Here is a 63,206-nt window from a genome sequence, read left to right as displayed (position 1 = left end):
TGGCAGAAAGAAAACTGGATTAGTGAACCTCCAGGCTCCAGAAAGAATATAACTGACCCTATCCAAAAATTGGCAGTTTTTGATGCTACCCGCCAGTGCTGGAGAACTTTGAACAGGATTCACAATTTATCTGCCAAGACTCTCTCTTTAACTGGGGCAGAGTATCTTCCCCTCAATGTGAATGAATGAAGTGCTCCCTGGCAGATACTGATCATATTCTACCTAGCTGCCATCTGAGAGCTTATATAATAATAATAATAATAATAATAATAATAATAATAATAATAATAATAATAATAATAATAATAATAATTTTATTTCTATACCGCCCTTCTCCCGACAATAGGACAATAGGACAATGACAAGTAGACTTCCTCCAATTACTGTAACAAATATTGTGCTTAATTGGATAAATGTTCTAGATATTAACAGAATACTTATTTTCTCTTTATGAACCAACACATTTTAAAATGCTCTTAATTTTAATTTTCTAATAACTGAGTTACAGCTCATTTCTTTGCAACGCCATGCAAGGACCATCAGTGCTTTTTAAAGACTGTTTGGCATTCTTTAAAGTGTAGCATCATTTGCATAGGTAGAATAGACATCTGTCTTTCAAGCAAGTTTGGAGGAGTGAAAGATCATGTTAGAAAAAAAGAATGGAAAGCGTTAGTTGAAAATTGTTGAAAATTGGACATTAGATAGGAGTGCCTGAATGGTGACACCATCCTGTTACCTAATTATTAGCCTCTGATATACAATCACAAGGCCAATTGAAGCCAATTATAGCTGGACTTAGGTATCAACTTGTATAACTTAACAAATATATCAGGAAATGAAATTTAAACACACACATACCAATTTAAGGAATAATACATTTTATGTTATCTTCCAAGGGACTCTTAAAGATATCAAATAATTTATTGTTATTAATTCTGTACACACACACACACCCCTATTCATATGGAGATTTAAAGAAATTAATATTTTTCTCTTCGACCATATGCTAGTTTTCTACATTTCCAAACATCTGAAATAAAGTTTGGGATGTCCGTTTCGCAGTTGCAGTTTTCTCTTATGTACATAGAAAAGTGTGATTTTTATTACTGAGATTTCGGGCACAAGCAGTAATTTTATTTAGTTTTACCGTTGAAAGTTAAAAGAATAGAAAAGCCACCCTGAAGCAGTTCCTGTAATTTTTTCAGCCGGCTCCCTTTAGGGATCTTCCCATTAAAATGGGGAAGAAAGAAAAAACATTCTCTCAAGTACCAGGCTCAGGTACTCGACTCATTGAGCATTTAGTCTCGGTTGCCAGCAACGGGAAATGTTCACTTCAGAACCAGAGGTGTCGCTATAGCGCCCGAGCAGTGATTCTTTGACTACGTCAGGTCTTCTCCGCTTTCGGAGCCGCGTGTGATGTCATGCAACCTCTCCACCAATAGCAAGCATCGCGGCGCATTCGAAAAAGAGAGTCGGAGGTGCAGCTGAAATGATAGTCTGTTGGTTTAATGTCGAAGGGCAGGTAAGCAGTAACGCGCGAAAAAAATCACTTCTGGACGTGCCTTCCCCTTCTTTACTCGAGGGATTGTTTATTGACTTGCTAGATTTCTATAGCCCGCCGCTTCTTTAATTGGGTCTGTTTTGAAGCACGTTTTTTTTTTTTTTTGGCATGCGAAAAATACTGTAAAGAGAAAACGAAGCCCCGTTATTGTTTCTTCTAATGTCGGGTTTAGGAACTGGAGAGTTCCCAAATATCTCAATGCAATTTTAATCCAAATGCCATCGTCCGTACTCCCTACAGATGGTGGGAGTTGTAGGCTAACAACATCCCGAGATTCAGAAGTGCCTATCCTTGTTCCAGTTCAGTGTTTTTCAAACTTGGCAACTAAGATGTGTGGACTTCAACTCCCAGAATTCCCCAGTCCACATGCTAGCTAGGGAATTCTGGGAATTGAAGTTCACCCATCTTAAAATTGCTAAGTTTGAAAAACATTTTTTTTAGTCCCTTCGGGAAGGATTTCTTTAATTTGAAAACTCTTGTCAGGTGTTTTTTTTTTCTTAGTGAATTCTAAGGAATTATAATTTGATACCGACTTTATGATCGTGGATCAAGCATTCAGGCCTTTTCAAAAACAATATCAATAACAGATTGATTGAGATCAAAAGATGGGGTTTGTACAACTTTCATAATTGTACAGAAGTTTTATAAGTCTGATTTGCAGAAACTCCCCTTTCCATGCAATCATCAATGTATCATTTGCTGCTATATTGTAATGAATTCACTATTCTGAAGTACTGTGTTTTAAGAGGTAAAAATGATTTTCACGTTTCTTCATTTTTAAAGAAAAGCAGATTGAAAGTTTGATTTTTATATTCCATTTACATCTCAGTCTGCTGTATACTTTTTCAGTAGAAACTCTCATTTTGTGGAGTATCCTTTCTCTGGAAGAAGAGAGATTCCTGTTTTTGATACATTTTGTAAGTGGGTTCCAAACAATCTTACTCCACTGTGAATTTGGACATTAGCTTAAAGTAGTTTAGTTTTATCCTTGACTTTTGAAAAAAAGATATTATAGGTAGTCCTTCACTTATACCGCCATTCATTTAGTAATTGAAGTTATAGCAATAATGAAAAAAGTGACTTTTAACCATAGCAATTTTCCCATGGCCATGTGATCAAAATTTGAGTGCTTGGGTAACTGGTGTCCTGGGGTCATGTGATTACCATTTGCAACTGTCCCAGCCATCTTCAGACAAGCAAAGTCAATGTGGGAAGTTGGATTGCTTAATGATCACATGATTCAATTAACAACCATAGCAAAGAAAAAAAGGTTGTAAAATTGAGTGTAACTCAGTTAACCACTTAACACCTGCTTTGCTTAGTAACAGAAATTCTGGGTTCAGTTATGTTCATAAATTGCAATATGTTAATTGCATATGCTTTATAATTTTCTTTGCTTTAGCTTTGTTGTACCCTACTTGAATATGTTAGGAATAAGGAAGATTATAAATATTGTAAAATAGATGATAAATATGATTTAGTCAGAAACAAATGCCACCAGTTAATAAGCCCTTTCTAGCAGTGCAGTCTTATTTGAAATTTAAGAGGTATTTATAAGCTTGAATTATTAGTTATTTGATTGCTACCACCTACAATCCTCACACTTTATTTTTGATTTTTTTTCACCTGAAAATAACAATGTTTTTTTCTTTTTTTACAGATGCCATCATGACATCTTTTGTTTACATTATAAAGAAAGTGAGATTAGATGCCAATTCTTTTTTTCAGGCAGACCTTATATGAGATAATTACAGTTCTACAGTTGGAGTTAGTAGTATTTAGTCTTAATGTCTATTGTTTCTATTCCTAAGAAAAGCCACGTTAGTGAGCTTGATGGATCTTCACAAAAACAACCCTCAGGAAATGTCTCTTCAACACCTGGATTTGGACAACAATTAAAACCGCATGTATTAGAATATGAGAGAACCAGTTCACTTTTACATCCTTTGAGTAAGACTAAAGAAATAAATAGAACCTATGTGGTTTCTGCCTGTAACAAATTGTCCAGTGCTTTACCTGCATATACATCAGAAATCAAGATGACCCTCCAAAGAGGAAGAGCAATGAGGAAAGGAGAATCCAATATAGATAAAATCCATGGCAGTGATAGTACACTAGTGGAAGAAAGATTAACCCTCCAGCCCCGAATTGTAACTAGATCAACTGAGAAATCTAGGACAAATAATATTTATGAACCTAAAACAGAAAATGCTGGATACTTGCCACTGAAAGGTAATAATGCTCCATTTTCATCCAAAGGTAATAACAGTGATATTTTACTTATTAAGGCTACTGGGAAGACAAATTATAGTAATGTTACTGGGAATGTCACACCCATAAAGCCCAGGACGCCTGCTGCTTCTAAAAATCAAAATGAGATTTCTCGATTGTTACTCTTAACCACAACTACTCCTAATGGTAAGATATCAGCATTAAAAACATCTGGAAAGTTCAGTAAATCAAATGGTATGGAAAACCGGCAGAATAATGTTACTAAAAATGAATATTTGGAAAGGCAGAAGACACCAAGGAAAAATACAGCAGAAGTATTTAAATCGACTGTTCAGTATGCCAAGACTCCTGCCACTTCTGCCTTAAAAAGTAGGATGGCTTGCTTTCAAGTCTCACAAAAGGAAAGCTGTGGTGGATTCACTCCAAGCAAAATGGGAAAGATCCAAGAAAATACCACATATGCTCAACCAGCTGCTTCAGTTAAAGAAGACAGCATGAAGCAGAACGTGCCCTTTAAAGACAATCCTTTGAAAATAGAAAATAGTAAAGTGACTGTGGCTGTGAGAGTACGGCCCTTTAGTTTCAGGTAAGTCTTTGCACAGATCGTTGTAGTTGTACCCAGGCATTATCTTCTTTCAAGATGATGATAATCATGGACACCCTTTAAGTGATATACAAGAGCTATCCAATTTTATTCTTGTCTCTTTCCCTAGTCCAGAGTTTCTCAAATTCAGCAACTTTTTAAGGTCTGTGGACTCCAACTCTCAGATTTTCCCATCCAGCATGTTGGCTAAAGAATTCTGGGAACTGAAATTATATAAATTAAAGTGTTTGGGATTGAGAAACATTGTTTTAGTCTACTAGCAAAATTAATCTCCAGCTTTTTGCAATGCTTTATAATGGCTTCCATATTTCTTTTTTTTAAGCCTGCGTAATTTTGGGTAGGTTGGAGACACATTTGCTCCCAAACCAACCAGCACCATAACTCCATTTCTAGCAGGTATTATTTTGAACCTCAGGAGTTTAGGTGCCTTCTCTAACAATATAGAACTAGTGATTTAAATCCAGTTCCAGCAGAATAATACACTGCAGATTTGGCAGCAGAAAAACCATGCTTTCTTTGCCTTCCCCTGCAGGTTTATTTTGTTCAATACTAAACCTACTGAAATGTCCTAGTGAATTCACATTTATTTTATATTGTATGATGCTAAATATTAAATATGCTTTCACTCAATATTTAAATGTATTCTTTTGTGTAGTGGACATATAGTTGCATTGCATCAAGTTCTACTTATTTTGGTTTTATTGCATATATTTGATCTTGATTCTATTTTATTTATTTGCTTGTTTGTGAGATTATATTTCACATTTCATTCAGGAGCTCAAGGTGACGTACATTATGTTTTTCCCTATATTTCCTTGCAACAACCCTATGAGCTGACGGAAACTGATTGCTCAAAGTTACCAAGTGATCCTCATTGACTGAAGCTGAATTAAAACATGGGACTTTCCAGTACAGAAAGTCCTCGGTTTACGACCACAATTGAGTTGTAGAATACTGCAACCATCGTAAATATGAGTCAGTTGCCAAGCATCTGAATTTTGATCACATGACCATGAGGATGCTGCAATGGTCATAAGTGTGAAAAATGGTCATAAGTCACTTTTTTCAATGCCGTTGTAATGTTGAACGGTCACTAAATGAATTGCAAGTCGAGGACTACCTGTACCAGGTGTAAGTACTACATCATGATGGTCCTGAAATAATTTCATCCAAGACCATTTCATATATGAATTATAAGGTTCTGATGGTGTAAAATCTTAAGATATCAGTACAATTTATTAGTCTGTTATTCTGGTTTAGATAAAGAAAAACACATAAAGAAAAATTATACTAATGTGAAAACTACTATAAAATGATATTCCTGATCATGATATTTCACAACTCATATTCCAAATGTGATCCCCTATACACTAGTTCCTAGAATATTAACTAGAAAAATGTAAATTGTTAGTTTTCATGACTATTATAGATCTAATATGTTGAGTGTTTACCTCATTGCAAATTACATTTTTTTTGTGTTTTTATTTAGAGACAGAAATGAAGAATCTGTCCAAGTGGTTTCAATGGAAGGGCAAGAGACTGTTGTTCATCATCCGTCTACAAAACAAATATACAGTTTCGCCTTTGACTTTTCATTCTGGTCTTTTGATAAGAGCCTTAACTATGCAAGCCAAGAAAAAATATACCAATCTTTGGCAATGCCTCTGCTAGAAACAGCCTTTGAAGGATACAATGCTTGCCTTTTTGCATATGGGCAGACTGGTTCTGGAAAATCTTATACGTAAGTTGAGTTGGAAGGGAAAATTTGAAAGGCAGATGAGGATCAGCAGCATTCAATATATGTTGCCTTTGACAGTGATCTTTAACTAATATTTTTTACTAAAATATGATTGCATCTGTTGAAATCAATGTAATCCATGAAACTAAGATAGAACCTCAGCTAGTCTTTGAGGGGCCATGAGTCTCTTGTTGTTTCTTTGCTACAACTGATTATTAACATGTTTAATCCTCTCTAGAATATAATTAAAATAGAAGGCAGCTACCCAGTGATAAAATTTCACACAAATCTTTCTGAGAATATGATAAAAATGCCCATAGTGTTGCAAATTAGGGGTAGAATAATACGGCAGCAGAGAGACTTTAAAGCAGGAGTTTAACCAGAAATTCCTTGAAAATGTTACGAATGTACTACTAAATGGCCTCAGGCCACCATCTTTTGGGTTGGATGCACAAATTGTGCTAGGCCTTAGATTCTTTTAAGTGTGGTTTGCTGGATAAATAAGAGTTAGCTGAATTCATGTAACACATTAAGTCAAAAAGGAGAAAACATATTTTGATTCAATTTACTGTTGAACCACTTTTTGTCTTGGACATCTGTTAGCAATATAGAAGTAGTAATCTTGCTCTCCTTAGAAGCCATATTGTAAAGATGATTGTAACAAGGTATGTAAGATCTTTTCAAAATGCCATACAAGTATTATTAACAGGAGTATTAATACAAGTTCATTGCATTAATAAGCGGTACAGTAAGTGGCAAGGGTGTGTAGGAGGTTTAATCACATGTTTAGAAGCTATAAATAATTGCTCTTTTATGTGATTCAGAATGAATGTTAAATTCCCAGCTGTAGTTAGAAAGTCGTAGCTGAGCTGAACATCCTCTGAAATCATTCTCCAAAACATGAGAATTCCACTCCCCCCCCCCCCCCGAACTATGAAGGAGAGAACAACCAGCCTTCAAGGTTGGTACTTTCCAATAATTGGCAGTCTGATGTTGGCTAAAGTAGAAATGAGGCATTGGATATACTGAGAAGTTGGGTGGACTTTCTGCATCCAAAGGCCTTCTGGCTTGGATCTGGGGAGTTTCCCCCCCTCCTTTTCTAAATAAATTTATAAGGACAAAAACCTATTCTCTTTTGTTTCTGTCTTGCCAGCAGTAGCCTAGTAGCACATTTGCTTGTTTTCAGGATACTCTAATTTTGGAGTATCCAAGAAGGAAAGCAAAATTTCTTTGCCTTATTATATATGTTATCAGATATATTTACTATTATATCATTTGAAGATAAAATCTGGAAGAAGTTCCTACCTTTGTTATTAGAAAGAGGGAGAGAGAGATCATTTATTAGTCTAATGAGGATGGCTTTTTTTTTTTTTAATGCTTGAAGATTTTTCAGTATTCTGATTCTATAGAACAATTCTGATTTCTTTAAGTTGTTTTTTTTTTAAAGCCTTGACCTCTTTTGTATGGAGAATGATTTGAAGAAATTCAAAGGTCTTCTGCTGAACTAAATATATTTAAATTGTCATTACAGCATGATGGGTTTTGATGATGATGAACAAGGAATAATACCGAGATTCTGTCAAAATCTTTTCTATCAAATAGCAGAAAAAGAAACAGAACAGGTACTGCAATGCTTACATCCTCATCAGTTTAGAATTGAAGTATTTTTTTTAGCCTGTAATAATTAAGTGTGCATTTCATCATTAGTTTCTGGAATTCAGATGCAATTAAAATAAAATTTCTTCATAATAGTGCTTCAGCTGTGATGAGTCTTCCTTAGCTGAGGTAGATAGAAGCTAACATTTATAAAAGTGCATATAAAGAACAATGGGATGCGGGTAAACTTTATGCCATCTAAAGTCTTTTATGAAAAGTAAAACTTAACTTCAGATGCATGCTAGGATTTTTAAGTTTTTAGTTTGTAGATTTGATACATGTTATTAAAAGTATTATTTATTTATTTATTAGTCACATTTTTATGCGACTAGTATGTAGTCAAATAGCATCAGAAACCAATTCTATTCCTTCAGGTGAAAGTTTTTACATACTGCGTTTTTATTTCATCCAAGACGCATATATTAAAACAGTTTCGCAAGCATTATAAAGTTGGATCACCAACCTCACAGTTTGGCTAGTATTACAGAAGAATGTGTCTTTTGTAAAAAGTGAACAAAACATGATTACAGCTGTATCATTGTAAGCCAGGGGTGTCAAACTCAAGGCCCGTGGGCCGGATCCAGCCCAAGGGGTGCTTAGATCTGGCCCGTGGGGCTGCCCTGGAAACAGTGAAGGACCGGCCTGTGGTGCCTCTGCCAGCGAAAATGGGGCTCGGGAGGGCCTCCTACAGCCCTCTGCCAGCAAAAACATCCACCCTCCGCCCCCTGCCCCCCAACCTTGATGCGGCCTCAATGAAATCGAGTTTGACACCCCTGTTTTAAACCATTATTGACTGGGGTAGAGAGAAACTTCTGAGATAATGATCCTTGATTATTGTTTATCCTAGAAATTGTTAGGGTCTACATTTATACATTTAGCCATTCATCCTAATTAAGATATTAGCATCTTATTTTGGAAAAGGGTTTCCGGCTGTGAGATTGGTGTCTTAAGCAACTGTAAGCTCTTCTGTCCTCCAATGGAACAATAAGGGACAAATGTTTGGTTTCATCCTCTCTGTGGAGATTCTCTGAGTCATAAAAATTCCTTGGATCACACTTTTGCAGCTTCCACTATCATATAGCCAGCTTTATTTTCCCAAAGTTCTTGACCAGCAATCAAACTTTTCTTCTTACTGTTAGACTACTTATCATCTTGAAATCAGCTACTTTGAAGTCTATAATGAAAAAATTCATGATTTGCTTATCTTCAGAGCTGAAAATGGAGAGAAGAAACAACCTGTAAGTTAAAATGTTAATTTTAAGTAATCAGTCGTGGGTTATTTTATTTTTCTATCTGTTATTTTGTTCTATTATTCTGTTTTAACTTTTACTTTTAAAGCTAAATTTGCATGCTGTTTTGCCTGAGGCAATTCTTATAGTGAAGTATATTAATATTTTTTGTAGTTTATAAATAAAATGTAAAGTGAAACAACTTTTCACATTTTTATTGTGTTTCACTGAGATCTTAATGTTGTACGCTGCCTGTATGTGAATTGGGTGGCCACATAAAATTGTTCGGTAAATAACTAAAAATAATTAATTCTTTTAAAACATTCACATTTCTAATCAGCATTTTTTTTTTTAATTAAAAGCTTCGTGTAAGAGAACATCCAGTCTTTGGGCCATATGTGGAAGACCTGACAGCGTAAGGGATTATCCAATGATGCCTTTTCTCTGATAGAATGGTATCTGCCAGGAGAAATTATTTCTTCCTGTTTTCTCCAAATCTGCTCTTGAACTGGTTTGGGGAATATGCACAGTTATAAGGAGGGGACTTAGAATTGATAGGAAGCTTGATTGTGCAAAGAAGAAGTATCTTTAGATATTCTTGGATTAGCCCATACATTTTACTTTCTGAATTTTTCTGTGAGTGCCTGGGTGCTGAACTGCAGTTTTATTTGATGATACAAAATATAACAAGAAGTTTACCCTTATTTCTTAGCTGTTGTAAATAATGAAATTCAGTCCTCAACTAATCAAATTTCCTGTGGATATTCTCTCTCTCATTAACTTCCTTCTGTTCTCCAGACTTCATTTTATTTTACCCACTGACCTTTGGGGTCCTGTTTCCAAATTGATATCTACTATTTAGACTTCCAATAGAACAGCCATCCATCTTGATTCTCCTTAACTTGGCCCCTTGATCAGTTTTCCAGACCTCAATCTACCCATTGGGGATTCTCCTCAGTCAATTATAAGCTCTTGTGTAGTCCAACATTTTGCTTTGTTATTCTACTTAGAAGATAGATTGCAAATATTTATTTTGTAATCCCATTTAATTGGTTCTTGTAGCCCAACTAGCAAATAAAAAATAAATTTCTCTGTAAACTTTTGTAAGCTATGAGCAAGTATGCCAGAATGTGTTTATTGTTCTGTATCTATATCTGTATACTAATACTACATTATACTATTAGAACTAAGAAATATAATTTAAGCAGATTGCTTCATATGTGTCAACATTCATTTTTCTGATTAGATAAAATTATCCCCTTTTTTTTAGGAATGCTGTTAGTTCTTACTCTGATATCCAGGTAAAATTTTGTTACTTAAATATAAATTATGAATCTTTCAATAGAATGTATGAAGATATAACCATTAACTAGTAAAGAAAAGATTATAGAATAACGGAGAGAGAATATGTTACATTATACTGACTTTTGTGTGGTATTAAAATATTTGAACTCATAATAAGTACTGGCATCTTAGCAGAAAGTTCCTTGCATTATCAGTATTTTTTAATTCATTTTCTTTACAAACTCAGCAAGAATTTGAGAAAGACTGTTTTTTATTTGCATACCGTATAATTTCAAGAGGAAACTCTCTTTAAAGAAGACATAACAGATGACAAACATAAAATACAAATTTTAGGGCTGCAGTTCAAAAACTATTTGGGCAAGCAACTCTGCTTGTTTCTCCTGTATATATAAAATAGCATATGGAAGCCTTTTTAAAAAAATCAATGCAACTATTTGCTTCCCTATTTACCCTCCAAGATGAGACCGTCCATTCTTTACCAAAAAGAATCTAGTAATTTGTTATTATTGTTATACTACTGATATGTAAATTTGGACCTGGGGAAGAGTGAGTAACTAGAAGATTGAGGAAAGCTTCACTTTAATGTGTAGACCAATTGAAGGCTTGGGAAGACAGCAGAACTCAACTGAAGTGGGAAAGGCAATGAGAGATAGGCTTCACCTATTTCTCTAAGGGGCCAACAAGATGCTATTGCATTTATGCCAGATAGAGATGATTTAGGTACCTGTTTTTCCAAATGAATGTTTTTAAAATTTGAACGTGTTATTAAATTAAAAGATAGTAATCTATGATAGCTAAATTCTATATGTATGTTATATCTGTTTTATTCACATTAGCTGTTCTCATGCTTATTTTGAAGTAATAATGGGATACAAAGTGCTTTTAAAACATTTGCACCTCCTCTCTTTTCATCAGAATTGGCTCCAGCTAGGAAATAAGCATAGAGCTACTGCTGCCACTGGCATGAATGACAAGAGTTCTCGATCTCACTCTGTTTTCACATTAGTGATGACACAAACCAAGGTATTCTGAGCACTGTCTTAAAAGGTTGCGTATATGTTGTGTACATGTGCTGGTGGTGGCTTTATCATAAGATTTTTCAAACATTCAAAATGTTAATGAACTAACTTCCTTTTCTGAAGGAGATTTGCTTTTTAACATGGATATAGTATTATAACTGAAAATGCAAAGAATCTGCAAGCTCTAATAATACAAGTCACGGAGTACAGTGCAAATAAATAAAATTAAATATAAAGAACATCAGTGACAGGTATAACAACCAACCTTAAAATTGACAATGGAGATATCAAAGTAGTGGACAGCTTCTTCCTTTTGGGATCAATCATCAACAGTAAAGGAACAAGCAGTCATGAAATATTTACAGATTAATACTTGGGGTACCGCCTTGAAGGCCTTGAAATAGATAGTATGACATGCCTGTAACTATAAAGATCAGAATAGTGCAAGGCATGATATTCCGTATGGTCCTCTGGGGAGGCAAAAGTGGACTTCAGAGAATCGGGATGTGAAAAATACTGATTCTTTTGGTGTTGGAGAAGATTCCTGAGAATACTGTGGGCATTCAAAGAAACTAACTAAAATGCAATAAAACCTTTCAGAATGTAGTAAAACTTTATTGCTCTAATAATAATAACCAGTACCATCACAATAATAATCAAAATAATGATAGCAGAATACCATCGGCATTGACAAGTTCACCATCAGTCAATTGCAAAAGGTAGTTTTACTTCAAACTGCTTACATCCTCTGATGATATCTGTAACCCCATCAAACATCCACATCTGCCGATGCCTATGCCAGGTCTTTTGGAAGGATTCAATAGGTAGACAAAAATGCCAAGTATAGTCTGAACAACTGGCTGACAGTGACAAGTCATGATAGCAGGCATCCAAATACAGATAACTATTGTAACTCCCCCAAGGGTCTCTGGAAAACCTTCATTTTAAAAAGTTGTTCAAAGACCATCAGCAAGGGGCCATTCTAATTGCTAACAGCCTCTCATGAAAAAGCAGCATCTTCTGGCGTCAGCATCTCTCATTTCATGAAATAATGATGAGGTTGAAGGTACCTGGAGCAACTTTTACTCATGGTAGGTTGGTTCCTTCAAATTTCTCTCCTTTCTGCTTACTTGTCCCCATCATACTTCACTCAGATGGATTCCTTAATATAAAGAGTGAATTTTCTAGGTGTGTAGGCAGGTGCAGTAAATAAATCATGGGAAACCTAATGAAGTTAGAATTTTATTTGGACTTCTCTGGATCTGCTTGAGTACCAGAACTGTTTGCAGGGGAGCAGCCAAGAGGTCCAAAATCATAATTATAACCATGAATAAAAGCTTTGCCACTCTGTATTCCCTCCAGGAATACAGATAGTTCTCAATTTACAATCACAATTGAGCCTGGAATTATGAATATAAATCATGTCATTTGTTAAGTGGGTCATTACATAACTGACCTTGTTTGATGACATTTTTTGCAGTGGTCATCCAGTGAATCTTCATAGTCACTAAATGAATCCACTATCATTAAGAAATGAGATGGTGGTTAAGCAAATCCATTGTCTGCCATGGGCATTTATTTGGCCAGAAACACTTGTTTCTGGCAAAAAACATTGTAAATCATGATCACATGACTATGGGACATTGCAAATGGCTGTATATGCAGGCTGGTTGCTGAGTGCCCAAATTGTGATCATGTGACTGGGGGGGGGCAGCCATTGGAACTTTGAATCTTGATCAAAAGTATCTATTTTAACAGGGTTCTCCAAAATTTCAAACAACAATTTATTGTTACAATCTGAGACCAGACCAGAGAACAAATAAAAGAACTCAGTGTATATACACTTACAAATTCTAGTATAAAATAATAAATAACAACTAAAATCTATAATAAAATCCAGTCTGTCAATTATACATGGTCTCACTATATGATAGTTGCCATCCCTAAACTGTGTGGCCCATTGTAGGTTCAACGCTAAAAGGGAAATGACTAAGCAGTGCAAAGGGTTTTGTTATACAGTATCGCTATGGTGGAGAAGACATGTGTTTGTGACGAATCCCCAGTGCTGCTGTGCAGAATCTAGCCACCTGTGCTGTAGTTATGGACTGTTCATCCTTAAGCAGCCACTGAAGATAGGTAGTGTTGGAACGGCCAGGATACCTAGCAGTTATTGGCAGAATATGTTTTTTCCTAATCTCCATATAAAAGGAACATCTAAGGATCATGTGACCCACAGTCTCCACCTCTCCTGAGCCGCAGGGACAGAGTCTTTCCGTGAATGGTATCCTTTTATACTTGCCATACAGGACAGCCGATGGAAGTGCATGGCACCGTGTGAGTGCAAATGCTTTCTGGTTTTGCTGAAGTTTTGCTGACTTCAACTGACTAAGATAGCTGGCAGGAGCAACAACACATCTAATGGCTTCTGGAGCCAGAAACAGCGGAGCTTTCCCTATGTCCGCCTGCCTCTCGATGTCCTTCACTCTTGATCAAAAGTACCTATTTTAACAGGGTTGTCCAAAATTTCAAACAGTCACTAAGCGACTAGTCATAAATTTTGTGAAAGCGCTCCCCATCATTGTCATGGACAGGAAATGATTTTGAGGGATGACAAAAATGGGCATGAAATATCCCTTCTCTAAGGAGCAGGACTCTCAAACCTTTCCTGATCAAAATTCTTTTGGCTACAAAGAAAGCTTGCCCTTTTGATGGATTATGGCAGAAAATGAAAACTGCTTCCTCTTGAATTTTCAGAATCCTCATTTGTCTTGAGTGTTGCCCTCTTTAACCTACAGCTGTCTTGGTAAGCATTCCTATTTAGTAGGTATCTACCAACAAAACCGATCTCTGATTTTAGCAGCAGATTTTTCTTTCTATACTTTCATTTTTAATGTGCTGGCAGCATTTATTGACTATGCGTGTTATTGCTATTAAAATTTTAAGTTGGAGAGCCACACTGTACGAAGGAGGAGATCCTTCTTTTGTATTTGTTATAAATATGTAAACTGATTTATTGCTAAGGGGAAATTTATAGTGTGTTTAATCATAATGATTTATTTATTTATTTGTTTTAGGCAGAGATTGTGGAAAAGAAAGAATACGAACACAGAATCATTAGTCGTGTCAATCTAGTAGACTTAGCAGGGAGTGAACGCTGCTCTACAGGTCAAACCAGTGGAGAAAGAATGAAGGTAAGATGCATACATAGTCAGTTTTCTAATGAAAGTTCTTGCCTTGTTTGTCTCATTCTCCATACCAAACAGATATGCTGCCGCAGATTTTAAATGTTAATGGATTTAATTGCAAAACAAATATGATCATTTATAAGAGTTTTTGATCACCTACAGCAGAGATGTCAAACTTGATTTCGTTGAGGGCCCCATCAGGGTTGTGTTTGATCTTGGGGTGTGTGTGTGTGTGGCCAAGGTGGGTGTGACGTCACTTGTATCGGGGGCGCCTGTGGTGGCCTGAGCGTTCTGCCAGCATAAATGGGCTCCTGAGCTCTGTTTCCAGCTGCAACAGCCTCCTACAACCCTCTGCCAGAGAAAACACATGGCCCTCCTGAGCTCCATTTTTGCGGGCAGAGGCACCATGGGCCAGTCCCTCGCTATTTCCAGGGCGACCCTGCGGGCCAGATCTAAGCACCCCGCAAGCTGGATCCGCCCCGCGGGCCTTGAGTTTGACACCCCTGACATACAGTAATTATTGACAGCTCCATACAACTTACAAGAATAAAACAAGCAGAAATCAGTCAGTTTATTGCAGTCTTAGACCAGTACAAGAAGTTCATGAGTGATCTGTGAGCAGTTATAAATCTCTCTTAAAAAACAATAAATAAAGTGAGTCAAAATTAAAATGCATCTATAAAAGTTGACTAGAACCCGTCAGTCAGTTCCAAAAGGAGCAATCTATGTCTAGCTATAAATGAGTCAGTAACATGAACAAAATAAATGTCAACAATAAATTGTTAGTCTAAAACAATAGCATCAATTCCTCAAATTGTCTATGTTCGCAGTATGAACCAAGAATACCAAGTCTATTAACAACAAAACACATTTATTAATCAGCATCAATATACAAGTAGTCTTCAACATATGACTGGTTGCTCAGCGAACATTTGAAGTTATGAATGATCTCCCTAGGACAGGAGTCTGCAACCTTAAACACTCAAAGAGCCATTTGGACTCGTTTCCCATAGAAAACAAAACACCAGGAGCCACCAAACCTGAGTGGGCGTGGCCAACTCAATGTCACTCACTTCCACCAGTCACATGACACCCCCCCCAGCCACGCCTACCCAGCCAGTCATTAGGGCAGAGAACTGGTTATTAAAAAACACTGGGAACAACATAACCCTTTTGACATCTCTCTCTCTCTCCCTCCCCACTCTTTCTCTGTATCTCTCTATGTCTCTCTCTCTCTCCCCCCTTCTCTCTGTATCTCTTTGTCTCTGCCCTGGCTACTTCTCCATCACCCGCTGTCGCCCTTACCTTCTCAGGCCAGGCGAGTAGTGACTGGGAGGGGAAGGCGAGGGGCGGGGCCAGCCAGTGGTGGGATCACCTGACAGGGAGCCACAGCAGAGGGCCCAAAGAGCTGCATGCGGCTCCGGAGCCGCAGGTTGCTGACACCTGCCCTAGGAGTACTTATGACCAGATTCTGAAGTTCTGACAACTGCCCCCATGTGGTCACATGACCGAATTTTGGGTGCTTGGCAACTTACCCACATGGTCGTTTGCAGCACCCATACTCACGTAACCATGTTTTACAATGTTTTTGCAAAAAAACAGCATTTACTTCCGATTTTTATCAAATCTGGCTCATAACAAAAAATATGTTCGCTTAATAATTGCCACAAAAAAGGTCAGAAAATGTTACCCAGTCACATGGGTGACCCACTTTATGACCATCATAACTTGTGATGGCAATGGGTGGGCTCCATTATAGTCCTAAATTGAGGACTACCTGCATATATTAGTGTAAGAAAAAAAAACAATTGAAAATCAGCCAATTCCTGCAAGACCACATCTGTTGTTACTCTATCAGCCATGTTAGATATATACACCTTAGATTTATATACCACCGCATAGTGCTTTACAGCACTCTCTGGGCAGTTTACAATGTCAGCATATTTCCTCAACAATCTGGGTCCTCATTTTACCAACCTCAGATGGACGGAAGGCTGATTCAACCTTGAGCCGGTCAGGATCGAACTTCAGGCTGTAGGCAGAGTTTGCTTGCAATACTGCATTTAACCACTGCCACCAGAGCTCATCAACGTATCTTGATATCATTGTATTTATATTCCCCTCTGAATATGATTTGATTTGTCTGAATGTGTCTAGATGTAGTGCCCTTGATTTTTGAGGGTATCAGTTGCAAATTGAGAGTAGAAAACAGTTGTATTATATCCAGTGGTGGGATTCAACTGGTTTGCACCACTTCAGCCGAACCAGTTGTTAAATTGCTGGCTGGCCCTGCCCCTCCACGGCCCTTCCAGAAGTCCCCACGTGCCCTGTTTTGGCTCCCAAGTAAGTGCAGGTAGGCCTACTAGGCCCAAAACGGGGTGTGGGGTGGTGCGGTGCAGCCTACCTGCTGCCCATTTTTGCACCCAGGAGGATGCAGGGAAGCCTACTAGACCCAAAATGGGGTACGGGGGGGCAGCCCCCCCCAGGACCTATTTTTGCTCTCAGGGGGAGTTCAGGAAGCTGAATGTTGCCTGTCACACTCCCTGTCCACGCCCGCCATGGCTACGCCCACCCAGACGGTCATTAGGGCAGCAAACCGGTTGTTAAATTATTTGAATCCCAACACTGATTATATCGTAACTATTTGTCCATGGTATTCAGTGCCATGTGATGGGGTTGCAATTTGTAAAGCTCCCAACTGGCATTTGCAATGCTGATTGGGAATCCTGGGTATTCTAGTCCCACCAAAGCTGCTGGGCACCAGACTGGAGAAGGTGTTCTATTGCAGGGATGTCAAACTTGATTTCATTGAGAGCTGCATCAGGGTTGTGTTTGACCTTGGGGGACATGGTCATGGCGTGGCTGGGGTGGGAGTGGCCAGCTCAATGTCCAGCAGCTCTTAAGCAGCCCTCCTGGGCTCCATTTCGGCTGCGATGGCCTCCTGCAGCCCTCTGCTAGTGAAAACGGAGCGCTCCACTCTCTTGAGCTCCATTTTCACTGGCAGAGGCACCCTGGGGTGGTCCTTTGCTGTTTCCAGGGCAGCCCTGCAGGTCAGATCTAAACAACCTTCAGGCCATATGCGACTCGTGGGCCTTAAGTTTGACACTCCTGTTCTATAGTATTACAGTGCTGAAAATCTATTTCCATGGGAAATCAAAAATGTAAATGTTTCTTTTTAATCAATACAGGAAGGAGCAAGCATAAACAAATCTTTGTTAACTCTGGGGAAAGTTATTTCTGCACTATCTGAGCAAAATCAAAGCAGGAAGAAGTTATTTGTTCCATACCGTGACTCTGTTCTTACATGGTACGTACCTATTTTTAAGAACTGTAAGAAAAATTTTGGTTTTTGTTTGGCATTTGTCCTGAACTGTTTTGCTCAGTTATTACAAGAATAGGCAGTTATGACAGTAAATATTAGAACTACAGGTACCGTGTTTTCCCGAAAATAAGACCCTGTCTTATATTTTTTTGAACCCTGAAATAAGCGCTTGGTCTTATTGCCATGTGCTCAAAAGCCCGATTGGGCTTATTATCAGGGGGAATCAGGGTAGTTCTTAACTTACAACAGTTCATTTAGTGACCATTTGAAGTTTCTGAAAAAAGTGACCATTTATATTATTACCGTTTTTCACACTTATGACAGTTGCAGCATCCCCATGGTCACATGATCAAAATGTAGATGTTTGGCAACTGATTCATCTTTATGACGGTTGAGGTGTCGCAGGATCACATACTCACTTTTTGCAAACTTCTGACAAAGTCAATGGGGGAGCCAGATTCAGTTAACAATTGTGACAAGAAAGGTTGTAAAATGGGGCAAAATTCACTTAAGAAGTGTCTTGCTTAGCAACAGAAATTGTGGGGTCAATTGTGGTCGTAAATCAAGGACTACCTGAATATCTTTTCTAAGTCTCTGATTGCATTCTATTCATTTTAGCAAAATAGCTCTTCAATCTTTCTGATGGTGTATTTAAATTCTTTCATCTTTCCAGAAAGCAAAAAATATGATGCTACCAAGCTCATCATATTTTGAGGCCTATATTTTGTCAAAAGAGTGGAGTTTGGGTGCTTAATAACAATCTTATGCCTAACTACTTATCCTGAAGTTATAATCCTTTTCTTACTTACTTGGGACTTACGTGTCAGACAACACATGTAGGATTTCATTGTCCCTTTTAATATTTTAATAATGTTTCTCAATTTAAGGATTTAGTCTGAGGCAATAAATCGATGGTGTAAGAGAGAATAAGATCAGACAAAAAAATCTTGCTTCAACAAGTTGTTTCAAAGGCTTTCATATCTCATGCAAATTGTACAACCTTAAATGAACCTAGTGTTCATTTAACATCTGAGATGAGTTTAAAACTCAAAAATAAAATGGATCAGTTAAAGACTGAAGCTAATATATATTTATAAGGATTTCTATATTAACATAATTTTCTAAGTTTTTCAGAAAGGATTGGAATACATAAAAGTACAGTTGGCATCTCATATGTATTTTATTTAATCTGCATTATGTATACACCTGGATAAAAATGAATAATACCTTAATATTTGGTAGATGGAAGGCAATGCTTCAAGTCCTTCAGTACCAGAAGCTCATTTCAATAGCTTCTTCAGTAGCTTCAAAACCAAACTAGATACTGCTTTTTAACTAGTGTCCCAGCCATCCTATTATTGAAAGCCTGTGATATGTTGAGTGTACTTTGATCAGCTCATGTGATGCTGTTTGTCAAATAAATCTACAATTTATTTGTAATCCTAATATGGCATCACAAACCTAATGAAACGTCTCTAACTATTTCCATTGCTTTTCCTTTACTGGTTCTTACAGTGCTAAAAGGAGAAATATACCAGAGAAATAAATAGAGGTAGTCTTCAACTTGCAATCAGTTGCTTAGTGCTTTGAAGTTATGACAGACCTCTGTGGGGGTTCTTATGGCCCAGTTCTGAAATTCGGACAGCTGCCCTCCCTACACACATGTGATTGCATGTTGATTGCATTTATGGCCATTTATTTCCAGTTAATGGCAAAAACGTTCGACAGTGAATCATTGGTTCACTTGACAACTGCCACATTCACTAAACGAGTAGTGCCAGAGGCTCATTGGTCATGTGGTTGACCTGTTTTACAACTATCATGACTTACTATCATGATAAGGGGGGGGGTCGAAAGCCCTACTAAGCAGGTATATACAAAAGTATGAAGGCTATTGCTTAAACGCATTGTAAGCTGCCCTGAGTCTCCGGAAAAGGGTGGCATATAAATCGAACCAATAAATAAATAAATAAATAAATATTATCATAATGGGTATTATGTTCAGGCTGAGGACTATCTGTAATGTTAAAAAGGCTTCTGGACACCTGTCCCTTTTGAAGTTTAAGTGGAGGAAAGGGTGCCCGAGAAAGATTCTGCAGTTCTCCTGATCCTAGCCAATTATCAAACTTTGAAGATCAAAGAAAGGCAGATGATATTGATTTGATTGGTGGAATGGTGCAAAGATTTGATCCCATGAGTGAAGAAATCTGTTGGCTTTGCCTTAATTGGATTGGATTTTAACTATTGTTATTGTCCCCCTTTAAAACTGCAGACAATACATACATTTGTGACTTTATTCTCTTTCAAACAAAGGCTGCTAAAGGAAAGTCTAGGTGGAAATTCAAAAACTTCCATGATTGCCACCATCAGCCCTGCTGCCAGCAATGTAGAAGAAACACTCAGTACTCTTCGATATGCTAAGCAAGCTTGCTTCATAATCAACACTGCCAAAGTGAATGAAGATATGAATATGAAATTAATTCAGGGTAAGAATGATAATTCTGCTTATTGTCTAAATCATTCGCTTTTTTTCCTGTGCCAAGATGTATGTGAATTTACTAGAGAATGTGTACTTTGCAGGAGCAATTTGAAATTGGTTTCACCGATTCATTAACCAAAGCTTAGTTAACTAGTTAGTTGAACAAAAGTTAAAACTCGCTAAGTTGCAAACTAGGTCTTGCTTGATGGCAAGACTACTTGAATGCATTGATAGTTCCTAAATTTAAGATTATAGTTTCCTCTTTAGAACCCAACCAAGTTTTATGTTTTAAAGTCTTAATCTGAATTATATCTGAATTTTATATTTTCTTAAAATGTCAGTTTTGCTTGATTGAATGTGTTGCATTTATATCCTAGGTTTCCTTGTGAAGCTCAAATTGGTATACACGGGGACCTCCCTCTATTTTATCTCCATAAAAATAATCATTTTAAATAAACTGGGTTGAGAGAACGTGATGGTCCAAAATCACCCAATTAATGATCAAATTGGACTGAACCCTTACCTCCCTTGTACTGTCTAGTCTCCTACACTGGCTATTCTAAACTAAATTAACGGATTTATTTTAGAAAATCACACTTAAGACTAACCACAGTTTGAGTTCAACATAATTTTGGGCTGCACATTGTTCAAGATAGAAACAGAGGATTCTAGGTTCCTCATATATTGTCTCATATCTGGAATGTGAAGACCGAACACTTTATGCTGCATCTGAAGAAGGCTGGTAGGTGTCATGCTTTCAGGATAGAGACACAGTGAATGTGCAAGTAGTCCTCGAATTACAACCACAATTGAGCCCAAAATTTCTGTTGCTAAGTGAGACGGTTGTTAAGTGAGCTTTGCTCCATTTCACAACTTTGCTTGCCACAGTTAAGTGAATCACTGCTGTTGTTGAATTAGTAACCCGGTTGTTAAGTGAATCTGGCTTCCCCATTGACTTTGCTTGTCAGAAGGCCACAAAAGCTGATCACATGACCCTGGGACTACTGCAAACAAATATGAACCTATAAATATGCCAAGCACTTGAATTTTATCACGTGACTGTGGGGATGCCATAAGTGTGAAAAATGGTTGTAAGTCTCTTTTTTTCAGTGCTGTTGTAACTTCGATTGGTCACTAAATGAATGTAAGTCGAGAACTGCCTGTATTGTAGTATGTTGGGAATAATTAATTTATTATGATTCTTACATGAACATAAAATGCCTTCTGCATCTTCAGATCTGCTTTTGAATGCAGCCTAATTGTTACTTTTATCTGGCACAACTATTTTTTAATGAGATGACACTTTAACCTCTTTCTGAGAAAGATAATCAAAACACTGCTAACAGAGGATTGGCTTCTGAGTAATTGCTGAATTACTCCTTTTTGTTGAATATAGAATTGAAAGCTGAGATTGAGAAACTGAAATTGGCTCAGAAGAATGTTCAGAATGTTGATCCTGAAAAGCAGAGACTTTACGTGCAGGAAATTACATCTTTAAGAATGAAGCTACACCATCAAGAGTGGGAGATGGCTGAGATGCAAAGGTAATAATGATATTACAGGATAATTAATTATAAGGTTGTAATAATGAATCACTGACATTTTAAGTTTGTAAAGAAAATGATTTCTTCCCCGGTTTTTCCCACTGTAAACTGCAATATATATAACCCAATAAAAGAAATGTTAATGAAAAATATTAGTAGGTATGTACACATTGATGTAGTGTGTAGTGATGTAGATTAGTAAGTATGTACACAAAGGGATGCAATGGCTCAGTGGCTAAGACACTGAGCTTGTCGAACAAAAAGTCAGCAGTTCAGTGGTTCGAATCCCTACTGCCGCGTAATGGGGTGAGCTCCTGTTACTTGCCCCAGCTTCTGCCAACCTAGCAGTTCAAAAGCACGTAAAAAATGCAAGTAGAAAAATAGGGACCACCTTTGGTGGGAAGGTAACAGCATTCCGTGTGCCTTTGGCGTTGAGTCATGCCGGCCACATGACCACGGAAACATCTTTGGACAGTGCTGGCTCTTCGGCTTTGAAACGGAGATGAGCACCGCCCCCTAAAGTCAGGAACGACTAGCACATATGTGCGAGGGGAACCTTTACCTTTACCTTTACACAGTGATAGATACTAGATATGAAGTTTAACGATTTAAATACATCAGATTTGATTCAGACTGCTCATTGCAATTTGATATGTAAGTGAATAGGATTTTAGAGACTTATGATTTAATTTATGAAGCAAGTTAATCTTAGTTAGCCCATGACTAACATAACTTAACCATTATACTTAATTATAGTAACAATTTGTAATATATTTATATCATAGATAGATAGGTAGATAGATAGATAGATAGATAGATAGATAGATAGATAGATAGATAGATAGATTGATTTATCTCTATGGGTATTAAAATCAAATTTTATTTGATCTACTTGGCAATTTTAATGTTTGTCTCATTATATTCATTGGCTATTGCATAATAAATCTGTGTAAATGTTGCATATACACTATAGTTCAATTTTTTCACATAATTAAATTTAAAATATATATTGTGATTTCTGATTATATTTTAAAGTCCTATATTTTTCCTGGATGGTTGAAAAAAATTCTGTCATGAGATTATGCTGTTTTTGTTTTTTAAAGCTATATTTCCATATTGAACATAGGCACAAAGGCTGTTCAGTTGGATTTACATATTCATGTTTAACTTCTTACCATGGCACTTGTATTATGTTTTAAATTTATTAGTTAGTAGTACCAGGTGATATTTTTATTTTGTGTTTAAGGGCCTGGAAAGAAAAATTTGAACAAGTAGAAAAAAAGAAGTTTGAGGAAACAAGGGAATTACAGGTACTATTCTTTGTTACAGTTAGTTGCTGTTAATAATCCTGGATAAATTTATTTATCTATAGAAGCTTTTGCTGGACAAATGGACTCCAGTTACTTTGTCTCACACAATTCTGAGCCATTATTTATACTAAAGTGGGAGTAGAATTTCAATATGTCTAGAAGGTAGAAAATTGCAGAAGACAAGCCTTGTTTTTAAAAGTTACAAATAATATAACAACTCAATTTTTTACTAACATACCATTTTCAAATCCCAAATATGAATTGCTCACTTTCTTAATTCTTCGTTTTAGAAAGCCGGCATTACATTCAAGGTGGATAACAGTTTGCCTAATTTGGTTAATCTTAACGAAGATCCTCAATTGTCTGAGATGTTATTGTACATGATTAAGGAAGGAGAAACTACAGTTGGGAAATGCAAGCCAAATTCATGTCATGATATTCAGCTGTCTGGCATCTTAATTGCTGATGATCACTGGTATGTTCCACTGATTTCAATCAAATTCAAAAGAGCTGATTACTGAATTGCTATTCAGATACAATCAACATTTACATCTTGATATGGGTTTTTTTTTTAATTTGTAGTGTTATCAGACATAAGGGTGGAGTTGTGAGTATTCTTTCTGTTGGAGAAGCAAAGACATATGTTAATGGGGAACGCATTTCAGGAGCTACACTTCTACATCATGTAAGTTGATAGGCACAGTTGTAAATCTATTTATTTACATGTGGGTTTTCAAGTTTTAAGTTCATATACTTGTTTAGAATAGACTATCCCTCTACACAGGTAGTCCTCGAATTATACCACAATTGATCCCAAAATTTCCATTGCTAAGTGACAGTTGTTAAGTGAATTTTGCCCGATTTTATGACCTCTCTTGAATCACTGCAGTTGTTATGTTAGTAATAAGCCTGTTAAGTGAATCTGGCTTCCCCATTGACTTTGTTTGTCAGAAGGTCGCAAAAGATGATCACATGACTCTGGAACACTGCAACCATCAAAACTATGGTCAATTGCCAAGCATCTGAATTTTAATACTATCAATACTATCTGGATTTTCTAGGGTGATCGGATAATCCTTGGTGGTGATCATTATTTCCGATTTAATCATCCAGCTGAAGTTCAGAAGATAAAAAGTTTGTCTTGTGGGACTTCATTTCCTGAGGAGGGTCCAAAAGACTTTGAATTTGCAAAAAATGAATTGCTGGCTGCTCAACGAGCTCAGTGAGTAATAGCAGATGTTATGCTTTAAATAGTTCCTGTATTTTCCCTTGCATATGTTGTTCACTTAGCAATAGAGGTTGAAATTGATGTTACTTTTTTTTAAAAAAAGTTTTTTATTAAATATACAATTAAAAACATTGGACATAGTGCAATTTTTCTGGTTCTAACATTTCCATCAAATTTTACCTTACAACAAATACATATTCGATATATATATAGATTTATACAGTCTATCAATATTCAGACACATAAATCTCTTCGTCTGTGAAAAACTACTTTCAGTACCAATACAATTCCTACCTTTCACATAATACTAATATAATTTCCAACTCTCAACTAATCAATATTTTTTTATCCCAACATTCCTCCTCCTCTCCAACCACTGATACATTTTATTCCAGATTTCATGATACTCCGTTTCACCCTTGTCTTTGAGTTCTAAAGTCAGCCTGTCCATTTCTGCGCAAGTCAGTATCTTATTTATTATCTCTTCTTCACGGGGAGTTTCTTTACTTTTCCAATTTTGCGTGAAGACCAGTCTCACTGCCGTTATTATATGCAACAATAAATATATTGTTCCTTTATTGTATTTATCCTTTGTGATACCCAATAAAAAGAGTTCTGGCTTTGGATCTATATTTTGATTTAACATCTCTTCCAGCCATTGTTTTATTTGCTGCCAAAAACTCCTAGCTTTCAGACAGACCCATTACATATGGTAAAAGGTTCCTGGGAAAGGAGGAAAAAAGAGTGGATGAAATGAATGAAAGATTAATACAAGCAAGCAATTATTGTTACTGTTGTTAACTGGGACTACCTGTAATTTAGTTTTTTCATTTGGATTACATATGTTGTCTTTTTCCAAACAGCAGTGAAATTTAATTTTGAATTAAAATTAAAATAATTAATTTTGAATTAATTATTTGCCAACTGAACTAATTTAGTTAAATTTTTATTCTTTCGTATGTAGTATTTCTTAGATATAAATTGTAGCATTAATTTCAAATTACTTCTAGGCTTGAATCAGAAATAGAAGAAGCACGTCTTAAAGCTAAGGAAGAAATGATGCAAGGGATCCAGCTTGCCAAAGAAATGGCTCAAGAAGAACTTAGTGCTCAACAACAAAATTATGAGACCAAAATAAAATCATTAGAAGCACGACTGGTAGGTCATTACTGATGCTTTTATAAAGCAATGTCTTAATCTGACATGTAATAATAAGTGACAAATTTTGAAATGCAAGTAAGCTTATGTTTGTGTGCATTTGCAAATCTACACTCGCCGTACAAGGAAGACAATAACAATAGAAACTGTAATAGAACTAGGTGATGAGTTTGCAAGCAAACTGCAGTACATTTCCCCCCCAAACCTCTTTCTTGAAGCTTTGTATCCAGTTGGTATGTAGGCTTAGCAGTCAATTTCATTTCTCATTCAGCCAGTCTTTCATCTCTGCAGGGTCTGATCTTTCATCCTATAGCGCAGGGGTCCCCAATCCCCGGTCCTTGGACCAACAGTGGGCCTGCGGCATGCCAGAAACCAGGTCATGCAAACAAGCAAAGCCCCATCCGCGGGATACAGGCAGCATGTAAAACCACGCCCCCTCTGGTCCATGGAAAAACTTCTGTCCACAGAACTGGTCCATGGTGCCCAAAAGGTTGGGGGGGCACTGCTATAGAGGGGCATCTTCTTATTTCCAGCCCAACAGGGCCGTGAAGAGATGGACTTTACTAATGTGCAAAATGTAACAAGAAACACAAATTCTCCTTCAAAGAAAACCCATGCTTGAAACAGCAGATCACTGAAACCCTTTGCTGAAGATAAGACAATCTGGTTTGCATTTACAGACTGGGAATACATTATCCCATACCTAATAACACTGTAGATAAGAGGACCACTTGCACCCACTGCTCTGAATGGATGAAGTCACAAATCATGATACTTTCAGGAGAGAGATGGAACCTCTTCTTTGTTCAAAACTTCCTGTCAATTGTTATCTGTAACACTGATGGATTTTAGCCCTGAAGTTAAAAAGTTTACATTGATGTTAATATAGATCCATCTCTACCCAAACGTCTTTAACTTCATAACAGCTTTTCCCACAGCCAAATAATAAAAGCTGTAAAGTGCTAATTCTCCATCTCATATTTTCTCATTTTTCTTCAATTGTTGTTCCACTGTGTCCAAATGCAATGGCTTCTATAGGGCAGTGAGATTCTTTGTTGCTGTGATAACAATTCAGAGGGATTTGTACCTTTATATTCGGCCTTACTTCTTTGCTAATGAAGATAGCACTGTTACACAGTAATAAAGGAAGAGATATAGAAAAAAGGAGGGAAGATATGTATACTTGAAGTCTTTTTGTCCATTCCATACACATATGGAAAATGATAAAATATTGTTCATTTTGGGCAGTGGCTTTTATGAAATAAAATCTTTATGTTGGTGCCTATGATTCAGTCTCCTTTATTTTTTAGGAAGAGGAATCCCATAGGAAACAATTGCAGGAAATGAACAATCAGATGGCTGCAAACAAAATTGAGGAACTGGAGAAAGCAAAGCGAGGCCTTGAGCTAGAAGTAAACTTCAACAAGAAGCGATGGGAAATAGAGACATTGGCTGCCAGAGAGGTAAACGGACTAACTTCATTTGTTAGTACTTCTCTCCAGTATCTTCAAGAACATGTGAGTCTCATATGTCCTTGAGTAGATCTCTTCCATGAAATCCATGAAACCTATCCTGTTAGTAATTAACAACATCGCTAATGTATTATCCAGTTGCATTAAGTTGAGTCTATACGTCTGCAGTGTTAGATATTTAGAGTCTTATTAACAGGAATCAAAATTAATGAATTGTTAGTTATATTTATAAAGCTGTCCAACTAATTGACTCAAAACTCTTTACCATCAATAAAAGAATCCACAATGAGTTGGGACAATTTGATAAAATGAATGTGATCTAAAAAAGAACAAGATCCAATAATACAAGACAATAAAAGAAAACCTTGGGAAAAACCCATGTCTTCACGTTTCCCTTAAAGGACAGCAGGATCAGGGGAATATGAATGGGGGAGGATATCATTCCTGAGGGCAGGCACCATGATAGAAAGCACATTTCCTGGCACTCCTTAATGATATTCAAGGATGGAACCATTGAATAATTATTTCTTTCTCAACTCAAAGACTCACATCTGTCTTTTAACGAAACCTACATTTAGAATAGGAATAATAACCATAATAAATTTTAAAAAGCAGTAAAATTCTTTAGTGTTAGAAATTTGGGAAGCTGGTTAAAGGGCTTATCAACACTGATATTCCTCAGTCTCTTGCTGGTTGCCAACCTCTTTTCAGGGAGAAATGATGGAAACTGGGAACTACGAATAAAAATTATACAACTCTTTGGATTCAGAAGGGAAGTGATGTTTGGGAGCGTACCGGAGTATCTAGCACTTTTTCTCAATTCTTTAAAGAGCTGGGTCTTTTCCAGGGATAATTTGGTTCCCATAGCATTGTGAGATATAAGACCCAAATATTTTAATCCTCACAATTCATAAACAAGTCTGGTTCACAAAATCAAAGGTTTATTGGAGATAAAATGAAGAAAAATAAAAAGCTGTTGCAAGCGCGGCCTCTTAGACCCTTCCCAAATGGATTGAGTTCAAAGAGCGCAAAAAGTAGTTTTCAAGCTACACAATTTATACTCCTACACAATGCACACCACGCCAAAAAAGCCCTCCCAACTCCCCTTTATTCTCCTAAGTCATTCTTCAAGTTGTTTTACACTTTAAAGGGTCATTTTGACATTTCCTGCCTAACAACAACTATCTTATCATGTTTACTTTTAACTTCACCTTGGGCGGATGTTCCTTTTTACTGATAATGGTTTTGCCCAAGGCGTAGGTTCCTGTCTCCAAGGGAGCTTTTGGCAAATCATAACACATTGTCTCTACTAATTACAATTTGTGGTCAGTTTCCAACAGTAAGAACATCATAGCTTTTTAATACATTTAATATTTTTATAAAAGAGTAACTTATTATTCATTTCCTTCAGCATCTGTGGTGCAATCCCAGGAAAATTCAGATTTGGTGTACGGAGATGGAGACAGGTGGTACACATGCATGACTATCCTCTCTGAAATACCTTTTTGCCTTCACATCTGAAATGGTGTACCACCAGAGATCTGTTTGTTTATCTGAATAACTTAATTATTTATTTTATTTGATTTTTATACCGCCCTTCTCCAACAGGACTCAGGGCGGTGAACAGCCACGATAAAACATAACATATAAAATTTAAAAACAGTTTAAAATACATTAAATAATTTCGGCCCTCAATTTAAAACAACCCAGTTAAAACCAATTTCAAATTAAAACCGAAAGGATGGGATCAAGCCACCCCGGCCAGATGAAATAGATGTGTTTTCAGGGCCTGACAAAAAGTCTGGAGGTCTGGTATCGTGCGTATCTCTGAGGGTTCAACTTGTATGGCTTGTATCAACTTGTATCAACTTGTATGGCTGCCTATCTCATATGCTGTTCCTAGGGAGCTCACAATAATTAAAAACAACAACAACCATACTCTTCCCATCAAGGTTCTACTACCATCTTTATTGCTAAATTAAGTCCACCCTATTTCAATGCTTTCGAAGAAGAATCAAGTCTGCACAGCCTTCTGAAAGGCTTAAAGGATAAGGTGCCATCAATCTCAGATCTGATGCTATTCCAAAGGGCCAAGGTGGCCATGAAGAAGTTGTGCCTCTGAGGTCTCATTGTGTAACAATATTAGGGAAAAGGCCTTGAATTCACCGACCCTATATTGGGACAGGCAGACACCCTCAGCGAGAGGCAGTCCTGTGCATAACCTGGCCCTGTGTCTTCAGGGGGGTAGTATAGTCAACATCAAGATTGCAGCCACGACAGTACAATTGAGGCTTCATCCACTATTTTGACTTTTTTGATCATATCCTGCAGACACTCCAGTGTACGCACCATCCTTATATTTATTTATTTTACAAATAGCTCAAGGTGGCAAACATTTCATTTCATTTCATTTATTCGAATTTCTATACCGCCCTTCTCCTTTCGGACTCAGGGCGGTGAACAGCCAGATAAAAAACATCTATACAAACATCACAGTTAAAAATAAAGTTAAAATAATTTATAAATTTGGCCCATAATTTAAAACTTGTCAATTAAAATAAATATTAAAATTTTTAAAACTAACCCTAAAATCAGGACAGACCGGCTAGCTGAAAAAAATAAGTTTTTAGGGCCCGACGAAAAATCCGGAGGTCGGAGATCACTCGTATCTCTGGGGGTAGATTGTTCCATAGGGTAGGTGCCACCACAGAGAAGGCTCTCCTCCTGGGGGTCATCAGCCGGCATTGTCTGGCCGACGGCACCCTGAGGAGGCCCTCTCTGTGGGAGCGAACCGGCCGGTGGGAGGCTAAACATATCCAAAATACCTTCCTTCACCTATTTTCCCCACAACAACATTCCTGTGAGGTGAGGTGAGCTGAGAGAGTGACTGGCCCAAGGTTACTCAGCTGGTTTTAATGGGTAAGGCATTATTTGAACTCATGGTCTATTGCTTTCTAGCCTGGTGCCTTAGCGACTAGGCAAAACTGACCCTTTGTTAGACTGCATTCTCCAGTTTTGAAAGCTTTTACCAAGAAAACTTCCCATCCTGATTTTGTTTTAGGTTTTAGAAGATCACACAGTTCGTCACGTTAAGATTCTTGAAGCTCTGGAGGCTGAGAAGCAGAAAATTGCTCAAGAAGTGGAAATTCTTCAGCAGAGTCAGGGAAATAGGAATAAAGGTACGGCTATAATATTATAAAATTACCTGTCTGGTAGTTGCCCATAAATAAATATTAATGCATTTTAAATAAATAGCAAAATTGTTTTCTGGCAGAGTTCTGGGAAGGGCCCCTTCTTCTGTTTATAATGGGGAGACAGAATATAATTTTCTGTCACAACGTCTAGGAACTGTGCACTGACTTCAGACTACAAGTAGTCCTCGACTTACAATCATTTGCTTAGTGAACATTCAAAGTTACAACACCACTGGAAAAAGTGACTTATAACCGGTCCTCACACTTATAACTGTTGCAGCATCCACACAATCATATGATCAAAATTTGGATGCTTGGCAAGTGTCATGTATTTATGATGGTTGCAGTAATCAGGGTTACATGATCACCATTCACGACCTTCGCAGTCACCTTCTGACAAACAAAATGGGGGAAATTAATTTGCTTAATGGGCGCTGATTCGTTTAACATCCACAGCAAAAAATATTATAAAATTGTCTGTATGTCACTTAAAAACTGCTTTGCTTAACTAGTGAAATTCTGGTCTCAGTTGTGATTGTAAATTGAGATTATAGGTAGTCCTCGATTTGTGACCACAATTGAGCCCAAAATTTCTGTTGCTAAGTGAGACCTTTATTAAATGAGTAAAGCTTATTACTATAATAGGATTTGGTTTTAATTGCAAGCCTATAATATTAGGGTATATTTCTTTCTAAGAAACTATTTTGATGAGCTCAGAGAGACTACTGGAGGAATTTCTCTGAGGATAGTAGGACTCTCCGAAAATGTGATATCCAGAATCTGCCCAAATTATATGTGCTACAGCAGGACAAATTTAAAAGAAGAAATGATAGAATTATCCCTGTGTATGGAAGGAAAATTGAGTGCTTATAAATATAGAAACATATCTGGATCTTTACATTTATTTATATCCAGAAAGATATAAAACCTGGAAAAAATTAAAAAAGTTAACAAATTATACATATATAATGGTACTCATAAATAAGAAATTTCCGCTTTAATTTCCAGAGTTGCTAAACCTTTTCAAAAAAACATTTTGCAGAGCCAAACTGGGATTCTTTGAAACTGTCTATGATGCTCAGAGAGGCCAACACAATCAGCAGTAAACTTGACAAGCACACTGTTTTTTGTAGGTATGTTCTTGACTAAAATATTGGAAGTTGTTCCTTGCATACCTTTTTGATTACTGTAATCTAATGATTTCCTTTAAACAATCAAATTAAAGCCATATTTCAGAGTAGCATTTGTAGTCCAAATAGTTTCTAAAAATGACTCCAAAAAGTCTTTGGCTGTGTTTAAAATGCTTCATTCTGAAATTAAGCACCTAGATCATTTGTTATCTTCTCAATCTATAAAATACAATTCCCTCCCTCCCCCACTGACTGTCAATTATAAAAGGGGTGGTATATCAGATGGTGATTGTCACTTTATTTTCTGGGAATAAGTTTGTTATGTTCTTTTATCAGACATGATGTAATGGCTCAAGAAAATGGCCTTCAAGTGCAGGTCCGTAACATCAGGCTGGGTGTTGCAACGTACTGGAGCCTTGAGAAATTTGAAGACAAATTGGCTGCAATGAAAGATGCTTATGAGGTTTGTTTAAGTAAAAGCCTGAAATGCTTCCTATTGCTTTTATGAAGGAAAGGCTGAGGCACTTTCAGAATTTGCCTATATGAGTATCATCTCATTGCTTGCCTCTGTAGAAGAAAAATAAGAGCTTGCTTTGACACCCAGAAGAAATATTTTAATATACCGTAGATAGCCTTTAGTTATCTCTGAAATGAGTCTGAAAGTACAAGTAATCCTTGATTTATAACTGTAATGGTCGTAAATTGTGACAGTCATCAAGTGGGTTGTCATATAACAGGGATGTCAAACTCATGGCCCGTGGGCTGAATGCGTCATGTGCTGGCCATGCCCATGCCTGGTTTAGCTAAGGGGGGAAAAAATTCCCAATATGTCATGTGACGCCGCCGTGACAATGCGAGTTTGACACCCCTGTCATATAATCAGCCTGATTTTACAACATTTTTTTTTTGTGGCAGCTGGTTTTGCTGGAAACTGTTAGTTTTTAGCAAAAATGTAAAATGCAATCATGTGACCATAGGTGACATTGCAAATGTCCTTAAATATGGGCTGGTCGCCAAACACCTCAAATACAGGCATGTGACCCATGGGGGAGGGCAGCCATCAAAACTTTAGAACTAGGTTGTAAATATTTCTGGGAAGGTCTGCTGTAACTCCAAACAAGGATTACCTGTAGTTTAGGAATGTGTGGAAAGAAAAATTTACTTTGGTGAAACAGCATTTCAGAAAGAACATAAGAAGGAAAGAAAGCAGGGTACTGGACAATGATAGAAGTGAGCAAGGAAGATTAGGAAGATGAAGAGCAAGTAGCACTGAACAAAAACAGGATGGAGAATTTAGAAAATAAGGTTCAGTGAGTGATGGATACTCATGTCCTGGGAATCCAGACAGAAAATTTTAATTGTGATGATAAAAGAGTTCCTATCCTGAAATATAATGTGAAACAACACACTTTTCTCCTTTGTTGTTTGGTAATGGTTGGGTTAAACATTTTATAAACCCTACATAAGGATTTTGTTTTGGATATAAAGATTACAATGATATATTTTCCAGCAGTGACATTTTTCAGAGAATTCCCCAGTATAGATCAGTGATAAGCTACTTAAAACCTTTTTATAAATGTTGCATTTATGCTGAAAGTTTATTAAAATGAATATATTGCTGCATAAAATAGATATTCTATTGGCTGCAGTGATGTTCAGTTGACTTTTAAAACATTTTATATGTGACATAGAAGTAGTAGTGAGGGATTGGGGAATGACTTTTTGTTACTTTTTCAAAGAAAAAAAAAAGCACTTGAATCTCATCCAGAAACTTATATTTTTCTATGGAGAAACAAATCAGACATACCCACGTGCCTTTTCATAATATCAGTGTACAATTCTCTTCTTTTTAATTTTACTAGTTATTAGATTTGTTTGGGTCAACTGACTTCAAGAAGGTTCATTAAGTTTCAAAGAAAGAAATGTGTCTATATTCCTATAAATCACCTGAAGTTCTGATCAAACTCATTTAAAGGGAGAAAAGTGCACATTTTATGAGTGCCAGTATGGGCTTGCACCAAGATACATTAACTGAAGTACTTATTTTCAGTAATAGATGATAACTTTGAAAAATAAGTCACTTATAAGGTTCCTGATATACCCATATTTTTCGGACTATAAGACGCACTTAGATTTACAGGAGGAAAACAAGAAAAAAAAATAGTTTTTGGCTTCCGTGTGTTGCGTTTTTGCCCTCCCCGGCCCCCAGAAGCACTCTGCAGGCCAAAAACGGATGTGTTTAAAACATGCCCGTTTTTGCCCTGTAGAGTGCTTCTGGGGGCCGGGGAGGGCAAAAACGCAATGCGCAGAAAGAGAAAGAAAAATTAACAGAGTTGGAAGGGGCCTTGCAGGTCATCTAGTCCAACCCCCTGCCCAAGCAGGAGACTCTACATCTGCCTCTACCTAGGATTGAACTCACAACCTCCTGATTGTGAGGCAAGAGATCCACCTCTAGGCCACAGCAGCTGGAGGGTTCAGGAGCCCAAAAACGAGGCCATTTTTGGCAAAAACGGGATGTGCGGAGCACTGCAGAGTGCTTCTGGGGGCTGGGGAGGGCAAAAACATGACATGTGGAGGGTTTGGGAAACCAAAAACAGGCCTGTATTCGGTCTATAAGACGCACCAAAATTTTCACCCACTTTTTTTTGGGGGGGGGGAATTGCGTTTTATACTCCAAAAAATACAGTATATACAGCAGCCCTAGATTTAGAGATACTTGAGACTTTTCTCAAGTATCTTATTCCATGGGTTTTAATCTTTGTGGAAAGAGTAATGAATTTTGAGTATGAGTTTTAAAAGTAGTAGGTTTATCTGCATTTTAATATGTGATCATATTCTAGTACAAGTTGAATTTGCCTTTAGTCTTAAACTCTGAAAATGACCTTGAGGAAAACAAATTCCTTTATTTTCCAGATGAACAGTACTGAGAGAACTGATGAGATTTTTTATGATCCTACTGATGAGTGGGAACCTGATTTTTCAAATGCATCCAGCCGTTCCAATTCTACAAGGAGGTAACTAGAACAGTGTCAAATTATGTCTCAAGATCACAAAATTGCATTTCCCAAAGTAAGAGGAAATAGATGTAAACGTCGTTGAGATGATTAATTTTTTTTTATGAGGAAGCCTGTGATGTTCCTGAAGGGGTTCTGTAGTCATTGATCATTACATTTGGTAAAGGATGTTTCTAGTTATTATAGAAAGGATAAGCCCATACAATGCAAGGCTGGAGATTCACAGAAACCTTTTGAGACTTTACACTGTAGCCTTAGCTTGGAGAAACAGCTTGTTACTTCTGCTGCCACTACCTATTTTCTGAGGGGTGTCAGCCCCTAATGCTAGAATGTGGGTGAGAAAACACTCACAATGCTGTCTTTCTGGCAATCAAATATCAAAATGTTAAAAATGGAAGAAATTTCAAGAATGCTACCTCCCAACCAAGTTATAAGTAGAAGTAGAAGCAGGTGACTAGAGGTTTCAACCCTTGGAAGGGAAATCTCATTGGCAGTAAACAAAATCAAATGTTATTCTGTAAATAAATAAAATAAAAAGTCAATTTTTAAACTTTAAATATAAAAATGCAGACAGTCCATCTTTTAAGAATATAGTCATGGATCTCTTCAGATTATGAGAATTATAAAAGCTTGACTTAAAATTCATCAAAGAATATCTTCCCTTGCCAGACGTTGCGGATCTATTCCAGTAGAATATTCTGCCAGAATCTAGAGAAAAGTAAGGGAAGTTTCAAATGTATTAATATAGATCAGAAAAAAAAATCTTTTTTTAAAAAATGTTAATACCCAGCCTGAAGAACAGAAAGGCTGGGAATCCATTCAAAAACCAATCTCATACAGAGAAATTGAATTTAAAACAGCAGACTGCACATTGCACCCATAAACGCAGAACAAAAGCATTTAAATCAACTTCTTGGGAAATAACCTCACCTAAAGATCTGTTCCTCAGATGCAGTTTTCCTGGACTTAGTTACTTAGTTCTCTTTAGATTCCTAAAGATTCCAGGAGTTTTTGGGAAGACAGTAAATCTCCCTCTTCCATCCTCAGTTCCCAGTTTTTTCCTTTGTCCTCTTCTCTGTTTCTGCTTTTGTTTAAAAGGAATCCCATTTTCCTATTCCCAGCATGGAAGGATGCCTTAAAGACACTACTTCTGTATGAGACCTAAAGCCATCCTCCTTGGGTATGAAAATAGACTGGCCTGAAGCTGATACTCTGGGAATGCAGACTGGCAAAGAATACTGGCATTCTTAGAAATGTTACTGAAACTAAATATGATCTCTTTTACTTGATTCTTGTGCAATTTTAGAAGTAGAAGTTTGAGAAAAAGCAAGAGAATCTCTGGATGTTTGTCTGGGATAAAGGTGAAACTGCACAATTCATGTGTAACAGGTATGTATATTGTAATGCTCTGCCCTTCAAAAGTTCTCTTTAATATTTGTTTTTATTTTATTGGCCTTCTATTAAAGTCCTTGAAGTTTTATAAAAGTCCTAAAAGTTTTATAAAAGTTTTACATTTTCTTTGATATATTTTTTCCTCTTTCAAGTGATTTTTTAAAACAATTAGTTATTTTGCAGTGGGAAGTCTTGACTAAAATTAAGGAAAGTCATACTGGTTATCATGATGCTCATGTCTTCTTTTATCCTAGGTGCAACTGATACATTGGCCAATCTGATCTCAGATCCTCATGAATCATTTGTACCAGGCATTTGTAAGGAACTGCTAAGTTCAGCTTTGGATGTGCTGGGACAGGTTCACGAAGAAGAAAGCATGGCACAAATTATTTTAAAAACTTTGATTACAATATATATTCAAGTCACTGCTATGATAAAAGTTTATGAACAAGCTGAGGAAAATCCAGAAAACTGTAAGCTCTATTTATTAAATACAAATCAGATTGGTTTAATTGAAACATAACAAGCTATTAAATTTCTCCCAATTCTCAATTTGCATTCTAATTGAGGATTTTATCTCTGTGTTTAGTTTTCACTGTTGATCAAGCTGCCCAGTTCTGCAGCATAGCAATTACATCTGCTTTCCAACAATTAGTTGTTCTGACTAACCAGTGGCTGAAGGATTTCCGAAAAAACAATGAATTTGTAAAAGTTTTCGATGAACTAAGGGAAGATGTAAAACATTTGGGAGGATATCTGCAATTGCTCTTTCAGGTAAGGGATCTTGCAAGTGGCCCTTATAAATATCAGTACAGTAAGTACTGTTTAAATCAATTTATACCTTGTGGTGCAATGGACTAAGTGCTGTTAAAGTAGCACTTAGTTGCCAGCTGCCTGCAATTACTGCAAGTTCAAATCTCACCAGGCTCAAGGTTGACTCAGCCTTCCATCCTTTCGAGGTAGGTAAAATGAGGACCCGGATTGTGGGGGCAATAAGCTGACTTTGTATAAACAAGAACACCGCTTAGGCGGGGCCGAAAGCCCTACTAAGCAGGTATATACAAAAGTATGAAGGCTATTGCTTAATGCATTGTAAGCCGCCCTGAGTCTCCGGAGAAGGGCGGCATATAAATCAAACTAATAAATAAATAAATATACACTTCACCAGTTTAAATTTAGTCTATGCTATTTTAACCATGTGAATTGGAATGAATGAGGAAAATTCAAACAGCAAACACTTCCTCATGCTATAAGTTTATCTTCCAGGGTAGCTGTGCAGACCTGTCATCAGTAGTAGCAGAGGCAGAGAAGAAAATAAAGCAAATATTGAAACATCTTGCTAAATACATAGGACATTTGGCAGCAGTGACGGGCTCAGAGCTAAGTTTTACAGATGGAAACAGAGGTGATGAAAGAAATGCAAAGGTAAAGTAAGGGTGTGTGTATTTATGTGTACAGTATGTGTGTGTGTGCATGTGTATACAGGTAGTTCTTGACTTACGATCAGTCACTTAGCAACATTGAAGTTGCAACGGACCTCCCCAGGGCTACTTATGATTCGGATTCTGATATGCACCTCCCCCCATCACATTTTGGGCGCTCAGCAGTTAGCCTGCATTTATGGTCATTTGCAGCCTCCCACAATCAAATGGCTATTGATTACAACATTTTTTTTTTTTTTTTTGCTGGAGATCAACTTTGGTTTTCCAGTAAAAACTGCTCATTGAGAAAAATGGATTTGTTAAGAAACTGCCGGGTTTGCTTAATGAACACAAAAATAAGTTTGTAAAATCGGACATAGTGATCCACCTAGCACTATCTGGGTGGTTTATGCCAGCATTTTGCCCCTAACAATCTGGGTCCTCATTTTACCGACCTTGGAAGGATGGGAGGATGATTCAACCTTGAGCCCCATCAGGATCGAACTTCAGGTTGTGGACAGAATTTGCCTGCAATACTGCAGTCTAGCTACTATGCTTTATGACTGGTATAACTTACAACCATAATTCCAGGCTCATTTACAGTCGTAAGTTGAGGATTACCTATAAAAAAACTGAATGAATGGTGACTTGGTGCCAAGATAGCTGCAGACTTTCCATCTTCTGCCAGAATTGACTTACTAAATGCACATATCTCAGGAAAACTATTGTAGGTCCTTTATTTCTATTAAGTCTGGGGTGGGGCTGGGAGTTGAACCCAGAAGGTGGAATTTTTTTTGTCTTGATTTGCCCAATATTGATAGTGTTCCGGAAGCTGGTTGAGACAGAACTTTTCTTAAAGGTTTATTTGGTTTAACAGGATATTATATACAGCTAGATTGTTGTTTGTTGTTTTAGAAAGGATGCTGGTTTTGGTTTTTTTCCCTAATTACCACTTTTTATTTACCTCAGATGTTTAATTTTCCCCTGTATGTTTCATGATGTTGGACTATGTTGCTTACCTTTTTTATTGTGGCATAGAAATGTAAGAAAATATTTTTTTTTAAAGATGGTTCTGTTAAATAGCCATGGGGTTGTTTCTATAAATAAGCATTGAATTATTAACCAGAGTAAGCATTCATAACTATTAGAAAACTATAATTGAGTTTTTACTTTGTATTTTTATTCTGTCTTTCTGTTTGTGTCAGAAACAGTTCATGCCAGATATTTGTGATGGAATAAACTTGGGACTGAGACACCTTTTAGATTATATACAAAAAACATGCAGGACAATGCAGAAGGAATTCTCAAAATGGTACCCACAGAATGAGGTGATGTGAAAATAAAAATATTTTTTTTCAACATCTTGGAAGGATTTTTTTTTTTAGTCTTCACGAATTTAATAATATTTTGACAAGCTTCACCTTGATTTTATTGAGAATTTCTAGAATACATTGGCAGCTCTCATATACATATCTGTACCTTCATAAGTAATTCTTGATAGGATATTTTTTTTTTTTTTTTTGCCTTATGCCATCTGTTACGCCATATGAAAATGTACCGGTATAACCATTTATACATGGGAGAGGAAAGCTGTTTTTCAAGTTAAATAGATTTTTAGGAATGAAGGCCAATTTGGTCTGATGTACTGAAGACCCAATCAATATGGAGACCAAAGAGTAATCCACATCTTTAACAGCTTAGTTTTAATACTTGCACTATGTTGCTCATGGGGATGCCTTTAAAAGCTGCACTTTAGAAGCTGTACTTGGTCTAAAGTGTAGCAGCTACTTTGGCCAATGAGAAAGACTACTCATAAAATGCCCTAAAATTACTTTTGCAAATAGTAAAACACTTTGGAAGGGTTATCAGGATCCAGCCTAAAGAAATTTAAGAAATATCATATGCATTTTGATTTGAAAATTACCTTTAAGGTACTGTATGTTATTATTTCCATTAATAAAGTCACTGCTCTTAACTCAACTTTATAAGGCAAGAAATATTGAAAGAATAATCTTCAGATATAATATGGTGTTAAATATTTTTTACTGAAACTTCAAAACATTCAGCAGTTTCAAACAGACCTGACAAAAAGTAAATCTTAATTCTCTTAGTGGAACAAATAATATAAATTATGCTTAATTTAAAAAAAAAACCATTAAGCAAAATTTTAAATGGTACTTAGTTGTAGTGATTGATAAATGTAGGTTTCAGAGAAACTATTTTAATCACTATCCTATTAATTTGTGTTTTTATGAATTATTGAATTTATATGCACTATTCATACGCACTAAGTTGTGTATGATCCTTTTCTCTGTAGAATTGCAGCTGCAAATGGTTTTGTTTCTTTGCATCCACTCAATATATTTGTGAGTGACGTTTCTGTGCACAATCTTTAGTGTATGTAGCCTCCCCTTATGAAGTGTTCATATATCTTGACTTGTCTAATGAAGGGTTACAGATTGATTTATTTTATTTATGTATAAATCTGCTTCTGTAACCTGCTCCCTCCCCTTTTGCAGTTCCTCTAGGTCAGGGGTGTCAAACTTAAGGCCCGGGAGCTGGATCAGGCCTGCAGGGTGCTTGCATCTGGCCCACGGGGCTGCCCTGGAAACAGCGAAGGAGCAGCCCATGGTGCTTCTGCTAGTGAAAATGGAGCTCGGGAGGGCCACATGCGTGTCCCCCCGGCTCCATTTTTGCTAGCAGAGGATTGCAGGAGGCCGTCGCAGCTGAAAATGGAGCTTGGAAGCCTGTTTCTGTTGGTAGAGCGCTTGGGCCACCACAGGCACCCCGATACGAGTGATGTCAAGCTGGCCATGCCCCTTGACCATGCCCACCCCACCCGCCCTAAGGTCAGACACAACCCTGATGTTGCCCTCAATGAAATTGAGTTTGCCACCCCTGCTCTAGGATGATTGCAATTTTTGGGGCTGGGTTGTACGCAAAATTATTTGGAAGAACTGCTTTGAACCTTGCACAAGCCCAGTACTTCTCTGACATGTGTTAAAGCAGCTGAAAACAGATGCAGCTGTTTTAAAACTCACATTAAAGAAGGGCTGCTTTAATTGCTCAAATCCTTAATGTTTTCTTTTCAGGTTCAGAATCAAATAAAGTACAAAGCAATTGAATTGGCTAAACACCTTGAAGAGATCATGTCTGAGTGTAAAAAAGTAAGTAAAAACTCTACAGGTCCTTGACTTACAACTGTTCATTTAGTGAGCATTCAAAGTAACAATGGCACTCACAAACGTGATTTATGACCATTTTTTACATTTACGATGTTTACCGCATCCTCATGGTCATGTGATCAAAATTCAGACCTTTAGCAACTGATTCATATTTATGATGGTTGCAGTGTCCCAGGGTCATGTGATCACCTTTTGCAACCTTATGACAAGCAGTCAATGGGGAAGCCGTATTCACTTAACCATGTTACTTACTTAACAACTGCAGTGATCCACTTAACAACTGTGACAAGAAAGGTCATAAAATGAGGGAAAATTCACTTAACAAATGTTTCATTTAGCAACAAAAATTTTAGGCTCAGTCGTAAGTCGAGGACTACCTGTATTACATTTTTCATCACAATTTAAAATGAAATTTTCTTCCCACTACAGTTGGAACATAATTTTTCACAATATTATTGACATGTACATCATGATATATTCATTTTTTTCCCTTTATACCATGGGTATCAAACTCGCTGCGTCATGTTGCCCTCAGGTGATGTATCACAATGTTTTTTCCCCCTTTGCGGAGCTGGACTGGGCGTGGCTTGCGTGTGATGCATCTGTTCTGTGGGACGCCAGTTTGACACCCCTGCTTTAAACTTTTTAGGTATAAATCAAATGACAACAGAAGTTTTATTTAGTGCATTATATTACCTTGATATTTACCAGCTCAGTAAAAAGTACCGTATTTTTCGGAGTATAAGACGCACTCCCCCCCGCCCCCCAAAGAGGGTGAAAATTTGGGTGCGTCTTATACACCGAATGTAGCCCCGCCCACCCTTTGACCTCTGCCTCCCAGCAATTTACCTCAGCACAGCCTGATTAGAACAAGCAGTTGATTGTCGGTTGGGTTGGCCTCCCGACCCTCAGCTGTTTCAGGCTGCAGGGATTGCCATTGCCTATTGCTGTGCAGGCCTCCTGCAAGCAGGCAAATTGCTGGGAGGCAGATTTTTTTTTCTTGTACTAATCAGGCTGTGCTGAAAACAAAACTAAAGCAGGCTGTTTGCTGCAAGGCAAATTGCTGGGAGGCAGAGGCAGTGTTATTGTGAGTGTTTTATGAGTCTTATTTTTTTCTTTGTGTCTTTTTGTTGTAAAATTTCTGTCTAGAATCAACAATTAGCTGGAATTTAAAAACCATTTCACCAACTTAATTAAAATGTTACCTGAAGGAAAATAAAGAGAGGGGAAAAAAGCTTTACATCTAACAGATTGCGTGCTGAATAATTTACTGATTCTGATTACAATACCAATCTGTGCAAAGAAAAAAACTTAAAACAGTTCCAAACTGGTAAAATTTCATATTATTTCCCATATCCATGCACTAGTGTATATCTTGGTAGGTGCGTCTTATAGTCCGGAGCGTCTTATACTCCGAAAAATATGGTAGTTCTCAAATGCTAACTTATTTTTTTCAAAAGTGTTTTTTTAATCTTCTTCATACTGACAGAATGAAGTAGTAAGTCTATTAACAGAAGAAGAATCTGTTGACCAAGAATTAAAGAAGGCACATGATAAAGCTACTGAATTCTTGGAATTTCAACATTGCTTAGATCAAGTTCACCAGATGATTATTCATTTATTAGAAGGTATTTACTTTTATTATGTGGCAAAACTATTTTGAAAAATATGGCCACAAAGTTGCAAGAACTGATACAGGGATTCTTTATTTTGTTGTGATGGAAATTGGGGATTATAATCATTACGGTTGGTAGCATAGTCAGCCAGATGTTTAGATTAGATTTGGCATTTTTATCCATCTATTGCAGTGATGGCTAACCTTTTTGCCGTTGCATGCCAAAAGCAGGGGGAGTGTGGGGGGGTCATGCGCGTGCATGCCCACACCCATAACTCAATGCCCCCCTGTGCCCTGCCCCCCCGCACATGTACGTGCGACCCCCCCCCCCACGCTCCCCTTGCTTTTGGCACACGATGGCATGACAGCCCGGAAGGCCCGTTTTTCCTCTTCCCCAGGCTCCAGAGGTCTTCCCCACCACCCCCAGAGGTCCTCCGGAGCCGGAAATGGCCCGTTTCCCGACTTCCGGTGGGCCCAGAATGCCCGAAAATCAGCTGGCCAACGCTGAGCTAGGGCAATGCTTGCATGCCCATGGATACGACTCTGCATGCCACCTGTGGTGCGCGTGCCATAAGTTCACCATCACGAATCTATTGTGTCCTCATCTTTTTTTCCTTAATGTTGTCTCATAATATTATTTCAACCAATGTTTCCAAATTAGGTATGTTTTCACATTTCAGGATCTCATGTATCAAATAATTTTGGATAGCTATAACTTGTTCCTAATTCTATGACCACCAACATGTATTAATCATTATGTTTAATTTGCAACAAGCCTATTTCCACAGTTACTATAGTCTCTTTTTAGCTGATTTGCTCTTTTATTCTTGAGTTTGTTTGCTGATATATACACAAGCAGCTCCTATTGATTTTCCTTCCAGAAATGTAGCTGCTTCATAAAAACCTGGTGCCCTTCTTAAAAAGTGAATAGATGCCTATTGAACAGCTTCTACATATTATTATTTACTGGAAGGTGTTTTTTTTTTTTTAAATAACTTTATGGTTGATGTTTGAGGGAGCCTTAAACAGATTTCCAAATATTGGAACAAATTACAGCCCTGACAAATAGTCAGTTCAATAGTTATGTACATTTGTACATCATTTCCATAAAATAAGTCAGAAGAATATAAATTATTTTTGTCTCTTTTCAAATAATGCATAAGTGACTGAACTCCTTAATTTTCAATTGTTTTAGATTTGATTTACTTTTTTTTCCCCTTGCAGGTGCCTATAGAAACAAAAGTCCATTCAGATTTCTTATTAAAAAGATCTGCACCCTAACTGGGAGTTTTACAGCTCTCTATCCATCACCTACTTTGCCTGTTAGTTCAACAGACTGTCCTCTTCATGAAATCCCACCAGTGGTGAACCAGGATGAGTTGAACTCTGTAGCACAGTCACTCATTATAAGTTTTGAACTTGAAGAGAGACAGAATTCATTCCACCTTCAGGATGGTGGTATGCCGAATGCTAAATCTCAAGGAAAACAAATTGTAAGAGGTGAACCTACAAACTTTGAGAAGCGAAAAACAGTTCCAAAAAAGGAGTATAAACTTTCGTCTATCCCTGAAAACCTAAGGGAAACTTTACATTGGGTATAAATCACACTTACCTCGGGATTGAATATGAATTGATTGTGGATAAATTATTGCTTTAGATTAGGGATCGTTCAGAAAGCTATATTTATATACTGTAAAGGTTCTCTATCTTGATATAATAGTGTCACAAATGAATATCTCAGGAGAACTGAAATTCAATTCACAATTGGCTCATATTGCCATTGCTTTACCGGGATGTGGAAAATCAGATACATGTGTGTTTCTATACAATGCATGTAAAATATTGTATGAACCAATGGCTTTGTGTAGATTTGATTTAATTTTCTCACTAAAGAGAGAAAATAGAGGAAAACACCATGGAAAAAAGTTCTTGGTCCACAAATGTACAACCTGGTCTTGTTTTCATTGCAGATGAAATTTAGATAGAAAAATCCACTGTTCAAAATTCAGTTCATTCTGCAGGAACACAATAAGTTTATTTTAAACCTCCGAGCTCATATCAAAGAAGACATATCACTTCATTCTGCACTGGTCTTATATTTATGAATGTTTAATGAGGTAAAGTTATTTTATTTACTGCTTATAACTAGGGCAACTATATTCAAGGCGACCAACTTTTTCCCTTTCTCCGGAAAACGAGGGCATTGTTATTTAGATTAATGTTATGTCATTTGGTATTAATAAGAGGCATATGCAGTCTATTTTGCAGTTAAGTCTTTCCTTGACTGCATATTGAGCCTAGTATACAGCAAATGGATTTGTGAGCAAGTGCAAAATAAGTTTTACCATTTAGCAGTAATGTATAATTAATGTATAAAAAGCTAGACTGAGGGTTGCCTTAATGGTTTATTGAAAATTGCTTTAAAAAGAAAGCTGGAAAGCTTATACATAGCAATATGGTCCCAGGTGATACATGGGGTAAATATGATGTGACAATACAGTGATTTAAACACCTCCACACACATTTTTGGTCATCTCAGGGACTAGTATTTTTTCTTTTTAAGGAGGAAGATAGTTTCTGAATAGTCCTTCCCTCTGCTGTTTTTTTGTAGTGCATATAGTTTGAAAGCAAAAACTGTTCTGTTTTAATATCGCTGTTAAAGAATCAAAGGTTCACCATCAGCTGAAGACCTTAAAAGATTCTTGTCCCAACACAAAGAGAAATAAATATTTTTGCTTTCATGCTGGGGAAAGAAATTCAGATTTGATTGATGTATTCATATTCATAATCATGTCCTACCTATGTTTTCCACAAACATTTGCACTTATACTGTATGTATGTAAAATGCCTGTAATATTAAAGTTAAATTATAAAGATTTTGCATGTAGTCAGAATTTATAGGAATAAAAATGTTTTTTTAATGTAACTATCCCTATATATATTTAAAATGCTGTCAAAAGTCATATTAAAGTATTATATTGAAATATGTGCCTTGGTTTTTATTCGTACATTTATATTTTAGAATTTTTACTTTGTATGGATTGATTTTATCTGTAATTTTTGTAATAGCAGTTCATATATTTATTATTAGGCAGACTGGTATTATGCTTCTGAATGGGATTTATACTGGTAGTCCTCGACATACAATCACAATTGACACCAAAATTTCTGTTGCGAAGCAAGACAGTTGTTAAGTGTAAAACTCACTTAATAACTGTCTTTCTTCGCAACAGAAATTTTAACAACCTTTAACAACCTTTCTTGCCACAGTTGTTAAATGAATCACTGGAGTTGGTGATTAACTACTATACCAAACTAGTTCTATGAAAACATTATTATTGTGTTATGAATTTGGGCTAGTTTAATCGAAATGTCTATCTCATGATTAGTCTTGATTCCATCACTTCTAAACGGGTCAACGTTAATTCCATATAGATAGCTATGTGCATTTTATATGGCTAGTAACTCAAAACCTTTTGGTTTAAAATTCCTCTATAGGCAATGCTAAAATATTCTTTCCGGTTTCAGTTGTTTTGGAACTCTTAATGCTATAGAAAGAAAGTAACCCACATTTAAGAATTAGGTCATGTTTTTATACCATCAAATACTAAACCTTTGTATAATGCTCCACTTCAACTTTCTTTTTAGAGTAATAATGCCACCCAGAGGTAAAATAAAGAATTACATCTATTTAATTGCAGATGCATTGCTCTGTTTGCAGACATTTGATCAAATTTGATCACAATTGTCTATAATGCAGTTGTGAATACCCTGCTTGGAAGATACTAACCAGATCCACAAAAATTGTTCTAAATAATTATTTTAAAATTTAATGTAAACTGAAAAGAACTGAGGTCTCTAATTATGCCCTATCAATGGATTTATATCTTTAAAATGTTAAAATTAATTGAGGATAATGTTGATTAATTAAAAATGTATTTTAAGTATAGTTGATTCCCCAAACATGTATTTGAAAGGATGAACATCAGATTTTCTTTGTAAGAGGTGTAGGCCCATATACCATGGTCATGTGATCATCTGGTATCTTTGGAATAGTGTTTTAATCTTTAATCAAGGAAATTTTTAAATGTTAAACATGTTAATATGATGTTGAGTTATATACCACATATATAATTGTGTGGTATATGGAAGTATACCATAAAGTGTGACTTAACTGTTATGAAAAAGTGATATTTTCTACTAATCAAAGAATAAAGTAGTAAATACTACTGTGGCAAAATGTGATATTTATGATATTGTTATGTATGATATTAGTAAACCAGTAACTATTGTTCAGTCTAATATATGAAGCCTTTTGACTTTCTTTGGCTTTTATTACTATTTTTAAATCAAATTTACATATGGCCTTGTTTAACTGTATTTTTGGGTGTTTTATCAATTTTGTATGTAATTTGTATTTTGAAAAATAGAAATACATTTTTGTTTAAAAAATGAACCCTGCCATATGTACACTTTCTTTGTGGAAAGCTAAGTGTAAGGTTTTAGCTGTATAACAGTCTATGATTTAAATATTATTTAAATATAATTTATTTGTAGATTACAAATGGTGCCATGGATGTCTTGAGATACCTCTGGTACAGGCTGGCATTGTTGGGAAATGCTTATCGAGGAAGGGAGGAGAGCTTAAATGGGGAATTAGCTTTGAATCAAAATGGGGAATTAGCCTTGAATCGTTGCATAGCTGCAAGAGATTCAGGACTGACCCCCACCCCAGCTCATGGAACCATATCTATCTGTTCCCAAGGGAAGGCAAGCAGTGTGGAGAGATTCCTGTAGTTTAGGCAGAGAGTAATTAGCTTGAGGCTTGTGTGAGTCTTCCTGCTTGTCCCTGACTTATATTGGATATATAATTGTCTGATTTCAGCCAAGTAGATAGTATTTTAAACTGCCTGGACATTTTTAATTGAAAAGTCCTTCTCAGTTCATCATTTACCTAATTGAATATTATATAAGAGGTTTCTATCTGAGCTCAAGATAAGCATCAGAAGTAGCTTTTTCTGCCTACTATCCCCTTTTCAGATGTCGTAACATAATGTTTGTTTCTAAAGTAAAATAAGAAGAGAGTTGCTCAATTCGACCCTTCAAATTAAGAATTTGACTGTTGATCCACTTAATTAAACTATTGCTTTCCCCTTCTTATTTTAAATGGCTAGGAGATGGCTTTGCACTTATAACAATGGAAGACAATTAGATTAGGATCAGTGGTGGGATTCAAATAATTTAACAACCGGTTCTCTCCCTAATGATTTCTTCCAACAACCAGTTCACCAAACTGCTCAGAAAGTTAACAACCAGTTCTCCTGAAGTGGTGCGAACTGGCTGAATCCCACCACTGATTAGGATTCTGTATGTTAACTTCTGCATTTCAATTTGGTTCAGGTTCAGCTAGAGCCCTTGTTTTTACATTCACTTTTAAACAGGAACATACAGATAGTCCTTGACTGACTACCATTTGTTTAGTAACCGTGAAGTTACAACAGCACTGAAAAAAGTGACTTATGACTGTTTTTCCCACTTAACGACTTGCATTATCCCCATGGTCACATGATCAAGATTCAGATGCTCGGCAACTGCTTCATATATAGGATGGTTGCATATCCTGGGGTCATGTGATCACCTTTTGTGACCTTCTGATATGCAAAGTCAGTGGGAAAGCCAGATTCATTTAACACCGTGTTGCTAACTTAATAACTGCAAGTGCTTCACTTAACTACTGTGGCAAGGAAGTATGTAAAATGGGGATCAAAGGTCACTTAACAGAAATTTTGGGTTCAATTATAGCCATAAGTCGAGAACTACCTGTAGAAAGTAGCCAATTTTTAGAGGCCAGATTCTTAATAGTATAACAGAAAATTATGAAAGCTAGCCCTTTATGGTATAATAATAATATTACAAGCTTGAAAGTGGGTGGCTAGTCATATTTCTCTCTCTCTCTTTCACACACACACACACTGAGCCATGTACATGGACACTGAAGTGCAGCTGGTATTCCTTAAAAAATTAGGTTTGCAGCCACAAAAGTTCAATCCTGGAAAAAATTACTGAGAAATGCAAGGGTAGTGATGTCATATATTTGTTTTAATGCTTAAACATTCAAGGGGGAAAGCATTCATCTGCTTTTATTTCAAGTCATTTTGAACTAAAATCCATTTCCTTTTTGGCAAGCATAGAATGTGCATTTTAAGAGTTTAAAAACTGGTATTTCTAATTAAGCTAGAAGCACTTGAATGATGTTTCTTCAACAAAAATTATATGGCATTGCTTATAGCTCCACCCAATAACCTCAGTATCTTTTACTGAAGCCAAAAAGGGAGTTAAATCCAGCAATGATGGACAACAAATATTGCAATTTTAAAAAGTATAAACGGAAGCTCTTAATGGAGGAAATGTCTTAGATACTTTAAATATCTGGTGATAAATTAAGCTGTCAGGCATGATTACGTGATGTGGAACAAGAGCAAATTTGTCTATCGGTGGCTGACAAAACTGCTCAGCTGCAGGCCTTCAAACTCTCTGCATGTTTTTTTAAAAAAGGAAATCTATTGAACAAGATCAAAGATCAAGGAATTTTATTTTAAGAGACAGCAATGGAGCTGAAACATTAAATGAAATATATTGCTAGACTAATTTGGCATAAAAATACCATCAATTCAAAAGTATATTGCAGACAATAGTGAAATGATCCACTTAATTCTGAATGTATCTTTGCTTTCCATCATTTAGAGACTGACACTGCAAATATAAAAACATGGTAAGATCAGAGGTTTAATTTTCCTAATAGATTACAGTATAAAGCAATACATAGGCGATGTCTTTATTAGGTCACAAGAAAGTTTATAAAAAATTTTCTCTCAGGTTATAAACTGGCCTCTCTTTCATGGCTTCTATTCTCATTTTTATGTCTCACAAATTAGTACATGTTTAAATTAGTCCAGCTTTGCTTTCCATTTAAAAATCTTCCACTTTCTGGAGGTAAAGATTGTTGCAATATTTTCAGGATCAGACTCAATAAAGATAATAAGAATTAGAGATTTAAATATATTTCTCTTTAATAATAATAGGCATTCTATATTCGCTGAATATTCAAGATAGAAGCAAAGAAAATGGTGAGGGTGGCTCCTTATATATACAAGGGGTGGAGCCAGGAATGGGAGTGGTAAATTATGAATACATTAAAATCCAAAGAATAAGTTAACCCCTGATGTCCCATATATACATTATTTACACAATAGAGAATAAGGCATTTACATCTGACAAATCCCCCTCTAAATGCCGGTTCGCTATACAACACCAATTACATTCAGATTCAGGACAATATAATACATACAATTTAGAAGTTAAATATTTGTGCTGTTTAGAAGGTAAAGGCTTCGTTAATATGTCAGCTAATTGTTCAGAAGTATCACAATGTATTGCTTTGATGAATCCATCTTGAGATAATTGTCTCACGTGCTTAAATTTTATATCAATATGCCTGGACCTTTGTCCAATGGCATCGGATCTGGATATTTCAATGGCTGCTTTATTATCTTCATGCACAACAAAAGGTAATGCAGGTTTTTTCCAAACATCTGAGATCAAGTCATTGAACCATACAAGGTTATTTGCAGCTTTGGATAAACAAACATATTCCGCTTCTGTGGTTGAAGTGGCTACCAGTTCTTGTTTACCAGTGTACCAGTAAACTGGACAATCATTCAATAGAAAAATATAACCAGAAGTACTCTTTCTGCATGATGTATCACCAGCCCAATCTGCATCCGCATAACAGGTAATTTTTGGTTCTTTGTCATTATTAGGTTCTAATACTAAACAAAAATCTAATGTACTTTTCAAATATCTTAGAATTCTTTTGACAGCTTCCCAATGATACATGGTTGGTTTGCTAGCATATCTTGACAATAAATTGAGAGGTAATGCAATATCTGGTCTGGTCCAATTAGATATATAAAGGAGTGAGCCTATAACTGATCTGTAAAATGTATTATCTTTAAATTCAGGGGAAGACTCATCAGTGTTTCTAAGGAAATCAGTTTGCATAGGAGTGTCACAGGTTTTGGCATTGTTTAAATTACATTTGTTTAGAAGTTCAATGATCTTATCTTTCTGAGTAAGTTTGAATCCCCTTCTAGTTTTGTTAATTTGTACACCAAGGTATTTATTCACTTTACCTAGGGATTTCAACGAGAAATGTTCGTTTAACTTATTTACAAAGATTTCTCTGCTCTCTTTGTGTTTTCCTATATATAAAATATCATCCACATAAATTAATACAAATTCAATGTGATCATCACTCTTTTTTACAAAGAAACAGTTATCAGCAGTGGTAGCGTTGAAATCCATGGTCTTTAGTACTTTTACCAAGCAATCGTACCATCTCTTGCCAGATTGCTTTAATCCGTATAGACTCTTGTTTAATAACCAAATTTCATTCTTATTAGTGTATTGACTATGTGGTGCTCTTACATATATTTCCTTATCTAGTTTTGCGTGTAAATACGCAGTCTGTATGTCATATTGAAATACGTCCAGATTGAGTGCAGATGCTACTACTAGAGCTGTTTTAACACTCTCTGTCCTCACCGTGGGGGAGTATGTGTCAGTATAATCTTCTGGATATTTTTGTGCATAACCTTGTGCAACTAGTCTAGCCTTGTATAAAGTATTGCCTCCTTCTAGGTTCTTAATTTTATAAATCCACCTGGTACCTATAATTGTTTTATCCTTAGGTGCGATCGCAGGAGTGAATACATTTAATCCTTGCAAACTTTCCATCTCTTTTTTCATAGCTAGTTCCCATTTTTCTCTTTCTTCACGAGGGAGTTTTAATACTTCCTCATATGTATTAGGTGTTATTTGTTCTCCATTCATATGCATTATGTAATCTTTGTATTTACTTGGTATTTGATTTCTATTGTTTCTAATAGCTCTTTCAGGTTTGCTATGGTTGTCGTGCAAATATCTAGCTTCCTTTTTTGTTAATGTGTCTGTCTTTATTTTATGCTGACTATTTGTCCAAGTTTTGGTTTTGTTCTTATTTTTGTTAATGTTTTGATTTTCTATTGTCCCTTCCTCGCAAGATATCGCATCTTTGCATTTATTTGGAAATATTTCATTAAGGTGCAGTTTAGACCAATTGGCCTGCTCATGAAACACAGCTGTTCTGGAGACTATAAATTTGTTATTATTATCAATGAATCTGTACCCTTTGGTTCCAGTTTCATATCCCATAAATCTTAATCTTCTGGATACGTTTTCTCCCTTTCTCCTCAACTGCTTAGGTATGTGCACATCTGCAGTGACTCCAAATATGTGCATGTGTGCTAATTTAGGTTTCCTATTGTACATCACCTCATACGGTGTCTTATTCACAATACTGGACCAGGTTCTATTTTGAGTGTAATTTGAATAATGTAGGGCTTCTGACCAGAATTGTTTGCCTAAACCAGCATCCTCTAATGTGCATCTAATCATGGTTTGTAGTGTGGAATTCTTTCTCTCTGCAATCCCGTTTTGAAACGCAGAAAATGGATTGGACGTGAAATGTAGCATTCCCCTATCCTTTAACCATTGGGAGAATTCTTTAGACATGAATTCACATCCCCTATCTGTCATAATTTGTTTTATTCTGATATTATGTTGTGTTTCTATGCGTTTGTAGAATTCCTTAAATTTCTGAAAGGTTTCATCCTTGTGCTTTAATGTGTAAACAAAACCATAGCGACTATAATCATCCACTATTGTTAGAAAGTAACGTTTTCTATAGGTAATTGATGGAGTTAATGGACCAACTAAATCCATATGTACTAAGTCAAAAATATTGTTAGTTGATCTGTTAGATTTTTTTGGTCTGGGACTGGTTTTTAGTTTGGTGGATTTACATACTGAGCATTCCAAATAATTTTCACAATTTTTTATTTTGACACCTTCTGCGTGTTCAGTCATTTTTTGAACTACAGGAAAGCTTGCATGTCCTAACTTCCTATGTAAGATGTGAGCACACTCATCATGAATTGGTTTACCTATTTTTGGTTTCTTCTCATTGTGTGTATTTTTGTGATCATGAGGTATTTTACATTCATCATTGTCACTGTTACTAACATTTTCATCATCTGCTTCAATACAATCTTCCATATTTGAATCAATGTTATGTAACCATCTTTCTTTCGTTATCAGATAGGGTAGACCTCCTTTTATCATCACAGTGCCTATATTTGTTTTGTCCTTCTCTAAAGTTGCTTTCCCCTTTGAGAAAACTATATTGATGTCAGAATCTCTGCTTAGTTTTATAGCACTTAGTATGTTATGAGGTATTTCTGGGATTAATAATACCCCCTCTATTTTACCTAAACCAGGCAAGGTCACATTTCCTCTGCCTAATACTTGAACCTTTTCTTGATTAGCTACCTTTATCACAAACTTATCTTCTGTAAATGAAGATAATATACTTTTGTTGTTAGTGGTGTGATTGGTTGCACCAGAATCAATAAGCCAATTATTGTTCTCATTTTGTTGTGTTTTGGTGTTTTCTTGTTTGTTTAGTCCATTTAGTGACCCAGATTTTCTCTCTTTTGAATTTTCTCTACCCCCTCTACTTTCTCTGTAATTTGGTGGGCTTCTATATTTGTGTCTATCTGTGGAAGACTGTCTATAATTGTATTTGCTCCTATATTCTGGCCTATGTCTCTCCCTTGAGACTTTGGGACAGTCTCTTCTACTGTGTTCCCTGGACCCACAATTGTGGCATCTAAAGGCTTCATTATATTTTTCTTGGAAAGCTACTTTCCTAAAAGATTTGTGTTCTGTTTGATTACTGGAACGATTTTTTCTTGAATTGTCTTCTGCTATCAATTTGTTAGATAGACTTTCTATGGTTAAATATCCTAAATTAATAGTATCTAAGTGTGACATAAATCTATCCCATGATGGATCAAGTGAATTGATAATAACACTTTTCATTGTTTGATCTGAAATCACTTCCCCCCTCAATTGCAGCTCAGCTCTTATTTTGTTTAGAGATATCAAATGCTCACTTATAGAAACCCCTGGTTTCACTCTAGAAGAAAAGAAATCCTTAGACATTCTTGTAGTTGTAGCTACGCTATCGCTGTGAAATAGATTAAACATGCATTGAATTATTTCTGACACAGTTAGGTTTGATTTGATGCTATGATACATTGCAGGAGATACGCTAGATATTATTATGAAAAATGCTCTATGATGTAAACAATCTATTTTTAAAGTCCAAGGTCTTCTTGGAGGACTAGTTATAAAGAATAGTAAATTTTCTTTCATAAAGACAACCTGAAGCTGTTGATACCACTCTTGTAAATTAATGCCATCAATTCTAAGTTTTGGGAAGTCACTGGGTAAGTTCCCCACATTATTTTGTCCATTACTTACAACCTGAGGCAGTCCGTGGTCTCGCAAGTGCAGGAAATTACAGAACGGCATGGGGATGCTCGCAACGAGTCTGCGCGGTTCTCTGGCCAGTTCAAGTCTTTCGGGGCCGTCTACGTAGCTTTGCACATGCGCGTTGCTCATTTCTTCCTTGGCGTCGTCGTGGAAGGTTCTCTCCATTTCAGCTCTCTCGTTCCGCTCCTCTTCAGATGAGTCGGTCTCTGGTTCGGTTTTAGGGGTTCTGGTGGTGGCGACAGCTCTTCTCTTTCTTTCGTGTGCGTTGGCACTTGATCCGGTCTGCGGTGTAGGACGGAATCGGCATGGCTCTCTGGGCTCAGGTGTCGTCGCCTTCGAAGTCAGGATGGGAGCGTGCAGGTCTCGAGTTGTCGGTTTGATCTCTTGCTTCTTCGTTGGTGCCTTGGAAATTTTCAATCTTGGCCCAAAAGCAGCAAAAAGCGTTTTCATTGCTGACTTTACTTGAGACTTTGTTAAATCGTCTTCACTTTCTGATTCTGGTTCTTCTGAAGAGTTTGAGTCTTCTTTTTCACTTTCGTCGTCTGATAGCGTTTTTCGCGCCAGAAATTTTGAACTGAGCGTTTTGATTGGCTCTGCTCCATTCTCTTTTGAAGTTCGTTGAAACCAAGATGGCTGCCATTCAAAATTTCGCGCGGGATCACATCTTTTCTTTTTTACAACGACTTTCTCAGTATTCATTTCACTCACAGTTTTTTGATCTTTGGGTTTTTCTTTAACGACGTTTTTCTCTCTCGCTGCTCCGTTGTTCTTCAGCATTTCTTGGAGGTTCGCGATGAGGCTTTCATCGTTCTTCTGGCTTTTTAGTATCTTCAATATCTCTGACCTGAGTTCGTTATTTTCTATTTCGATTTCTTCCTGGTCATTATTTTCATTTATCAGTTCTTCTTCTTCAGTGGTGTATTCTTCGGATTCTCTCGAAATCGCGTTAGTGGATTCGTTGATCATCTCTTGTTCAGTTTCTATTTCCTTGCTGTAGGCCCTGGTGTTGGGCCTATCTTTCTTAGACATTTTTAATTATTTATTGAGTCAATTAACCATCCTCTGCTACCAGCTTGTTGCAATATTTTCAGGATCAGACTCAATAAAGATAATAAGAATTAGAGATTTAAATATATTTCTCTTTAATAATAATAGGCATTCTATATTCGCTGAATATTCAAGATAGAAGCAAAGAAAATGGTGAGGGTGGCTCCTTATATATACAAGGGGTGGAGCCAGGAATGGGAGTGGTAAATTATGAATACATTAAAATCCAAAGAATAAGTTAACCCCTGATGTCCCATATATACATTATTTACACAATAGAGAATAAGGCATTTACATCTGACAAAGATAAAACTGTTTTTATTTTAACAACGGATTTTTTTATGCTTCCAAAAATGAGGGACTGAAATTTTTTGCTTCCCTTCCTCCCCTAAAGTCTTTGTAAGAATCTTTGGTAATTTTGGTTTGATCCTGGATAAGTTTATATATTTTCAATGTCAATGAAAAGTGATATTGGCATATGCTGAACATCTTCTACCATCCAAACTTTCCTTCCTGGTACTTTATTTCTAAAAATGGTTTATTAATTTAGATACCACCATATTATTTTTTATAAATAACTCAAGGTGGCAAACATATCTAATATTCCTTCCTCCTCCTATTTTTCCCACAACAACAACTCTGTGAAATGGGTTGGTTGGGCTGAGATAGAGTGACTGAGATAAAGTTACCCAACTGGCTTTCATGCCTAAGGTAAGACTAGAACTCACTGTCTCCTGGTTTTTAGCTGGTGCCTTAACCACTAGGCCAAATTGGCTCTCTTTAACTACTTTATCTTCAGTTTACCCTGATAAAATTAACTGGCTAAGTATAGATTTTGGATTCTTTTTCTTATGGTTCACTTAGAAATCATTATCTGTTAAAACTGCTAGAACAAAACAAAATTGAAGTAGATACTACCATGTTTTCCCGAAAATAAGACCCTGTCTTATATTTTTTTGAATCCCGAAATAAGCGCTTGGCCTTATTTTCGGGGAGATCTTATTATTTTGGGGCACATGGAGCAAGATGGGTCTCCTCTTGCTGTCTTACCTGATTTCCAGCTCTGCGTTTAAATATTTTCCGGGAGGGCTTATTTTGGGGGGGAGGTTTATTTTAGCGGATGCACTCAAAAACCTGGTTGGGCTTATTTTAAGGGATTTTCTTATTTTTGGGAAAACAGGGTACATCTTGATTAGGAGACAAAATTATTAACAAAAGAAAGGTGCAATATAACCAATATGCAGAGGTATTTTAATGGAAAGTTTTGAAAATACATTTTCGGTGTTATTTCAGTACCATGCAGATAATTTTTATTCCACTAGATGGAAGTATTTCATAATATACTGCTACAATTTATGCGGCTCTTTTAAGGCGTGCTAAGGATTTCTCTTCTAAAAGTAAGCAATGCTCTGGAAAAATCACCTCTTCCTGCCTCCACCTCTTTCCCAAACTGAAAAAGTCTATTTTTAAAACACCCACACCCTAACCTATTCCATAAGAAAGTAAGTAAAAACCTGACAAATTCTATAGTTAGAGAATAGCTATTTTTGTTGTTCTGTTAGTAATATCTGTATGCTGTATACTGACAATATATTTTTAGCAGCCAGATCAAGTTGTTGGTTCATATAACTTAGTATTGCTTATTTTGACCGGCAGTCACTTTGTAGGGCTTCAGCAGACTTTTTCAATTCATCTACTCCTTAAATTTAAAACAAAACAAAGCAAAATTAGAAATGTTAGAAAATCTGTAAGCAAAATATGTGTGTAATCCATCCTCCATTTAATCTCCTTAATGGAATTGAGATCCCATTGTAGTCTATGACTTGTTCTGGTAAATGTACTTTCAATATGTATGTGGGGTTGGAGTACAGGAAGTACAATCTCTTTCTCTCTCTCATATTGTAATATAGCCAGTAGGTAACTCAGAGATAAAATGGTTCCCAGTGAAGGGTCCTGCAATTTATGTAGAATAAAAACTTGTACTATACAAGGGCACTTTAAACAGTACATTTTTACCTGAAGTATGTATGGTCCAGTGGATCAAAAACTATTACCTCCCTAACAAACATTGAATACAGTCTTATAAATATTTACATGACAATGTGCTACTGTATCACACTATTTTTGTAATATATGCTAGGATTCTACTTTATTTATTTGTTTATTATTTACTGTAGAAATCTATGTAGCCACTAGGAGCCAAAAATTACTTGATGGCATATAACTTTGTAACTTTGTTGCTTGTATCCTTGCGATTGATATTATTTCCTAGTATGATTCGATTGCTTATTGTACTATATGACTGTCACTGGATGTTGTGCCTTGTGATTCCTGACGAGTGTATCTTGTCTTTTTATGTATACTGAGAGCATATGCACCAAAGACAAATTCCTTGTGTGTCCAATCACACTTGGCCAATAAAGAATTCTATTCTATTCTATTCTATTCTATTCTATTCTATTCTATTCTATTCTATTCTATTCTATTCTATTCTATTCTATTCTATTCTATCAATATCTATGGTACTTTTATACTTTTATTAAGATGAACTGAAATGACACAAAGCACAGGCCCCAAAACAAGCAGGCAACTCTTTTAGAGATTGAACACTTCCACCAATAATTTCATCTCTTTAATTAAAACAATTTCATCTGTCATTATTACCTAACCAAGTACACTGAAATCCTCAAATTGTTGATAATTACATGATTGACTGTGTTTTCAAATGTTTAAGGAGAAAAGAAATAGTTGAGTTATCTAAGGTAGCACCAGTCTCAAATGCAAAAATCATTTCAGTTTTAATAATAACCAAATGTGCATTTATCAGCACATCATTTGAATATTTAATTGTAAAGAAAAACTAAAGGAAGTGTTACAAATGGAAACCACATCAGGAAAGCCAAAGTAAAAATTCTTCAGTGTAAGAAATATCATGTTTGGTCATTTCCCATGAAAACAGCTTCTGATGAGGAGTGATGTGTGGCTAAAAATTCCACAAGGTTTAGCTTGTCAATTTCACTGCACCATGGTTGGAGATGACAATTTGCTCTCTAGCCAAAATAAGGATTTGCACATTTATTACTTGGATACTAGAAATGTTTACAGATATTTTGATTTTCTTTTCCAAACTGCAAACTGACTTAGGTCCTACTGAGTGCTTTTCTGGACATTAATCTGATGTACAAAAATAGTTGAAGATCTCATATCATTTTGTCAGTGGGCGATAAATCTTGGTTGACAACTGTCATTGTAAAAGAAATGGTATCTTTTATATTGATACAAATGTTAGCTTATTTTCAGCTGAGCATTGGAAAGTCTGAAATGAGAGCCCATAATCATTAATTTCCCTAAGCTGTTGCCCTTTTAATGGGAGTATTGAAATTCCCAGAATTTTCTAGATGAAATTAAGGAGAAAGGGAACATCTGAGTTGTCTAAGTAGCGCTAATCTTGAATGCAAAAATAAATTTATTTAATAACCAAATGTGCATTTATCATTTGAATATCTCATTGTAAAGAAAAACTAAAGAAAGTTGGTTAAAAGAATTCTTGGAATTGCTGTCTTCTGTCTGTGGAGGAGTCCATGTTGGACTTTAATATTAGTTTCGAGCAGAGGTGGGTTTTACATACCTTTACTACCGGTTCGCATCGTGCCCGCACGCGCTCTTCTGCACATGCGCAGATCGCATATGATGACGTCTGGGTCAGTGGATGGAGCCTCCCGCCAGTTTTATTACTGGTTCTTGCGAACTGGTCTGAACCGGGGGCAACCCACCACTGGTTTGGAGGAATGGACTCCAACTCTGTTCTGTTTTATTTGAATCCACAGCAAGGCTGCTATTTTCCTTTTCCCCATTTCCTTTACCTCACTGCTTGACAATTCATCTTTTCATTACTGTTTCCTTCCTCCTATTCCTCTTCCATCATGTTTTCTCACAACTTACCTTCCCAGTGCAAATTATAAAAAGCAGCACAGAGCTATGGGCACAGCTATTTTGGAAAAGTGCCTGATTTTACATTTGCTGACATGTTATCATTTCACCTTCCTATATCACGGGAGCATTTAGAATGCAAGAAAGGGGGTTGGAAAAATGTTTGAGGATTTAAATTATTTCATTACCTTTTTAAAAAAATATAGCTTCCCTTGCATAGCTTTCTAGAAAACCAACCATCAGAGAAATGGATATAAATACATACAGAAAACAAGGTTAGAGAGCATTGGAAATGCATTTTATTTTTATTTTAGGCAATTGGGGCAAGGAGGTTTTTGTTCTTCTGTAATAGCTCAGAGGATAGGACCCTGACTGGATTATGTTTTTTGGACTCCGGTAGGGAAGAGGGTGAGAACTGACTCGCTTGTGCTGTGCATAAAATCCTTTTTGGAAGGCTTGCGAGAGAAGTGGTCAGATGTAAAATTCAATTAAAAAAAAATGAAGTGGAGAGAATTCAAATGGTGGATGTTAATTCAAATGGAAATTCTAGTTTTTTTCTTCTTGGATGATATGCCTGCTAAAATTACAGCATGTGGGGAATACATTTTACTAAGATGCTATCTTTGAGAATGAATATGATGAAGATTACAAATAGAACATCACATTTCGTTACAGTTTCCTCCATCTTATTGAATAGTTGTTGTTTTTATATCAATCCAGCTCATAGCTTAAAATGTTCTAGAAGGGTGAACCATCTCCTAAGGGAAAAGTTTGATTTTTATTCTTTGAATAATAAGTTCCATGCCAAGGAGAGCTGGATTTCAACAATATCTTGAGGGCCACAAATTCCTCAACTTTTTTTTTTTTTTTGGAGAAAATCCCATTCCATTTGCAAGGGCACTTGGGAGAGACACTGTTTTGGACAAATACACATAGTTGTACTAATGGTAGACTCATAACCATGTTGCCTCCTATAAGTCTAGTATGTAAGGTGGAAATCTTATATTCTGTTTCATGGACTGAGAACTCAGTTGGGCTTGCATATTCATACCCTTGCATAAATATTCTTGTATGACATTAAATTGTTGGAGAAAAGTAAAAGTATCCTTTGCCCCACTGAGTTTTCATATTAAATGTGGATTGTCCAATTCATGATTTGACCTTCTTTGAATGTTTAACTAGATTCTGTGGGTTTCCTTGCATCTTATTTACTTATGGAATATAGTGCTTAGTGTTAGCGATATAAATGTTGCTTGTCAATGACAAAGTGTTGTTAGAGCTTTTCTTCATTCCTCAGACTGTCAGCTGAGTTGATGATGTGTAAGCATGAGCCTGGTGTATCAATTACCTAATAAAGCATGTTACAAAGCTCTGAAAACAGGATGAATTTGCCCTGTTATCTTAACAAAGTACTCAAATGATTCTGAGGAATGAGTAATAATCTATAATTGACACTGGACAAATCTACCTTTTGAGAAAAAATATTTTGCTTTTCAAACCTGTATGTTCCTTACCACCTAAAACATGAAGTGATGACTGAATTAAATAGAATAGAATAGAATAGAATAGAATAGAATAGAATAGAATAGAATAGATGAGAAGAGAAGAGAAGAGAAGAGAAGAGAAGAGAAGAGAAGAGAAGAGAAGAGAAGAGAAGAGAAGAGAAGAGAAGAGAAGAGAATTCTTTATTGGCCAAGTGTGATTGGACACACAAGGAATTTGTCTTGGTGCATACGCTTTCTGTGTACATAATAGAAATGATACATTTGTGAAGAATCATAAGGTACCACACTTAATGATAGTCATAGGGAAACGTCAATATAAATCTTAAGGATACCAGCAACAAGGTTACAATAGTACAGTCATAAGTGGGAGGAGATGGGTGATAGGAACGATGAGAAGATTAATAATAATGCAGACTTAGTAACTAGTTTGACAGTGTTGAGGGAATTATTTGTTTAGTAGAGTGATGGCGTTAGGGAAAAAAACTGTTCTTGTGTCTAGTTGTTCTGGTGTGCAGTGCTCTATAGTGTCGTTTTGAGGGTAGAAGTTGAAACAGTTTATGTCCAGGATGCGAGGGGTCTGTAAATATTTTCACAGCCCTCTTTTTGACTCGTGCAGTATATAGGTCCTCAATGGAAGGCAGGTTGGTAGTAATTGTTTTTTCCGCAGTTCTAATTATCCTCTGAAGTCAACTAGATAATTAGTCTGAAATTATTTTTGAGGTTAGATACTTAATTATGTACAACATTGTATGCGGTTTGAGAGCTCACTAGCTTATTTTCTAGCTTGTGATGCTTTTAAAAAAGTAAACATGCAGTATTTGGTTGTAAGTATAGTATACTATATGGAATGTCTATTTTTCTAAAGGCTTATTGTGAATTCAGGCTTATGTGAATGAGTCAGTGCAAAGAATTAGTCAGTGCAATTGCAATAGAATTTCATCTCTATTCATATCAACCTCAGAATTATATATGTTGTTTCCAGAATATAGAAGGTCTATATTCTTCAGGTTCCAAGGAAGCTACAGTTTAACTTCCAATACAGGTTTAATTCCTATTAATCCTGCATACAGGCTGCTCACATGGAATGATTAACTATTGAAGGGTGGGTTAGTGTGTTGGGTGAACTAAAAAAACTAATTGATTCAGCCAATTAACACCGAGGGAGTTAGTTAGCCCCCTAAAATCAGGTTTGTTTGACACTAATCTAATTTTCTCCAGTCAATAAACTGCCACTCTGTTCTGTGAACTGCTTAACCCAACATAAATAACTTCCAACATCTGCGATTGAGGCAAGTCCTACTATTCCATTTCTGTGGCCATTTCGCCCCTTTGTGACCACATGGGAGGAGTTAATAAAGGGACGGAAGCAGGTGGATATGGGTTCCATGAATATGTTTTATGACTGAAATTGGAATCACAGTTTTTAAAACAGGTTTTTCTTACTGTAGCAAATAAACAAACAAATAAATACCAAGAAGTGGTTCCTTCTCCTTTGTAATAGCTAAGAGTATTAACAATAAGGTTGTTGCAGGACTGCCAGAGATACCCTAGATCAGGAGTGTAAAACTCACGGCATCATGTTATCTTCACGTGACGTATCACGACTTTTTCTCCCTTCGCTAAACCGGGGGTGGGCGTGGCCAGCATGTGATGCATCCGGCCTGTGGGCCGTGACTTTGGCACGCCTCCTCTAGATCATATATTGCTTCTGCAGAGAATTTGGCCAGGGGATGAGATTAGACAGCTGTGAAAAAAAAAAAGTATCCAGTGTATGAATTACTTAGACTGCAGCTGACCCATTCATACCTCATTTAAATTAAAATGTAAAACATATTTTTCAGGCTTATGAATTGCATGCCACAGGCTGCAATTAAATTTAATTTTACTTAAATTTGCATTAGTTAAATAATATTAATTCATTTATTTCCATACAGTATGTTTAAAACCTTTATGATATTTTCAAAGTTAGCATTTCTGGACGATTTTTGTAGGGCTTTGGGGTTATCTGTTACGCTTGAAATTTGAGGTTGGGTATTCCAGAAATAAAATAGCAGGACTAGGCCCTAATTTGGGATCTGGTGCACGGATTTGAAAACTTTAAATTTTCCCAGCAACTGCTTACTTGCTCAATTTCTACTCCTTAAGAGATTTTTTTTAAAAATCAATTGATGTTGGTGCTAAATTTAAGAGAAGCTCTTAGCTGAAATTATTTTCACTCAGCAGACGTAAATCCCAATCCTCTACCTTTATTACATTGAAATTACTTTTAAATCCTGTATCATAAGTTGACCCTCTATGTGCTGTTTGCATTTTAATTATTTCAAGAGAAAATATTTTTATAATATTACAAAAGACCAGGGTTTCTCTATAAACTAGGCAGCTGGGTGGAGTGTGTATGGATGTTTTCACTTGGTGCACTCAATATATATAAAACAGGCAAATCTTTGATTGCACTGTTGGGGCTACCATCTTAGCTTTCCTGAACTCACCCTGCTGAAAACCCTACCTGCCTCCTTTCTTGTAAAAAGTGAACTGGCTGCTAAATGGGGTGAATAATTATGGAATCATTAGCACTGGTTCCCGAAATAGCAAAATATCCAGTTGGAGACATTACTATCTATCAAAATGAAATTCAATGGTGAAAAAAGTAAGGTTTAGGCAAGAAAAACAATATGCACAGGTATAGTATATGTGATACCTTGCTCAACAGTAGTAACCGTGAGAGGGATCTTGGAGTCCTAGTGGACAATCATTTAAATATGAGCCAGCAGTGTGATGCAGCTGCCAAAAAAGCCAACACAGTTCTAGGCTGCATAAACAGAAGGGTAGTATCAAGATCATGTGAAGTGTTAATACCACTTTATAATGCCTTGGTAAGGCCACACTTGGAATACTGCATCCAGTTTTGGTCGCTATGATATAAAAAAGATGTTGAGACTCTAGAAAGAGTGCAGAGAAGAGCAAAGATGATTAGGGGACTGGAGGCTAAAACATATAAAGAATGATTACTGGAAGTGGGTATGTCTAATTTAATGAAAAGAAGGACCAGGGGTCCTTGGAACAGCAGTGTCCTTGGAACAGCAGTGTTCCAATATCTCAGGGGCTGCCACAAAGAAGAGGGAGTCAAGCTATTCTCCAAAGCACCTGAGGATAGGACAAGAAGCAATGGGTGGAAACCAGTGGTGAAATCTAAAATTTGTTACTAACGGTTCTGTGGGTGTGGCTTGGTGGGGGGGGGTAATATGACTGGGTGGGCATGGCCAATTCCCCCCCTTTTAAAAACATTTTTTCTACA

At 36.5% G+C, this 63,206-nt stretch overlaps 1 protein-coding gene across 1 annotated transcript; it reads left to right on the top strand.

Annotated features, from left to right (window-relative positions):
* The first annotated feature begins 3,348 nt into the window (after positions 1-3,348).
* KIF14 (kinesin family member 14) lies at positions 3,349-43,594 on the top strand. The gene is made up of 29 exons (XM_070939323.1): positions 3,349-4,379; positions 5,887-6,138; positions 7,667-7,757; positions 8,931-9,029; positions 9,383-9,435; positions 10,291-10,321; positions 11,241-11,348; positions 14,419-14,535; positions 17,718-17,836; positions 20,165-20,337; positions 21,727-21,874; positions 23,121-23,184; positions 23,475-23,659; positions 23,767-23,869; positions 24,246-24,406; positions 25,423-25,570; positions 26,881-27,033; positions 30,104-30,221; positions 31,279-31,369; positions 31,703-31,829; positions 34,280-34,380; positions 35,687-35,769; positions 36,027-36,245; positions 36,362-36,546; positions 37,039-37,197; positions 38,399-38,521; positions 40,286-40,360; positions 41,868-42,006; positions 43,218-43,594. Exons 1-29 carry the CDS (start codon positions 3,349-3,351, stop codon positions 43,592-43,594), a joined length of 4,833 nt encoding a protein of 1,610 aa, XP_070795424.1.
* The last annotated feature ends 19,612 nt before the right edge of the window (positions 43,595-63,206 follow it).

This window comes from Pituophis catenifer, unplaced genomic scaffold (assembly GCF_029215685.1).
Source record: "Pituophis catenifer annectens isolate HBS135680 unplaced genomic scaffold, rPitCat1.0.hap2 SCAF_3, whole genome shotgun sequence".
NCBI classification, from domain to species: domain Eukaryota; kingdom Metazoa; phylum Chordata; class Lepidosauria; order Squamata; family Colubridae; genus Pituophis; species Pituophis catenifer.
This window is presented reverse-complemented; position numbering and strand designations above follow the sequence as displayed.

What these genes read in the sequence shown, in the direction of transcription:
- KIF14 (XM_070939323.1), top strand. Translation starts at nt 3,349, where the DNA reads ATGTCTATTGTTTCTATTCCTAAGAAAAGCCACGTTAGTGAGCTTGAT. An exon ending in CTGGCTGCTCAACGAGCTCA is followed by an intron (nt 24,407 to 25,422) that starts GTGAGTAATAGC and finishes AATTACTTCTAG; the next exon opens with GCTTGAATCAGAAATAGAAG. An exon ending in AATCATTAGAAGCACGACTG is followed by an intron (nt 25,571 to 26,880) that starts GTAGGTCATTAC and finishes TTTATTTTTTAG; the next exon opens with GAAGAGGAATCCCATAGGAA.